Here is a 72,089-nt window from a genome sequence, read left to right on the forward strand (position 1 = left end):
CTTCCTTGAGGTTTTTTCTCCATTGATTCAATTTGATGCTTGACTGACACACTTATGAATTTTATTGCACATTTTTGGTGTTACTGTCAGCCTATTGTTATTAATTCTCTCACTCACAGAAACCCCTGGTTCATGCAGCTGGGGCATTCCTTTGTTGATCATCCTCTTCCTTGTATGGCATATTTCATTTATGAAAGATAGCATTGCTGATGCTCTTTCATGGATCCTGACAGAGACGTTTTGCCTGCTGATCTCACAGGCCAGAACTCAGGCAAATGTGATTCCACCAGCAGTGTGCGAATTGGAGACTTGAGTCCAAGAAGGCTGTGTTACTTGCATCCAGCATTTGTGTATGCTATATATCAAAATGCAATGAGTTTTATGGTCAGCTGTTACAATCTGTATCAATGGGTAAGAGTGTCGAGTTTTGCATTGAATGAGGGAAATGGTAGTCATTCTGTCTTTCTGTTTCATGCTTCTATTCCTACATGCTTTTTTTGAAGGTGGAATTTCAGCTTGTAAAGATGGATATGTGCCAAGGTTTTAAATAATATACTGAACTCCTCCTCCAACATTGAAATGGTGCACTTTTGTTTGTTTGTTTGTTTGTTTTAGATTTCATATGGTTCATTTCAACCAGAATTGAATGATCAGTTGAAGTTCCCTTCTTTTTATCGTATGGTCCCCAATGAAGCCTTTCAGTATCAAGGGATTGTTGAGTTACTTGTGTATTTCAGATGGAAATGGGTAGGTCTGATGGCTGTAAATGATGAAGCGGGAGAACATTTTTTGCAGACCATAGAGCCAATGCTTCTGCAGAATAAAATCTGTTCGGCATTCATACGTCGAATTCGTAAACATTTGCATAATTTACTTGATCCAGGAAAAGTAGCCTTAGAAACACAGACACATTTGCCAGCTTTTGCGGTAAGCAAAGCTGATGTGGTTATTATATATGGAGAAACCTCTTCTATTTCATGGTTGCCATATGCTATAGCAGGAACTATAATGTTTCAAGTAACACATCCTGACTATCCGGAGAAGGTATCTGCAGCAAAAGTGTGGATTACAACAGCCCAAATTGAATTCACATCATGTGCCATGCTAAAGATATTTAATATGGATATGGAAGGGCTTCATGGTGCTCTAACCTTTGCAATTCACTCAAGTCATCTGGGAGGCTTTAAAGAGCTTCTTCAGAATGTACATCCTTCTTGGAAAAAGAAAGATGGTTTTATCAAGGAATTTTGGAAACAAGCATTCAGCTGTAAATTTCAAAACGATACGGAGTCAACATACATCATAGAGACATGTACTGGAGAAGAGATGCTGGAGAGCCTTCCTGCACCTTATTTTGCCATGAGTATGACTGGCCACAGCTATGCTATCTATAATTCTGTCCATTCTCTGGCACATGCCTTACAAATCACATACTCATCCAGAGCCAACTACAGAATAATTGAGGCCGGGGGCCGACCATATCCTTGGAATGTGCAAACATGGAAGGTAATACTCCCTTTTGTAAAGTATCCAGTTTACATGCAGTTATTGCTCTCTTGTCTCCCCTTCTGGGATGCCATTGGGAGCCAAGGACTGCACCCATGTGAAAGCAGCAGATAGATAATGGAAGGACCCTCAAAGAGAGTCCGGGAATTGAAGCACCCCCAGGTTGGGAGAATGGCAGAAGAAAGGAAAGTTCCCAGGAGAGACCAAGGAGGCTCTGCCATTGTCTGTGGGTGACTGAGATGAAGCACTACTTCAGGTACAGAGAATGGAACCTTTGAATGGTGACTCCTACCTATAAAATGCTCTTCCCATGGAGGCACACCTGACATTACTGGCTCCCTTTGGGCACCAGGAAAAATGTTTCTTCCCAGTCAGGTTTTGTACCCATAACATGGAGAGTTTTGGATGTGCTCCATTTCAGCTTTGCACTGCTTTTAGTTTTTGTACTATATTGTAAGCTGCTTTTTGTAAAACCCAAGTGACCTATAATTCAATAAATAATAACTGGATCGTATCTATATGCTTGGTAACACTTACAAATAATTGTAGCAGATGAGTAAAGCAGGGCTTACTCTTTCAGAAACCATGCAGATTCTGATTAAGCGAATCAGCCTGTAATCTCCAGGGTTTCCCTGGACCCCTTTCTCAAAAAGTTGGGGTTATACTGGCCTATCCTCAAGCATGGAGCCTGATCTTAGGGAGAAGTTACATATTTTAATTAGCAGTTCAGCAAATTCATATTTGAGCTCTTAAATAACTCAGGTAGATGTCATCCCGGACAGCTGATTTGTCAATTTTTATTTTGTCAATAAGGCCTTGGACTTATTTCAGGTCAGCACTATTCCCCTCAGTTCCTCAAACGTACTTCCTGCAGAGGGCAGTTCAGGCACAGGGATTTGCCCCATGTCATCAACTGTGAAGATTGATTGGGGGGGGAATCATTCAGTTTCCCCACAATCTCCTTATCTTCTTTTAACACATGTTTGACTCATTTGTCATGCAAGAGTCCAAATACCTCCTTAGCAAGATTCTTGCTACTCAGCTATATTAATAATGTGTTGCTGTTGCTCATTATGCTTTTAGCAATGTGCACAGTGCACTTATCACCTGCTTGCATTTATTTTACCAAACTTTTGTTCCTTTCCCCCTGCTCATTTCAAAAGGAATTCACTCTTCTACAGAAAGCCTTCTTGCTTCAAGCAATGGCAATAGAGTTTTCGCCTCTAACACATTTAAATCCTGCATTTCCAATAATTTGATGATTTACCACTCTCTTCCCATATCTGCTGCCAAAAGGGGATTGCGCTTTGTTGTGAATTCCTCACAAGAGAGAAAAAAAGCATGCAAATCTATCTAGGAAAGCTGCTTGAATAACCTTAATGATAATATTAAAATTCTTTATAGACTTTTAATCTCTCTCTTTCTCTTTCTAGCTCCACTATTTCCTTCAGAGGAGAGAATCCAAGCACCTCCTTAGCCAAATTCTTGCTACACAACTATTTAAATAATGTTTTACTGCTGCTCTTTATGATTTTAGCAATGGGCACAATGAAATGTATTTTAGCTTATCTTATTGCTGACTTGCATTTATCTTACCCAAGCTTGTTTTCCTTTCCCCTCCTCATTTCAACAAGAATCATGTTCTCTAGAGGAAGACTTGCCTCCAGTAGTGGTAATAGTCTTAGTTTTCCTCCCTTAATATATTGGGCAGCACATTCAAATCCTGAATTTCCACTGGTTTGATTATTTGCCACTCTCTTCCCATATCTGCTACCAAAAGCTGTTGTGATTTCATATTTAATGATAATATTACAATGCTTTTTGGACTTTAAAACTCTCTCTCTCTCTCTCTCTCTCTAGCTCCACTCATCCCTTCTGATGATGTCATTCAACAACAGTGCCGGAGATGAAATTGCATTTAACAAACATGGAGAATTAGTAGGTGGATATGATATTAGGAACTTGGTGACCTTCCCAAATGGATCCTACATCAGGGTCAAGGTCGGGAAGCTGGATCCTCAGGCTCCTCCGGGCAAAGAGTTTTCCATTAATGAGGACAGAATCAAATGGCACTGGAACTTGACTCAGGTAGGGAAAGAGCCATACTACCTCTCAAGTAGCAACATTCATGATCAAACAATAACACGGCTAACCAGTAATACCAGGAATAACATCAAATATACTTTGCCAAACCCCAGTAAGCTTGTGACATGCCCGCTATAAATGTATAAAGGTTTCCCCATAAATGTAGAAAGTTGTAACTCCACCACCAAAGGGATGACGTTGAAGAGGTGATGCGCAAAAGCTCAGCTGGAGTCCAGTGCTAGAAAAACGCTACCTTCAGCAACGCCTCCTGGACTATGGGCCACAATGATATTTATAGGAAGCTTAAGCCATATTTTAACCCAGACATCTTCATCTTCACCTAGGTTATATTCTCACTCCTGGCACAATCCACCTGCATTTAACATCTTTGAGTTAATACATAAGATGACTGGAGCCCTTCAAGTATTAAGCAGATTGGATACAATGATGTTTAAAAGTCATTATAGAAAGCAGACCAGTCCCTTCCCAGAAGAAATATTCTGTTCTGTAATAGCTGAAACCAGAGGCCCTGCTGCTAGACTTGTCATTGAAATCAGTTAGACATCACATAACTTATAAAACTCCCCCAGGACCGAGCTTGTCTGAATCTTGTTAGAGGCCTCCATGGCATGACAGTGTAGGACTGGCAAGTACCTGGCGGGGGCCTCCAACTATCTTAACTCGCCAAGGCCTGGGGCAAATGCACCCAGCTGCCCCTTCTTTGCATGAAGAAAAATGTTTCAATTAGATCATTCGGAGCAGAAGAATATTCAAAGCCTTTATTATGTCCTTTCATTGCCAGGCATAATAAAGGATTTGGATATTCTTCTGCTCCAGAGGATCTAATTGAAACATTTTTATTCAGGTTTCTGCTGTTTTTAGAATATTGGTTTTAACCTTCTGGTTATTGGAATTATTTGAAACCAAATCCTCATACACAACACTAACAATAATACATAATAAATGCATGTATCGTCTTTGTACATATATGAAATTATGAGGTGAATCAGGGTGATCTAGGGTGCAATCCTAACTATTGGAACTATCCCAATTATTATTCTTAATTGATGAATGCTTCATATTTATCCATCCCTCCAGCACATTTACCTGCATCACATCATGATATAATATTTATTTAGGATATTGTTCTCCACTCCGACTATGTGGTTTTTGAAATGTCATAATTAATATCCTAGCTGTTTCCCCATTCCACAGAAAGCCTGCCAACAGTTTATTATTTCTTCAAAATAATATATGTGATTGATACAATTAAATTTTAAAACAGAAATAAAAATATCTTCTGATACGTTCATTTTTAATTCAGGTAGGTAGCCGTGTTGGTCTGATGCAGACGAAACAAACAAACAAACAAACAAACAAACAAACAAACAAACAAATATTGTCCAGTAGCACCTTAGAGACCAACTAAGTTAGTTCTGGGTATAAGTTTCATGTCCATGTACACTTTTTCAGATACACTGAAACAGAAGTCACCAGACCCTTATACATAGTAGGAGGGTGGGTAGTAAGAGATGGGTGATTTACTCAATGGGTATGGTAAACCTGTTGACGACTGTTAGTGATAGGAAAAGCCATGGGATAGTATGTACTGTAGATGACCAATAATAGCTATAGCATATGTAATGAGACAAGAATCCAATATCTCTATTCAGACCAAGTCTCTCCATAGTTTTCAGTTTAGTAATAAGTTGTAATTCAGCTTCTCATTCAAGTCTATTTCTGAAATTATTTTGTAATAAGACAGCTGCTTTGATATCCTGTATTGAATGTCCTGGGAGATTGAAGTGTTCTACTGGCTTCTCTGTCTTGTGATTCCTGATGTCAGGTTTATGTCCATTTATCCTTTGGCGTAGGGTTTCATTTTTAATGTAACTATACTATGCAGTCAATAGATGTTTTAAGGTCTTTTCAAAGGACCTTCTTCAAATTTGGAATGATTAGCTTGAAAATCCTTTTCTCTGAATGTTTAATAAATAAGTACCAAGATACTTTATAGGCAAGCTACCAATGAATATTCAAATAGATTGTTATCTTTTCATTTAGTTCTTCCATTAAATTAATTCCCTTTATTGATTTTGTGTCCTATATAAGAGAGCCATCCTAACTATGCTAAGCCAGCTAAATTCAGGTTAGATGTAATTCTTTTTCACCTAATGGAAACCTTCGCCCTTCAGCTGGAAAACTTTGGCTGATAGGAATGCTAATTCAACAAAATATGGAAGGTCATAGGGTCTCCAACCTAGTTAATGGTATTAGATCAGATGTAGAAATAGGTCAATTATTTGGTGGACTCATTATAGAAATTCTAATCTTTAATTATAAGATGCTTGACATAATCAGTATTCCATCCAGTGAATCTTGCACCTGTGCTCATATGGATATGCTATTCCATATCATTTACACTTCTATTTACTGGTGATTCTTACTGATTTAATATCAATTTCCCAGGCATTTTCTTAATAATAACCTTTCCCTTTGGATAGGTGCCACCCCCTTCAGTATGTAATGACCACTGCCAACCTGGTTACCGGAAGTTTAAAAAGGAGGGGGAGAAATTTTGCTGTTATGATTGTGCTCCATGTCAAGATGGGATGTTTTCTGATGAGATTGGTAGGACTTACTGTTTTGCAAGTTAGCTGTTATTAACTTCAGGTGCCCCCCCCCATTCAAATCATGGCATAATATATGGTTCTTATTGTTGATATAGATAAGCTTTATGGAAAGATCTTGTTAATATTATTGGAACTTTTAATATAATAAGAACACAGGTAAAAAGTCTTTCTGAGTAACACTGAAGTAATAATGGCATGATCCATTGTCTGGAAAATGTACAACAACATTCCATTAATATTGTTTGTTATTTTTAGTCAGTGTGAAAAAACACTTTTAAAGCAGAAGACCTATTATGAGCTTCTTCAATTAAGTATTGAGAGCCCCCCCCAAGCATTCTCCCCTCCTCACATTTACCTAGTGGATTTGTGTCTCCTTAGAAATATAGAAAGGGACACGGGTGGCGCTGTGTTCAAAACCACAGAGCCTCTTGGACTTGCCGATCAGAAGGTTGGCGGTTTGAATCCCTGCGATGGGATGAGCTCCCGTTGCTCAGTCCTAGCTCCTGCCAACCTAGCAGTTCGAAAGCATTCCAAAGTGCAAGTAAATAAATAGGTACCACTCCGGCGGGAAGGTAAACGCCGTTTCTGTGCACTGCTCTGGTTTTGCCAGAAGCGGCTTAGTCATGACCCGGAAAAAACTGTCTGCGGACAAACACCAGCTCCCTCAGCCTGTAAAGCAAGATGAGTGCCACAGCCTCAAAGATGTCTGCGAATGGACTTAACTGTTAGGGGTCCTTTACCTTTACCTTTTTAGAAATATAGAGACCTAGATGTTGTCCTCATAGTGCTTTCAAACAATATAGTTTCTGGCTCACCACTGCTCAGACTTCCGGAAAAGCACATCCTAAATAAGTCTCCAATTCCTCATTCTGTCCCTTCCTTTCTACATCTTTCACTGTTCCACACATTGGTTATGAATGTTCACAGAAACCATTCACCCAACAGCGCTTTTCTTTTAGTTAATCTCCTTTGGTCCACCCCCAGCACCTATCCTTATCTCTGCCTTTGTCACACCTTCCAGAATGTTCAACTTCTCTTCTAGGTGGTGCATACGAGAGAAGGAAACCTAGAGGACCTTTCATTAATAATATTTATTATTTTTACCCATGCTGCAAAATTATCTAGCTTCCCCGATAATGGATATCATTTGCACTGAATCTCTCTTTTCACTGCACAGCAGTTATTATTCTAAGACGGAGAGAAGGGGGTCAAGAAGGAGTACTCAAATACACACACACACACACACACACACACACTTGTTTGATTGCTGGCTTTCCTTTTTTGTAAGCCTTCTGTAAGTTCAGAAGGTTTTGTAATGCATGGTGAATCTATGTTAGGTGGACTCTTGAAAAAGCTTGAGAACAATTTTCATTGAATTAAATTTCTTTCCCTCTCCCCAGATATGGAAACTTGTGTCTCTTGTCCAAATGATCACTATCCAAACAAAGATCGGGATCGATGCATTCCTAAGATTCCAAACTTCCTGGCTTTTGATGACACTTTGGGCATTGTTCTAATTTCCTTTGCACTTTTGTTGTCTCTGACCACAATTCTGGTGCTTGTCATCTTCATTAAATGCCGGAACACTGCCATAGTCAAGGCCAACAACAGAAGCCTAACCTACATTCTTCTCATCTCCCTCCTCTTGTGTTTCCTCTGCTCTTTGTTGTTTCTTGGAAGGCCTAATGGGGTGACATGTCTTCTGCGACAAACTGCTTTTGGTATTGTCTTCTCTGTAGCCCTTTCTAGCATCTTGGCCAAAACCATCTCTGTGGTTTTGGCATTCATGGCTACTAAACCAGGATCCAGGATGAGGAAATGGATTGGTAAACGCTTGGCTTATTCCGTAGTCATCTCCTCCTCCAGTACTCAAGTAGGGATTTGTATTCTATGGTTGGGAACCTTTCCACCATTCCCAGATGTAGACACACCCTCAGGGACTGAAGAAATTATATTGCTATGTAATGAAGGCTCCAGCATCATGTTTTATTGTGTCTTGGGCTACATGGGCTTCCTAGCCATTGTCAGCTTCACTGTAGCTTTCCTTGCCAGGAAGTTGCCCGACAGTTTTAATGAAGCCAAGTTCATCACTTTCAGTATGTTGGTCTTTTGCAGCGTTTGGCTCTCCTTTGTTCCTACGTACCTGAGCACAAGAGGAAAATACATGGTGGCTGTGGAGATTTTCTCTATCTTGGCTTCCAGTGCAGGGTTACTAGGATGTATCTTTTCTCCTAAATGCTACATTATTGTTTTTAGGCCTGAGCTTAACAACAAAGAGCAGATAATGCAGAGAAATAAATGAATAATAGATCTGGGTATTTCCCCCCTGCACAGGAAAATATAACATAGCTACAGAAAAACTGGTACTATGTGAAATAATGAAAGTATTTAAGCATTTATTATTATTGTATGGTCGTTTTGAGATGAAAAAAATTATTTTATTTTTATTGAAGTTATATTTCTTTGTGGGAGCCAGACTGAAGCAATTATCATAGGGTTGTTGTGAAATCATCACTTTTTATTTTAAGTGAAGTTATAATCCTATCAAAATAGAGTCTTCTTTGTGGGACCCAATCTGAAACTCCAAAGTCTATTTCTGTAACATATGAAGAAAGAGTTCATGTTTTTATTTATATTTTGGGTAATCTATACTGAAATGTAAAATGTGTTAATAAATTGGGACTACGTGAAGGGTCTAAATTTCTTCAGAATTTTGTGGTGTGAAATGGGCTTTTTTAAAAGAAAATGAGATGCAAGTCTGATATATTCACACACACACACACACACACACATTTGTAAAGGAAATCTTTCTATTACTCAATACTTTATTGCTTGGGTATAATGAGAGGGCTCAGTGAAATAATGCTGGTTTTATGTCATGATTTTCTGAATTTTATTAGTTGACATATATATCAAACATGAAATCAAGTCAGTTTTCAGTGCAAATCTTTTTTATATAAAAATAATAATAATGTACAGTGGCAACTCGGGTTACAGGCACTTCAGGTTACAGCCTCTACTAACCCAGAAATAGTACTTCGGGTTAAGAACTTTGCTTCAGGATGAGAACAGAAATTGTGCAGCGGTGGTACAGCTGCAGTGGGAGGCCCCATTAGCTAAAGTGGTACCTCAGGTTAAGAACAGTTTCAGGTTAAGAACAGACCTCCAGAATGAATTAAGTTCTTAACCCGAGGTACCACTGAATCAAAAAATATACCTTCTGTTGATATTTACGCAGAATGGTAGATCCCACCTGAGCCCTTTGTTTCACTTTCTTCATGGTGTTATGAGACTTTTTGGGGGAGGTGGTAGGCTGAATGCCCAGACTCCCTTCTAATTCTTGGACTCTGCTTCTAATTCCTGGATCCGGCATGGATTCAATTGCTTGAATAGCCAAGCTAGGTTGGTAATTTCCTAGTTGATCAGCTGCTACAAATGACAAAGGGAAGGTATCAGACGAACAAAAAAGCCAAAGGGAGGGAACTGTTTGTGTCAGAGTTAATTCAGAAGACAAAGAGTTTTCATAGAATCATAAAAGTTGGAAGGGACCCAAGGGTCACATAGTCCAACCCCCAGCAATGCAGTGATCTTAGCTAAAGTATCCGTGACGGATGGCCATCCAACCTCTGTTTAAAAACCTCCAAGGAAGGAAAGTCCACCACCTCTCGTGGGAGTCTGTTCCACTGCCAAACACCTCTTACTATCAGAAGGTTTTCCAAATGTTTAGCCAGAATCTCCTTTCTTGTAACTTGAAGCCATTGGTTTGAGTCTTACCCTTCAGAGCAGGAGGAAACAATCATGCTTCCTCTTCTGTGTGACAGCCCTTAACATATCTGAAGATGGCTATCTCACTCTCCTCTTTTCCAGGCTAAACATACCCGGCTCCTGGGTCTTCCTCCCCTCCCCCTTTGAAGCTGGGGAGAATATTTGCCCGCTTCCAATCTGTAGGGACCTCACCTGTTCTCCAAGAATTCTCAAAGATAATAGTCAAATGCTTTGAAATTACATCCGCAAGTTTCTTTAGTAACCTTGGATGCAGGTCATCGGGCCCTGATTTGAATTCATTTAAAGTAGCTAGGTGTTCCCTCACTACCTCTTTTCCTATCTTGGGCTGGTGCTCCCTCCTTACATCATTTACTCTGTTATCACTAGGTTGGGCATCACTTCCCTTTTGGGTGAAGAAAGAGGCAAAGTAGGTGTTGAGTAGCCTTTCCCATGTGGAGGACCTACCACTTGCTTGTTCTTCCTCTTCAGACATAGCCAAATAAACCTTTTATTTTATTTTTAACTTCTCTTGCAAACCCCAGCTTTAGCCAGTCCAGCTTTCCCCCTGCAATTGTTGGCTACTCATGTATTTTCCTCCTTTGTGATTTTCCCTTTACTCCCTTTCTTAAAGCAGAGTTGAGTTTAGAATAGTTTGGGTGTGAATTGAGCTAAGGAAAAAAGGTTGCAGTCTGGTAAAGGCAGCAGTCCGTAAAACACAGAAAGTTAGAGAGACAGTCAGAGTTACTGCTGAGGTCAGTTTGAATCCAAGGTTGCAGATATGGGAGAAACAAGACCCTACTAGGGTGATTATGCTGTGAACTTGTCAGGAAACTGACATCAGAGCAACAGGAGAAGGAGAGGCTCTCCGATTCTGCAGGGGAAGGTACCAGCACTAGAGGGAGACGCAGCTTGATAGAGGGGGAAGGAAATCAGCGTAACACCAAGCATCCAGGAGAGCAAATGGGGGAAGAGGGGGAAGGACTCCGGGATTCTTCCTTGGAAGTCAGTGAGGAGAGCACTGGTCCTCCACTACCCACGCCCTCCCTGCGCAGAAGACTCCCGTGCAATGAGAGGAGGAGACGATTGGGTGTCAAACAGCTTTTATGCTGGCAAAGGTTTAAGAAACGCCCACAGACAGATTCTGCTAGCGACTGAGGCAGCCACGCTGAGATGGGCTGTGCAGTCAAGACGGTTTAACCCAGGCAGTTAAGCTCCCAAACGGGGACAGTTTACGCATGAGTAACTCCAAACCACTACAGAACCGCTCCATCGTAGGCTCAGGTTGGACATATGTGTAAATAAATCATATATCACAAAGACGCGATAGTCTCATATGTGTCTCAATTTCTAAAAGGAAACAATAAGCATGGGAAAACATGCCTGGAATTCTCTGGACTCTTGCACCACTCAGAGATTGGGGATGGCATGCAATACTATTCTTTTTTTCACTCCAAGCCTTCTATAACTAGTTTAAATGCTGGGACATATTTCTTAATTTTACCAGGACACTGTCATCAGCATCTAGAGAGGAGCAATTCTGCTTTTTCTCAGTTTTTGTTTTCACAGTCTTTAATTCACATTTCCATACCAGCTTGCGTTCTTTTTACCCAAGTGGGCTCCCACCGAGTGGGCGAGGGTGCTCAAGATCAGCTGTGTCAACGGCCCAACCCATTCGGATATTCCAGAGGTTGGGCAGTGCTTTGACTAGAGCGCTGGTCAAATCAGCCAGAAAACTCCCCAGAGCTATCTGGAATCCCATTGGATCCATCAGCCTCTGTGGGTGGACCTTCCTCATAGATCCTCCACCTTTGCAGAAGTGGAAAGGTGCTGAAAGACCATGACAAGGGACTGGTGTCAATGTCCCCAACTTTCAGATCACCCTTTTCCTACCCAGTTAAGAAAACTTTTGAGGTTAACTTGTGTCACTTACTTGTGGGGCTCAGCCTAAAAAGTTCCTAATGGGGAACTTGCACATGCAGCTGATTCCAATGGGACATCCCAGAGGTGTCAGTGCTGATGGGATCTGAGAGGGAGCCTTGCTTGCCAGCGGGGGGGGGGGGAGGGGACCTCATATTTGCCTGATGTCAGGTATGTCAGTCTGTGCCATTAATTCTTCCATTGGCATATATTATATATTTCCTTTTGGAGATGACCCTATGACCCAGAGCAGAATGCCTGAATAATAATACCTACCTGTTTCTGGGATCAACTCATAAACTCTACAACTGCCTCTTTTCCTTGCCGAACAAATCGGGCAATTATTTTTTGTCATTCCATTTGGGTCTTATTTGTAGTATCTACTGCAACAGATTCTGTACCATATACAGAGCATATGCAACTTTATGGTAATGTTGTTGTTGTTTAGTCGTTTAGTCATGTCCGACTCTTCGTGACCCCATGGACCAGAGCATGCCAGGCACTCCTGTCTTCCACTGCCTCCTGCAGTTTGGTCAGACTCATGTTATACATTCATCTTAATCATGCTTATGTATTCTAATACAGACTTTTTCCATTTGTGACTAATTTTGTGACATTTTTTTCCCCATTTGTGACTGATTTGGTTTGGAATTTTTGCTCCCTCAGTTGTTATCAAGCAACAATTGGATGGGCAGCATTTCTCCCCCAGACCTGATGTTACACATCCCTCTTCTTGGGACATTCTGGGGGTGTTATTGTATAATCTCCATGATACCTGATGAACATGCCTAAGAACCATTTATTACTCACAATTGTTGCTCAGCTTGCATTTCCCTTCTCTCTCTCTCTCTCTCTCTCTCACACACACACACACACACACACACACACACACACCACAGCAGAAATTTGTTTGGTCAGAAATCATGTCACAATCAGATTGTGCACTTCTTCAGATTTGTGGCAAAAAGTGAACACACATAAATGCTGCATGCAAAATATTATTTTATTTCTGAATATATTAAAAATCCTTAGATATATAATTTCAGCAAAAAGTTGTAAGTGTAGCGCAGTTCCTGGTGGACGACCCCAGTACTTATTGATGTGTTCCTTTAAGGATCTTAAAATGACACCAGAAACTGTGCCATTATTCAATTATTTCTTCGTTTTAGCTGTTCCCTGTTGTTCAACTCAGGCCTCAAAATAATAATGTAGCATTTTGGAGAAAAGATGCAGCCTAGCAACCCAGCACTGGAGGCCAAGATGGAGAAGATTTCCACAGCTACCATGTATTTTCCCTTGGTGCTCAAGTAGGTTGGAACAAAAGATAGCCACACACTGCAAAAGACCAGCATGCTGAAAGTGATGAACTTGGCTTCGTTGAAACAGTCTGGCAACTTTCTGGCAAGGAAAGCTACACTGAAACTGATGGTTGCCAAAAAGCCCATGTAGCCCAAGACACAGTAGAACATGGAGACTGACCCTTCATTACATTCCACAATGATTTCTCCAGACACTGAGTGCATGTCCTGACCTGGAAATGGGGGAGATGTGGCCAACCAAACAGCACAGATGCCTAGTTGAGTAAGAGAACAGGAAAAGACGATTGAAAGTGCCAACCTTTTCCCTACCCATTTCCGGAAAATGCTTCCTGGTTTGGAGGCCATGAAAACTACAACCACTGTAACGGTTTTGGCCAAAACTGAAGAAATAGCAATGGAAAAGATGATGCCAAATGCTGTTTGTCGGAGCAGGCAGGTCAACTTATTGGGTTGTCCAATGAAGAGCAAAGAGCAGAGAAAGCAAAGAAGAAGAGCGATCAGGAGAATATAGGTAAGGCTTCGGTTGTTGGCTTTGACAATGGGAGTGTCCCTGTGCTTAATGAAGACTGCAAGTACCAGAGCTGTGACCAGGGAAAAGTATAGAGCCAGTGTTGCTAAAGAAATACCCAAATGTTCTTCAAAAGAGAGGAAGGTCTGGACTTTGAGGAGGCAGTGATTCTTTCCCTTATTTGGGTACTGATCTTCTGAGCAGCTGATGCAGTAATCCATGTCTAAAAGTGGAAGAAATACCATATTTAAAACTGATTTGTTTTGTGGAATAAGATACCCCTTTCAAACAGTTCCATATAACTCAATACTTGCGGCCACAAAAGACCCTAACCATATCAGACCCTCACTATACATTCTTTATTAAGCTGTATGATGGGAATTTAGAGCAGTGTGTAGAACATAACAGGTATTCCAAGTATATTTCCCCCTGGGCTTTTTAAATTTTAACATGTTGAGTGCCTTATTTCCCCCCTCCCAAATTCATTCTATGTCTGTGTGATATTACTTTTGTCCATGTTTTGTCCAGTTTGTTTGTCCAAACTGCTGTTGATCTTATTTTATGAGTTTAGGATGTTTTTTGCTAAACAAATTGCTTTTTTTCCAGAGGGGATTTTAAAAAATTGACAGAGAATATATTGATTACCTCGAAAGGGATCACCTCTTCCCTCCAATACTAAACGTTATGTTTATCAGTCTGGAAGTGAAACAACAAAACCTGAAACTGAGGGTTGTATCCAGTGCTAGTCCTATGCAGAGTAGATGTATTGAAATTAATGCACATGACTACATTATGTTCATCAACTTCTTTAAGTGGATCTACTCTGAGTAAGATTTGGTTGGATACAGCCCTAAAGTAGTAGTTTTCCACAATATGCTAATCCCCACAGATATGCATAAATTTATTTATTTGTGAATTAAAAGCAAAATTCTAAACAAAAAATGAAAAAAATAACCTGATGAGGGAGAAAGAGCTCTATTTGAGCCTCTCACACTGAACAGTATCTTGGAGGCAGTGATGCACCAATATTCATATGGTGTGAGGTTAAAAACCTCTACTCCCTATTCAGTATCAAGAGACTTCACAAGGGAAGAAAGGAGAAAATGTGCATTTTGCCTTTCTTGATCTCCAGAATCTGCATCACTTGTGCTTCTCATAAAAGCATAGGAAGGTTTCCAGGAGATGGGAGGGAAAGTTGTGTTTCCCCATTTCTCATAATAGAAACCCAATAGAACAATTACAAGACTCAGTGGCTGAGCCATGATCAGGAGCACGCTGGGGGTGTTCTATACAGATTGCCTTTCTTCTTAATCCAAATGACTGAGCAAAACCACGTAAGATAATCGGAGAATTTGTGATAAACACATTATTTCATTTCTACTTCAGACAGCTACCAAGGAGGCAAAAAGCTCATCAAAGACAGGCATTGGTATATCTTTCAGATTATACAACTTGTCACAAGTCACACACGATTGACTATTCAATCAGATCCATATTTCTTAATAATAAATCTCCTACCCTGCTGGTCTGAAATCTTCCCTTCCGGACACGAAGTGCAATCATAGCAACAAAATTTCTCCCCCTCTTTCTTTTTCTTGCTGGTACCAGGAGGACATTTTTCATTACACTGGGAGAACGGACGTACCTGTTATTGAAGAAAGGAAAATGTTACCTTCAGTTGCATAGACCTCATGGATCTATTCCAGTGAATATAGAAGGCTGAGAGTAAGGTCCATCCATCACTCCACTGCTGTCAGCCATCCAGCTTTAAAGTATTGGTGAAATACCTTTATCAATTAAATTATTATGATTTAGATGGCTTTTACCCTATATCAGTTTTATGAAAACTGAGACAGACTCACCCAATAAGAAGAAGAACAGATTTATTACGGCCACAGACTAGAAATACAGACATACACAACAATAAAAAAGCCATATAAATAGGTTAAAATTAAAATCTATAAGCTAAAACGTGATAAGTAATGCAGATATAAAACAATTTAAAAATACAGGTTAAAGCCTTTAACCACTAATTTAAAATGTGCACGTTAAGTCATTGGCCACCAGATTCATTCAGAGCTTGTTTCCTTAGTTTTATAGCGGAAAGACAGAATTTAGTCACTTTCCCTGTCGTTTATTAGATATTTTAACTAGTGATCATCAGATCTGCTTGGGATTCGCTGCATGATTGGGGTGATAAATATAGAATGGATGTCCCTATAAAAATGGCAATAGTGTAGGATGTGAGTAAGAGTTTCAACTTCCTTCAAACCGTATGGGCATATTCACTCTGAGTATGGTTTATAAAATAATAAAACAACAACAACAAGCAGAGGCTTGACGACCATATGTCAGGAGTGCTCTGATGGTGTTTCCTGCTTGGCAGGGGGTTGGACTCGATGGCCCTTGTAGTCTCTTCCAACTCTATGATTCTATGATTCTATGAACAAAGACATAAGCTTTGTTTTAGAAAGAAAAGCTTACTTGACACCAAAGTATGTAGGCTCATTAACTGCAAAGGTTAATCATGTAATGCATGAAGGAATGACTTTTTATTTTTATGTTCAATATAATGTCTCCCAGGCTCCTTAAATGATCATGAACATTGGCATTGGGGGAAAAATTCAGTCCCTTTGTTGGCTATTCAGAGTGGAGGTATGGCATGTAAATGTAAGCTGGTACATGAAATAAGAGTGAGATATTATCATACTGTTGCTAGCATGGGAGAAGAAGGAGAATCAGGAGGAGGAGAAGGAAGAGTAATAGGATTAAGTCACTTCCCACCTGACTGAAGTTTTGATGCCACTCAATTTTCGCGTCATCAATGGTGAGGTTTATGCCAGATGATACCTGCGGCTCCAACCTTCCCACTTTGACCTCGACATAGGAATTATTTGGGAATGTGATCAAGTTTGTAATATCAAATCCAGCTACTAACTCTCCATGTTCATTGAACTTAAATTCGTCACCAATACTGTTGTTGAAAGAGATCCTCTGAATTAAAGATAAAATCTAGATGGAAAGAAAAGGAGAATCAAGGAACTGAGAACATAGAAAGACCCTGATTCATCAGACCGGTGTTTCATCTGCTCCGGGATCTTGTTCTCACAGTAGTAAACCAGATGCCAATGCAAAGCTGAAACAGGACTTTGGCACAGCAGCCGTCTCCCCATTTGTGATGCCCAGCAACTGTCTTTGAGAGACAACAGTTATTTTATTTTGAAAGCACTTTTTAAAAAACAAACAACAAATCATCGCACCATCTTCTTGCAACTGCTACCACTACTAGCATTCCCACAGCCACGAAAGCCTCATAGGAAGACATTATACGTACGAGAGTGCCCTCCAATGAGATTTCTAAGAAGTGTGGCCTGAACACACACCACACATAATGATTTTTTGAAAACAGCAAGCAGAGACACACCCCAAATATTATATTGTATCTCAGTGAAGACGGATCAGACACCATTTTCCCTTTTTAACATTGAGAGTCAATAAGAAGACATTACCTGCCAAGGTTCCACACTATGAGGGGCCAATCGGCTCCCATCCCCCTTTGCTCTTCTACTGAATCTTGATGAGTATGCAATATGTAAGGCATGTGCCAGAGCATAGACCGCATTATAGATACTGTAGCTGTGGCCAGTCATGCTCATGTCAAAATAAGTTGCAGGAAGGCTGTCTAATCTCTCCTCCCCAGTACAGAGATCATCAACATAGTCTGTCGAAACAGAACAGCTAAATGCATTCTCCCAGGTATCCTTAATAAAACCATCTCCCTTTGCCTTCAAAGGGTTGATAGTCTGAAGAAATTCTTGGAAGCCTTGAACCTTCTTTGAGTGAATTGCGAAGGAGATGGCACCATGGAGCGTTTGCATTTTAAAATCCCTTTGAACTATATGCAATGTGACATCCATTTGAGCTGTCATAATCCACACTCTCGCTATAGAACTTAACTCATAATCAGCAGCTGTTATAGGAAAGAGTGTTTTTACAAATATAATACCTGTCACCCATGCAATGGATGCAGTTTCTCCATATAAAACAATTACGTTGGCTGTGCTCCTCATGAAATCTGGGACAATGTTGAGAAAGAGAGTCACGATTTCCTCCATGCCGATGAAATGCACATTTTTTGGGAAAGTTTCCTGGAATGCTAAACAGATTCCACTCTGAGAAAGCATGGTCTCAAAGACCTTTGAGAAATGCTCTCCGGCTTCAGTGTCCATTGTCATGAGCCCTACCCAGGTCCATCCAAAATGCACAAGTAACTGGACAAATCCCTCATACTGTAGGATTTCGTTGGGGACCATGCGGTAAAAAGCTGGGCAATTGCTTTGATCATTCGCAGCTGGTTCAAAGGAGCCATAAGAAAACTAGATGAACAAATGCATATAAATTTACAGACATTTCAGAGAAAGGGGTGGGAGGCTGTCATAGCTTGGAAGGGTTGGAAAAACTGCAGCTCGGTGATAAATCAGATACACTGCACAAAAAATGTGCTACATACAGGCACTGGCTTGTTTGTTACAAACGATGTGCAAAATCTCTCTTTTCCTATAGAGCCACTTTTGGGTGCAGTAAACTATATTCAGCTAGATGAACAACTTGTCTCAGCTGGCAGAAGGCAGCTGTTTATGTTCTGGGTAAATAAATTGAACATTTGACAGCTTCATCCCCTGAAGCTGTCGTACTTTATGAAACAGTTTCTGAAATTAACTACAGTGGTAGTAGTAGTAGTATACCCCATAATTTTTCCCTGATGGGACTCTAGGTGGCTTACAGATAAAAACAAGAATGACTACAAACACGGGGCGGGGGTTCATTAAAAACAATACAACATTAATAGAATAAAAACCATACATATAATCAGTTTAAGACATATAAATAATTACAATAAAAACAGCACAACACAAGCTCTTTCGTTAAAAGCAGTCAGTTCTCCAAACCTGTTGGAACAGGGAGGTCTTCAACTGCTGGCAGAAGAACAATAAGGAGGGACACATTCTAGCTTCTCCAAAGAGGATGGTGCTTTCTGGCTTTGGAAACCCCAATATTACCCTGGTGCAGATTACATATTTGTTGTTGTTATCCTTCACCCTCTTTAAAAATTAGTAAATTGCAGAAGGAAAGCAGAATGAGTAAGCAGCAGTAAATTATATATAGGTAGCCGTGTTGGTCTGCGTGTATCTGAAGAAGTGTGCATGCACATGAAAGCTCATACCAAGAACTAACTTAGTTGGTCTTTAAGGTGCTACTGGAAGGAATTTTTTTATAGTAAATTATATGTTGGTTATGGAAATTTTCCATAACTAACACCAGCATATCCTACCTGTGGGATCTTGTAAAGACCTAAGATGTCTGCCATTCGTGTGGAGGTGTCAGATTCAAGTCCTCCAATGACTCCTATTAGATTTTTTGGGATGCCACATTGATAGTTAGGGAAAAAACTAAGTGATTTGCAGACCATGTCCAGAGTAGTACGGTAAGTTATCTTTGAATTGGAGCAGCTGTCGTAGATGTGAAACCCAAGAGTGACATTGGGCAACAGTTTTGGATTTCCCATGATCTCATTAATGGCAAACACCGAGGCCATGATATGCTGGTAGAACTTTATACATACACTGCAAATAAAGCAACTAGTTCAAGAGATTGCTGGTGTTGTCACAAAACAGAGAAAAATATTATGTCGGGCACTGCACCCACAGAATAAGCAACAATGTTGGGAGATTAATGCTAAGGGATTTTGTCGCCAAGGCAGATAAACCTATGCACTTGTCAGGCGATTAAACTGATTAATAACATAAAAAACACAAAGAGAACAAAACTCAAAGTGAGACAAAATGACTGACAGAGGCAAAAGCCAATGTTGGCCGGGGGGGGGGGATACATTAATATCTAAGTTACGAGTAAATACAATGCTATATGTTCAAATAACTTGAACTAAGAAGCCCATTCAATAGCACATTACTTCCTGAATGACTGCAAATCTGTTTAACTCTTTTTCAGGTACTGGTGGTTTTGCCAGAAATATATCAAATAAACAAATAAATATTCAAGAGGAAATTTATAGGTAATAGCTAACTTATGCAGGAAAAAGTGTATGAAATGCAACAAAGAAAGCAGTTACATTTGATTTTGAAACAGAAGGCATGACTTAGTAGAAGCCTATGTTACCTGACTTCCACATGGACCAACACGTTAAATCTGAGAAATAAAATGGATAACTGCAAGCTACACCTTCCTTAACCCATTTCTATATGACAATGATGAAAATTTGTATAGACCAGCAATGTAACTAGAGTGCAATCAGACCACAAAACATGGTTGAGTCAATATGTGCATTTTGCCTTTCATTTCAAACAATCTTCACATCCATCCATTAATAGATGAGATTCTCCCTCCCACAAAACTCAAAGCAGTTTGCCAACCTATATGCATATAGGATCTCTCTGTCTAAAGCAAACAGACAAACAAAGCAAAACAAGCAGCTTTCATGAAAATGCATTTAAAATTAAAATGGATTCTTACATTGGAAAGTTAACCAGCTCCAATGAAGGGTCTCTGTCAAATAAAATATTGGGGAAAATGTAATGCATCTGAGATACGATCATACCAATTACAAACTCTTTTGGCTGGTACCACTCATGGGGAATTGAGAGGGGGTCTGTCGGGGCACAATTCATAGGGTGCACTGTGCACACCAGGTGAGGAAGCAAGAAGAGCAGCAGTATCAACAACATTGCAGCAACTCAATTTCCTGATGGCAAATTTCCCCTCTAAACATGCATTTTTCCTGGTCCCTCTATGGTGTCGCTATCTGCAAGAGCAAATTTGTTTAAGCAAAATGGTGCAGATTTAATGCGGTTCCACCAAAACAGTTCTTATACACCTTTCTCTTAGCCTCAGCTGTGCTATAAAATTTTGCCTTGAATGGTAGATGAAAAGAGATACTCATTTGAAGCCTGACTTATACATAGAAAAAGGGAGAAATACAGAGAATGACAGAGCCCTGCCTGCTTTTAGATAATCTTAGCTGCCAATAGAACACTGTGGTATTTATGAACATGTAATACTTGTTTTTTCCTATTGCAATCAGGGAAGCCATTGGGGGTTTGTCCAGGTGATTCAATCATAATAGTATGGATAATTGTAGGTACGCCCTCCCATCAGATGTCAAAGCGATAAATAACTACCTGACATTTAGAAGACATCTTAAGGCAGCCCTGTTCAGGGAAGTTTTTAATCCATGGTATTTTACTGTATTTTTGGTTTCTATGGAAGCCGCCCAGAGTGGCTGGGGAAACCCAGCCAAATGGGCGGGGTACAAATAATAAATTATCATTATTAAATTATATAGGGGAAGGATAAACATTTCTGCAATGATTCTGGGCTCTCTGAGGTTTCATGAGAACCAGAACTGCTGATGAAAACCAATTTGAAATAAGTCAGCTTATTTCAAAGCTCATTGCGTCATAGTAGCTGTCATAGATATGAAAGCCAAGAGAACTACTTTTTTTAAATCTTTATTTGCTGTCCCTCAAGATAATCTGCTACTCTCTAAAGGGATAAGAATGTTGCAATGTCTGTTGAAACCTTTTCTTATCCCTCATTAGACTGCTGCTCAATGACACATTGCTATTTGAATATTTCCCAAATGCGCACAAGATATTTTGAGGGGGAAAGTGTCAATAGAGACTCAGCTGCCCTGTATGTGTTCTACAAGTGTCACTGTCCACACATAGGCAACTGAGGGGCTCCAATCTTTATTCCTTAATAGCATAAAGGTGAATTTATAGCATGGCTGAATCTTGTGGTGAAATTCATTGGTTAGTTTTGTTGTTTCTATTAGCAAGGCAAGAAGATGACCCCAAAGATGGGAATGGGAGAAGTTTAGGTTTTCTTCTGTTTGGGTTAAGCAGCTGGTATATACCTCTGTAAATTTTATGGGGTCTTCCAGGGGCATCCCCTAGTATCTGTTTTTATCTGTGCCTAGATTGCTCATAGATGCCATTACATACATTTCTGGAAAATATGCTACAACCTCTACATAATTGGTCTTTAAAAAAAAAAAAACAACAACAACAACAACAAATATTTCAGTCATCTCTAGACCATGTAAACATGAATAGAAATTGAGCCTAAATTAGTTATTAAGTAAGTAGGCAAACATTCCAAAGAATTTTATCTGATTGGGATCTGAGAGGAGCTAGGTGAGATCTTTAAAGTGAATTACCAAAGGCCACACTTTCCACAGTGCTAAATCTACCAATAGTCACTTCAGAGGAAACAAAAAAAGGTGACAAAACAAATAGGACTGATCATTTGATATTTTATTCCCCCCCCCCCTTATTAGTTGGTGCATTTTATTCAGATCATACCTCAGCACAACAAGAAAGCATTTGGATGAAAAGTTGTAATCCAGAAAACAAGCACTGGAGGAAAAGATGAAGAAGATCTCCATGGCCACTATGTGTACATTTTCTCTGGAGCACGATTGTCACAAACACAGAAAAAGACCAACATGCAGAAACTGAGAACCAGTGATCCTTCAGATGTTATTAAATTCCCACTTCTATCATCTTTGAATTTTGGTCATGTTGGCTAAGCCTGATGGGACTTGGAGTCCAACAATATCTAGAGAGCAGCCAAGTTCCCCATGTTTGTCCTAGATAATGACTGCAAATCCAAATTGAGCAATGAGGGCAATGTGTTTAACTTAACAGGAAAATATTGGATGGGAAAAAAGTAGTATGACAATAAAAGAAATTGAGCCAGTCTTTATTGGTTTATAGATTGTGAAAGCAAAAAACATCATAAAGGCATTGCACAAAACAAAAGAGACAGCAGTGAAGACAATAATGCGAAAATCTGCTTTTTCATAGTAGGGCCTGTAACCATTTAGTCTGTTCAACAAACATAAGGAGAAGAGGCTTTGCTCCTGAGCAGGAACAAAATATATAGCAGATTGCATCAAACTAAGTACTCTGATTAGGACTAGCTCTGGATAGAACCTATTTGATTTTTATTGCTTCCTTCTTATTAGCTGTTCCTTTTTGTTCAGTTCAGGCCTCAATATAATAATATAACATTTGGGGGAAAATATGCAACCTAGTAACCCAGCACTAGACGCCAAGATGGAGAAGATCTCAACAGCCACCATGTATTTTCCTTTTGTGCTCAAGTAGGTTGGCACAAAGGACAGCCAAACACTGCAAAAAACCAACATGCTGAAGGTGATGAACTTGGCTTCATTAAAACTATCTGGCAACCTCCTTGCTAGGAAAGCCATGGTAAAGCTGATGGTTGCCATTATTCCCATGTACCCCAGGACACAGTAGAACATGAAAAGTGACCCTTCATTACATTCCACAATGATTTCTCCAGTTAATGAGTTCATGTCCAAATCTGGGAATGGGGGGAAGGTACACAACCAAATAACACAAATAACAAACTGAGGGAGACAGCAAGCCAAGACAAGAGAATATGCCAATCTTTTCCCCACCCATTTCCGGAAAATGTTTCCTGGCTGGGAGGCCATAAAAGCCACAATCACTGTAATGGTTTTGGCCAAAACAGAAGAAATAGCAATGGAGAAGATGATGCCAAAAGCTGTTTGTCGCAGGAGACAGGTCCCCTTCTGAGGCTTTCCAATGAAGAGCAAAGCAGAGAGGAAACAAAGAAGGAGAGAAATGAGAAGAAAGTAGGTGAGGCTCCGGTTGTTGGCTTTGACGATGGGAGTGTCCCTGTGCTTAATGAAGATTCCAAGTACCATAGCTGTCATCAGAGAAGAAAGAATAGCCAAAGAAACTAGAGTAATGCCCAAAGGTTCATCAAAAGTGAGGAAGTTGTGCGTCTTAGGGATGCATTTATCTTGTCCCTTGTTTGGAATTTGATCTCCTGGGCAATTGATACAATAATCCATGTCTGAAAGAAGAATATATGCTTCTTAAACACTCTTCTATTTTCAAGAACAATGAGCATCTTTCCTGGAATTCATCTTAATAAGTAGTTATTAGTAATTATTACCAAAACTCTGAACATGTGGCTACCGTCCATTCTATCCTCCTAACCTAATATGGTTTTGAGATATTATAAATATTGGCTTCTAATTTAAAAATCACATGATCTACCAAGAACAATTAATTATTTTAGGGGTGGGTTGAAATGAAATGTGAAATACAGTAGTGGTTGGCAGGACATCCAGGGAAATTGTCCAAAATCTTGGTTGTACTTCTTGCTCTATGTTGTTTTGTTCTTCAAAAATATATTATTACCGTAATTCTTTCACATCTTCTCACACTTATCACACTTACAGGCTTCTTTGCATGGTAATATTGCTAGAAATGTTATGTTTATGATGAATGACCTTTATCAGGAAAGAGACAGGGAAAGGTGACCCTGCTTCTCTAACTTGATCTCTCGGTGGCTTTCCATACCATTGTTTTGTGAATATAGATGAACAGAAGCCATGCTATATGGCAGTGGCTAATAGCTATATAAAGCTATTAAAGATAATAGCTATATAAGGCTTGGGCTGCAGCTTTGGGAGGGAATCAGAATAAAGACACATATCACACATAGTATGGAGTTCCTCTACCCAGATTTACCCAAGGGGGTGGTTCTCATTTTGAAATGTAATCAGAGAACAAGTGTGTCATATCTTTGCTATAGTTTTGTTTCTGTATCTTTAATAAAGCTTCATGTTCATTGCCACTACAGTGTATCACTGAATCTCTATAAAAAGGAAGCTCTCCTCTTTGCGAGACCTACAGTCTTGACCTGTCTGAATTGGCCTAGAATGAGCCTTTCATCACAAAACTTTAACCAATACATTTGGCTCAAGCAGGCAATCACTCACAGTTAAGCCCTAAATTTCCTTTCCCTTGAACCAACTGCATTTAGGTGAAACTCTGTTTTTGTAGCATTTCCCTTAACTACTCTGGTGAATGCGGGATGTAAATGAACTCTATCATCCAGAGGAGGACATGCTCAACAGCAGCATCAGGAATTCCCCAATTATGGGAATAACTGGATTCCATTTGTCTTTGGAGGCAGACAATTCATGCAGAGGGAGAAAGCCACAGTCTATCTAAGCCTTGTCAATAACTTTGGTGTGGGTATGTAGAGGAACAATTGTAAGCATTAATAACGACACAGGCTAGACATTCTGTCATCGGTAATCACAGATTCAGCTGTCATTTCATTATATTCAAGTGTCTTTACAATGTATAACCTACCTTTCTTGCTTGAGAACATCCCTTCTGGACACGGAGCGCAAATGTAGCAGCAAAACTTCTCCCCCTCGATCACTTTCCTGCTGTAACCAGGCAGGCAGTTCTCGTTACATAAGGAGAAGGGAGGCACCTGGTTTTAAACAAAGGAGGAAATTAGCATTCAGAAAATGTTTCAGAAATGTTGATTTAGATATTATCAACTATTACATGTCTGATGATATCCAACAATGATATCCAATCCACAATGTGCAATAAAGCCATTTCCCTTCCCCCGGGAAATGAAGTTGTGGACTGGTCATGAGCCCACCCTGTTGGGGGGGGCAGGGCTGGCCCCCGCATCACAGGGAGTCCCTGGCTGAATCACTCCTTGGGCCGACCAATCTGGTTGGATGGGGGGACGTGGCTTATGCCATTTAAGCTGCTCAAGGTGGGAACTCGGCCCCTTTTGGTTCACGCTCGCACAGTTCTCCCTCCCTCCCTCCCTCCCTCCCTCCCTCCCTCCCTCCCTCCCTCCCTCCCTATAGTTAGGCTCTTAATCCTTTGTTGAAGGGGTCTGGTAGGATTTTTTTTCCACTTGGAAAATTGGCACCAGCCACTTGGTTTTTCGCCTACCTCGTAGCAAATCGTCACAACTTTGTAAGGTTTGGCGGTTAGGCACTGGAGTATTCAGTTGGAGGTGAATGGACGTAGTGGCCCTCACCTATCCCTCCTATTTCAAGGGTATTCCGTTAAAGGAATCTGGGGGGGGGCATGGCCCCATCTGAAACCCAGACGGGGGCTAGGGCCATGGCATGACCCCTATCGGTGACCCTGGCAGAGTTCCTAGTTGATGTGCATCAACAGGGCTCCCTCTACTGGTGGTTAACCCTTCTGAGACTTCCTGCAGGTGGGCAGGAGTTAGATATAGTCAGTTTGGTTCCAGTGCCCAAGCCAATACCACTCACATTCTGTAACCAATAAAATTGTGACCATTTTTAGCCCATTAACCTAAAATACTGACATCTAGTGTCTTTATTCCAACAATGGGGTGGGTTTGGGGCCTTGCCACGCAAATACATATGCAAAAACAGATGGTGTGGTGGACATGTAAGGCCTTCTGGGAGATGGTAAATAATGAAATAATAATAATAAAATATTTCAAAGGTCTTTTATAAAAAGACCAGAAGGCTTTCTTTTAGGAATAAATGAGTCAGATGTCCCCAGAGATCAAAGGAATCTGTTTCTCTATACAACTGTGACAGCCCAAATGGTATATATGCCCAGAAATGGAGGGAGGAAGCAGTACCAACGAAGGAGGAGTGGCAGACAAAAACGATGGAATATGCAGAATTGGCATGCCTAACTAGCAGAATAAGAGATCAAGAGGAAAGGGTATTTCAGGAAGATTTGAAAATGTTTATAGAATTTTTGAAGAATCATTGTAAACAAGTTAAAAAAATTAGCAGGATTAGAGTGAATTCAGAAGTAAAAATTACACTGAGACAAAAGGAAAAAGGGGTAATCAGAAGGAACCATGGAAGGTGGGAAGGGAAGTCTATGTATAATTTAATATTTTGCTTTGTATATGTGATTGTGTGTGTGCATTTTCTATGTGTGGTGAGAATTATCCATCTAGCTCAGGCATCCCCAACCTTCGGCCCTCCAGATGTTTTGGGACTACAATTCCCATCTTCCCTGACCACTGGTCCTGTTAGCTAGGGATCATGGGAGTTGTAGGCCAAAACATCGGGAGGGCCGCATGATGGGGATGCCTGATCTCGCTAAACAACTGTAGAGATAAAAATCCCCAAGCACAGCATAATGGGCATTATCCCTTTTCTTAGTAAGCAGGGTAGATTACAACAATTTAAAACTGATTTCAGCCACATATATAGGGTGTGTTCTGAAAAAAAATGATCTGGCTACTGCCTTTTGTACTAGATGAAGTTTCCAAGTCATCTTCAAGGGCAGCTGCACATAGAATGCACTGCAATGATTCCATATGGAAATCAGCAGGTCATGAAATACCATGGCCAAGTCATCTCTATCCCAAAGAGGCCTTAGCTGGTGAACCTAGATGAAGCTAGAAATAGGCAGTCCTATGCACTGAGGCCACTAGGGCCACAAGTGACAATATTGTATCTGGGGCTACCCACAATCTACAAACTGGCTCCTTCCAGGGGAGCGCAAGCCTATCAAAAAAGAGGCCATCTTCCCATTTCTAGAACTCAACCTGGAATACATAACACCTCTGCCTTTTCAGCTTACAGTAAGAATCAATGACACATTGCATGAAGAGTCTCTCCATTGGTTGCCTTAAATATACAGTGGTATCTCAGTTTACAAACTTAATCCATTCTGGAAGTCTGTTCTTAAACCGAAACTGTTCTTAAACCGAGGCATACTTTCCCTAATGAGGCCTCCTGCCGCCAGTGCCCTTCCACCATTCGGCTTCTGTTCTTAGGCTGAGGTAAAGTTTGCAAACTGGGACACTACTTCCGATTTTACGGAGTTTGCAAACCGAATAGTTCATAAACAGGGCTGTTCTTAAACCGAGGTACCACTGTACTGACTAACCACTCAGTGTATAATCATAAATCCCATTCACCTGAGTCAAATCTCTGTGCCATTCCATTTTCTCTTCATTAATGGATAATACAGCTCTTTTAAAATCTTGAGGATCTAGTCTTCCCACTTTGACTCTGGCATAGGAGTTATTTGGGAAAGTGGCCAAGCTTGTAATATCGAACCCAGATGATAATTCTCCATCTTTGTTAAACATGATTTCATCTGCAGCACTGTTGTTAAATGAGATCCTCTGAAGCCATGAATGGAGCTACAGGAAGAAAGAGAATAGAATAGCATTTTAAATATTGAAATATTCTCACTGAGAATATACTTTTTCTATAGATTTTACATTAAGAAAGCAATTTCCAGACACTATAACTGTTATGTGAAGGAACAAAAATTAGATTCCATCTTTACAAAATAGTATGGCTTATACTGAGTAGATTGAATATGGTAGACCCAAGCTGACAGATAAAACATAGAACATGGAGATATCTATCAGGAGCCATACAAGCACAATTCAATTAAATTCATTTTAATACATTTGCAGAATATCAATTGTTCAAGACTGTTTTGATTCAAATAGTCAATGAATGAAGTTCAGTGTTTCTGAATAATCTGAATAACCACAAATGGGTTGCTTTCCCTTTCACAGATATTTGTAGATGGCACTTTCTACGTGCCCCAACGTGGTGATAATTGGATTTCATAGCTTCATTTGTAGCATAAAGGATAGCCAACATTGTTTAAACATATCTAATTTCCATCTGTACATTGTCAACAATTATATGACACTTTTGGATAAATATTTACAATCTTAGTAAGAGTGCACTGTAATTTTTAATAGAATTATAGAAGATTGTGTCTCTTAAGCTTGCTTTGCAGTGAAAAGAATTTAAAAGATTCACAAGAAGAGGGCGGAGTCCCCATTTTCTGCTAGGCATAATGGCAATTGAACATCTCACATCTGTAATATACATTAGACCTTTGACAGCGAGGAGCTATTACCTGCCAAGGTTCCACATTCAGGAGATCTAGTCCACCCTTATTCTTCATTGTTTTGTGTTTGGATTTAGATGTAGAAATTCTATGTAAGGCATGTGCCACAGCATACACAGAATTATAGATACTGTAGCTGTGGCCTGTCATGCTCATTTCAAAAAAAGGTCCAGGAAGGCTCTCCAATATCTCTTCTCCAGTACAGGATTCATCAAAATCTTGCAAGAAACAATCAAATGCTTGTTCCCAGAAATCTTTGATAAAGCCATCTTCTGTTGAACTGGAAGGGTTTATAAACTGAATAAAATTTTGGAAGCCAAGATGTTCATTTGAGTGAACTGTAAATGAAATTGCTCCATGAAACATTTGAACATCCCACGTCCTTTGCAATAAAAAGAATGCAAAATCAATTTGAGCTGTTGTAATCCACACCTTTCCAGGAATCATATATTCTTCATATTGAAGATCGCTTAAAGGCAATAACTTTTTCCACCACAGAATGGCTGCCAACCACCTAATGATGGCTGTTTTACCATATATAAGCACTGCATTGGCTTTGGTTTTTCTGAAACCTTTAATGCTATTCAAAATGTAATCATTCATTTCAGCAAGGTTGTGGAAACGCATTTCATCTGGAGCTCTGTTGGTGAAAGCTGAACAGATCCCGCTCTGGGAAAACATGGGCTCCATAGTCTTCAAGAAATGCTCTCCATTGTCATCATCCAAAATCATGATTCCAACCCATTTCCATCCAAAATGCAGAAGTAAATGAATAATTCCCTGGTACTGAAGCTCTTCATTAGGGACCATGCGGTAAAAAGAAGGAAGATCAGTTTGCTCATTCACGACTCGTTGGAATGAGCCATATGAAAACTAAAAATTTAAAAAAGGAGACATTTCAAGGAAGGGTCATACTTAGACTATATATATATATATATATATATATATATATATATATATGCAGGTTTTGGTGTCTTCGGGTGTCTTCCCGTGTAAGAGTCGGGGTGTCTGTGCGACGTTTCGACGAGGTCTCACTCGTCATCTTCAGGCTGGTGCTTTCGGCTTCTTGTTACTGGAACAGAGCAGAATCTGGTGTTTGAGTTCCTATAAATACTGTAGAGGGGTGTGGTGTATAGCCTCCAACGTTCTGGGCAGAGAGGAAGTTCCTAGATTAGTGTGCCTTTTCTTCTTTTGTTCCTTAATTACTTGAGGGATATCTTGAGTGATTTCATGAGTGATATTCTGAATACCACTGGGTGGGTCATTAAGTGTAGATTAGTTGCTAAAGCTTTCGTGTCTTGACCTCTTGAGCTTGTGAAGAGTTTTTCTGAGAAGATGGCTGTGCTGCATTTAGTTGTGCTCTGGCTTGGCTTCGTGTATAGGGGCGAGCTGTGGTTTTGTGCCTTGTGCCAGCCAGATCTGTGTAGGGATTGCAGGGGGGTGCAGCATCCGGAGGTGCCACTATAGTTTGGCTACTGGATGGAGTCTGTAATATGTCTGTGGAGAGGGTCTGGGTTTGGGTCTGGTGTGGTTGATTGGTGACGGCGTTCTGTGTGCCTCTGGTTCTGGTGTCGGTTTTTGTGGGGAGGGCTAATTTCCAGATGTCTGGCAGGCGGGACGTGTCGTCACGCTTGTTCATGTTGTGAGGGTGTTTCTCTATCTCGATGGCTTCCATGATTATTCTCTTGTGGTGATGTTCCATGTTAAAGAGCAATTTGGAATCTGCAAAATTAATTTCGTGTCCTGTTTCTTTCATGTGTTGGAAAACACATGGCCCTCCTTCCTTATATCAAGGGCACTACAGACAAAATCAGCAAAATCCTCCATAAACACAATATCAAAACAGCCTTCTGCACCAACCAAAAAATAGCCAATATCCTCAGAAACCCAAAAGACAAAATCCAGCTGGAAAACCAAGGGGTCTATGAAATACCCTGCAAAGTCTGCCCAGCCACGTACATTGGACAAACAAACAGACGAATAAATGCACGTATCGCAGAACACAAGAATGCCGTCAAAAAAGAAGAAAAAACTTCCTCTCTTTTCCAACACATGAAAGAAACAGGACACGAAATTAATTTTGCAGATTCCAAATTGCTCTTTAACATGGAACATCACCACAAGAGAATAATCATGGAAGCCATCGAGATAGAGAAACACCCTCACAACATGAACAAGCGTGACGACACGTCCCGCCTGCCAGACATCTGGAAATTAGCCCTCCCCACAAAAACCGACACCAGAACCAGAGGCACACAGAACGCCGTCACCAATCAACCACACCAGACCCAAACCCAGACCCTCTCCACAGACATATTACAGACTCCATCCAGTAGCCAAACTATAGTGGCACCTCCGGATGCTGCACCCCCCTGCAATCCCTACACAGATCTGGCTGGCACAAGGCACAAAACCACAGCTCGCCCCTATACACGAAGCCAAGCCAGAGCACAACTAAATGCAGCACAGCCATCTTCTCAGAAAAACTCTTCACAAGCTCAAGAGGTCAAGACACGAAAGCTTTAGCAACTAATCTACACTTAATGACCCACCCAGTGGTATTCAGAATATCACTCATGAAATCACTCAAGATATCCCTCAAGTAATTAAGGAACAAAAGAAGAAAAGGCACACTAATCTAGGAACTTCCTCTCTGCCCAGAACGTTGGAGGCTATACACCACACCCCTCTACAGTATTTATAGGAACTCAAACACCAGATTCTGCTCTGTTCCAGTAACAAGAAGCCGAAAGCACCAGCCTGAAGATGACGAGTGAGACCTCGTCGAAACGTCGCACAGACACCCCGACTCTTACACGGGAAGACACCCGAAGACACCAAAACCTGCATTCCTGTACCCGTGAAAATCTACGAAAGCATATATATATATATATATATATATATATATATATATAATCTTCAATTAAGTCCAATTGATATAATAAGGTTTCTTACTAAGTAGACCTGGGACTCAGCTAGATTGCTGTGGGGTTTTTGTGTGTTTTTAAATGTTTTATATGTGTTGTATATGCAATGTAACACTGTGGCACCAGATTGTGCTGTGGAGTCTCATCTTTCCCTACCAGATTTCCCTGTATGAACTTGCAACACATTTAACTGAATCACTTCTTTGACATGTCTAGATCCAGCCTTGGATAGCAATATTTATTTATTTATTGAGTGAGTTATTACTTATGCCCCATTAGCAGTAGGAATCCATGATGGGTTCGAGTTTTAGACACCTGCATATCTTAGAAATTTGTCTGTACCAACATACTGGCGTCTTTCCCCCAAAGTCAGATTAAATGTATTTCAGTCAGAAGTGTTAAACAGCAGACTGAGAGGTATCCCTTATCAAAAGAAGGATCTGTGTGTGCTCTCAGGATGTTGACTGTATGAGGCATATTTTATTGCTTTGAGGACAATATGATCAAGCGAGGGAGCTATTGATTAAGCCGCTACTGGCAAATTGGCTGGGTCAATCTGAAGCCTACAATATCAAATATATTCTGGACGACAAGTCCAACGATATCACAGTGGCCATAGCAAAGTTTTTTTCAGTACTCATACGAATCAAAGATCAACTAAACAAATAACACTTCGGTCTCCCTTCCCTGGGGGGCTGTCTATATGAGTCTGTATTTTATTCTGTATCTATGTTATGGGTCGTCGGAACACAATAAAGATTATTATTATTATTTAAGCTGCAATCCTCTGCAAGCATGTACCAGTGTAGCTTCTGTTGAACAGTGAGATTTATTTCCAAGTAAAATAGGGTTGCAATGTTAATTTCTATCCTGCCTTTTGATTGAAAAGTATCACAAAGGTAGCCTGCAAATAATTATCAAGTGCAATTAAACACCCTTTTGCATTTGTTCTCATAGTGGAATTAAGAGATTTTTTTGTAATCCTGTTCCCTACTACATCTTAAAATTAACAATGTTTAATAAATTACCACACAAAATAACCCATAGGTAAAAATGAGATAAAACCAAAATATTACTGTATCTTACATTTAAAACTGAGTAGCATTTTAAAAAATAAAGTCGTATTTCCAAAATAATCATATAAGTTTTTAACCTAATAATTGGTAGAATTGCTATAGCATCAAGATGGATATTCAGCTGCTGTTGGAAAATAATGTGAAAGTGTTATCAAAAATGTACAAACTACTTTTAGAATGGCATACAAAAGATGAAGACGTTAAGGCATTGATGATACACTGGACTAGAGAGTTTGAGGGAAATATCCAACTTTCATCCTGGGAAAAGTTATGGAAAGAGGAAATAAGATTTGCTGCATGCTGTTCGCTGAAAGAAAATTATATGAAAATGATGTATTGTTGGTATCTAACACTGAGTAAAATTGTGAAAATGTACAAAACAAGTTCAAAATTATGCTGGAAATGTAAAGAGAAAGAGGGGACTTTTTAACATAGGTGGTGGACATGTACATCACTAAAGGCTTTCTGGGATATATAATGAGTTTTAAAAATACATTTGTCAAAAAACCAGAAGCCTTTTGACTAGGTATGATAGGTGAAGATTTTCCAAGAGAAGATAAAAAACTATTTATGTATGCAGCGATGGCAGTGAGAATGCTACTAGCCCAGAATTGGAAGGAAGGAAAAGTACCAACAAAAGAAGAATGACAGATGAAAACGATGGAGTTTGCATAAATGGCGAAACTGATGGGGAAGATCCGAAACCAGGAAGATCAAGTATTTTCTAAAGATTGAAGTAAATTTGTAATTTATTTAAAAGACCACTGTACACAGTTAAAATCTTGTGATCTGGAACTTGTAATGTGGAATTATTTATGGTAGTTATGGTTATATAATAGATGGATAAACTTAAATCGAAATATGGAACGCTTGGAGGGAGGGAAAGAGGTCTGAAGATTCAAAAGAACCTTGTATTTTACTTAAAAAAATTTCTTCCAGTAGCACCTTAAAGACCAACTAAGTTAGTTCTTGGTATGAGCTTTCGTGTGCATGCACACTTCTTCAGATACAGTGTGCATGCACACGAAAGCTCATACCAAGAACTAACTTAGTTGGTCTTTAAGGTGCTACTGGAAGGAATTTTTTTTATTTTGACTATGGCAGACCAACACGGCTACCTATCTGTAATTGTATTTTACTGTTTGAAATGGTTTTGTTTTATATGTATAAAATTATCAGAAACTCAATAAAAAAATATTCCGCTACATTAATATATCCTTAAATGACTTAACATATCCATAAAACATTCTTAAAAGAACCATGATTAAACACATTTTAACTGAAATTTACAAATGTGAAAGTTCAACAAGACCATATAATAATTCAGTACACCCTTTTTCTTCTTCCTCGTCTCAAAAGTGCTTCTGAATTGGATAGTTTTAAAACTGTATTATTTAAAGAAGAACAGAGGAGAGATAGGCTGACTAACGATGGGCTAGCTGTACTTCACTGTGATGGGAAGTCCAAAGACTTGAAGGCCTACATGTTATCAACCCTCATATAATTTAGAGTGAGGGAGTTTCGGATGTATCCACAAACTACAGAATAGACATTTCATATCCATGTATTTCATCCTATCTTTCCCCAATCAAAAATTTCAAGCGAGCAGAGCAATCTATTTCCGTGGAGTGAAGCCGCACAGCCGTTGCCGGAGAGCGCTGCCTTTTTCCTGGGAAAATTTGGCATCTAAAGTAATCACCCGTGAGTACTCAAACATTGAACAATTGGACTTCAAATAAGAACTGGAGATTAGAAAGGAATTGGACTTAAAAATTTATCTTAATTTGGTACTGAAACGGGAAGGTCTAAACAGGAAGTCAGCCTTCCGTTTCCTTGTAGTCAGAAGAAAGCAAAGACAACGTAAACTAGAGCTTAGAAAATTACTTTTAAAGGATTGGTTTTCACCATCTAAAAGCGTTGAACCCCCCTTCGGTAGCAGGAGAAGAAGGGGGATCTTTTTTTGGACTGTTTAAACCTGCAGAAGTGAGTTTAAAGTAAAGTAACTTTCCACCGTCCTGACCCTGGAGCGGGGTGTCAGAATTGACGTTTTGAAGCTCATTGACCAGAGACAAATGTTTTTGACAGATAGTTAAAAGAAGAGTAACATTGTGATCCCACTGTCTCCTTTCGCATTTTAAAGGAACAAATATTGACAAAATATCTTTAAAAAAGAAACTTTGTTGCTATTGTTCTTAAAAGAAAGAACAACCAGAAGTTTCCCCCTAGAGGGGGACTGTGAAACTGTAACCAATTCTAGGGAGCTTGCAGCTGCCAGATTACAACCGTGGGAAAGGACTTGTGACCTTGCAGGGCAATGTTTTCAGAAGCACTGTTGGGTGCTTTCTGTAAAATAAATGCCCTATTGGATCAGCTAAGTCAGAAGACGGATTTGATGACTAATGCGGCCAGAACATATGAACAGCTAGTGGGAAATTATATGGAGCCCACCGAGGAACTTAAACAGGAGTGTGTCCTGACAGAGCAGATGATAGAAGAGGAGGTTGCAGAATCTTGGGTGCCAGAGATGGAGGGACTTTTGGCCCAGCAGGAAAATGAGCCTTTGGATTTGACAAATGAACTTGGAAAAAACCAGATTTGGAAAGACAAAGTTTGGATTGACTTGGAAATGGGGGGTTGGACTGACCCCCCTATGCAGGGATGTTTGGACTTTCCGAGTCTGGCAATGGGCCGTCAGAGGTTTGGAGCTGTTGGGACTTCCAACTTTGGAGGGAATTTGAAATATGTCTTAAAATACTACATGGAGTCTAGTCTGGACTATGGGAAAGGGGCTGATTTGTTGAAAAGGGTCAAAAACACTACCAAGCTGGAGTTCCCACGAGTGAAAGGAAAATATGAAGAAGAGCTGCGGAAGGGACATGAAAGAGATTTGAAGGCCTCGGATATAAGAGCACCAGGTTAATGTGCCAGACTAATGGGATAAAAAGGACTGACAATCCCAGGACCGGGGGGAGGGGACGCTGGAAGAAGATTGGATTGTTTTTATTCTCTTTTTTATCATTAGAAATGTTTTATGAACGTTGGAAAAATGTTGAAATGAAATTACTTGGCTCTTGTAAAAATGTTTAAAGAATTAGGTAAAAAGGTAATGGTTATGAGAAGCTGGTAAAAATAAGATTTAAGTTTTAAGTTTTAAGGTTTTTTATAAGATAAGATGAAAATAGAGCAAGGTAATGTAATGACAGAATAGTATGAATTATGGAAAGGATTTGCTGTGACAATTATTAATTAAGATACAAGAGATGGGAGGAGGAGGAGGTCATGGAAAGAAGGTAATGAAAGTGGAGAATTTGAAAATGATGGTTTTATCTTTTCTTTTTCTGTTTCTGTTTTTGTCTTTTTTTCAATAAATATCATTTAAAAAACAAACAAACAAAAATTTCAATCTTGAAATTGCTATCTGAAAGAGGAAAGAACAGATGCATGAGATTAGAGAAGATCCCATAGACCCAACCCATGAATCCTACCTGTGGAATCTTGTACAGGCCTAAGATGTCTGACATGTGTGAAGAGGTATCAGAATCCAGACCGCCAATGACTCCCATTAATTTCCCCTGCCTGCCACATTTGTAGTTAGGGACAAACCTACGTGACTGGAAGAGCAGGCCCAACGTGGTACGATATGTTATCCCTGCATCATAGTAGCTGTCGTAAATATGGAATCCAATAGTGATGTTTGGCAAAAGCTTGGGGTTTTTACTGATTTCCTGGATGGCAAACACCAAAGCCAGGATGTGCTGATAGAATTTTGTCACCACGCTGCAAGAAGAATATGATGTTTCATTGTAGAATTCTGAAATACTTGAACAGTGCATGAAATTGTGCTCCCCCCCCCCCAGATCTACAGGTCTGCTCTGCTTTAAAATAGATTGTTGCCTGGGATAGGGACATAACTGAGCAAAGGTAATTCCTTTTGCAATGCCTAATTATGCCTTTAAATTCAACTGGGCGTCACTTTGCTGGCAGCCTCCTGCAAACCAATTACGAAATGCAATAAAGGAAGTTGGGAGCTGCCATTTCCAGTTCAAAAATGAAGCATACCTGACAGAATGCCACCCCATGACCCACCTGGCCACACCTTTTTAAGTCCAACTATAAGGAACCGTTCCCCATATACCTGTGATGTAAAGCACATTTTTCCACAGTACTGTTGCCTTTGGGATACAGTATGTGAATAGTGCTTTAGGGACATTTCTTTTTTCTTTTTCCCCCAATTCATCTTTATTGGTTTCTTTTAACAAACGTTCATGAAATCACTTTGTAACATCTAAGTTTTCTTGTTACAGTTGTACCTCAGGTTACAAACACTTCAGGTTACAAACGCTTCAGGTTACAGACTCTGCTAACCCTGAAGTAGTACCTCAGGTTAAGAACTTTACCTCAGGATGAGAACAGAGATCATGCAGTGGCAGTGGGAGGCCCCATTAGCTAAAGTGGTACTTCAGGTTAAGAACAGTTTCAGGTTAAGAACAGACCTCCAGAACGAAATAAGTTCTTAACCAGAGGTACCACTCTACTAAATATGTGATTCTAAAACATAATAAAGAAAAAAATGCACTTAATCATTTAATTCATTTGTACTCCATTTGCACTTGACTTGACTTCCCTTCCTACTTGGGTCCTCTATTTATTTATTTTTAATTGAAGGCCCAACAAATCTATATCTATATATTTGGTAACCTACTTTCCCTCTGCATTTTAATATTTTTTCTTACAGGAGTTATTCTAAACCAGTCAAAAATTTTAATTCTCCACAATGGTCTTTCAGATACTGTTTAAATATATTCCAATCATTTCTGACTTTTTGTTTCGTTGGATCTCTTATCTGCCCTGTCAGTTTATCCATCTCGGGGTACTCCATCAATTTAATCAGCCAATCTTTCTTTGTCAGTAAGATCTCCGCTTTCCAATTCTGAGCGATCAAAACTCTTGCTGTCGTGGTGGCGCACATGAACACTTTCTTTAGGTCTCTTGGAATCTCACTCCCAATAATCCCTAAAAGGAATGCTTCAGGCTTTTGGGGAAATGAAATTTTGAACATCTTTTTTAATTCATTATGAATTAAGCTTTAGGAACATTTCACTGTCTGCATGAACAATGGTTTCTTGCCAATATGCCCACATTTATTCACTCACTCACTCATGGGTCAGCAGTCATGGAAACAGAAGGAATTACCAAAGTATAGAGAAAGTTCAAATCTAGGGGGTGGAATCATATCTTACAGTGGAACATCAATCTGCTCCTGAGATGGGGGTTTCTGAAAGTCAACGCCGGGTACAAGATAATAGATATAAGACACAATCCCACCAATTAGAATTTCACCTGGCTGGTGCCACTCATGTGGAACATGAACAAGATCATTCGCAGCACACATAACATTGTGCGCTTTGCACACTATGTGAGGAAACACCGCCACAAGAACCATCAACACCACAGTCACCATCCTTCTGATGTCAAAGCTGCATAGTTGATTTCCAAATGGTTCTCCAGTGTGGTATAGTGGTTAAGAGTGGTAGACTCGTAATCTGGGGAACCAGGTTCACGTCTCCGCTCCTCCACTTGCAGCTGCTGGGTGACCTTGGGCTAGTCACACTTCTTTGAAGTCTCTCAGCCCCACTCACCTCACAGAGTGTTTGTTGTGGGGGAGGAAGGGAAAGGAGAATGTTAGTCGCTTTGAGACTCCTTTGGGTAGTGATAAAGCGGGATATCAAATCCAAACTCTATTCAATAAATTCAATTCATCCTACTTTAAAGAATGCACTTTAAATTTTAGCTGACTGCCAGCCAATGCACTAGTTAAAGATACTTGTGTCCACTTTTAGATTTACAATCTAAAGGATTTCTAATTCATTTCTGTATTTTAAGAACATTATCTCAATGCTTGACTGATCTATACAGTGAAAGGGGGAAACTGACAGAGTTTGAAATGACATGGCCCTGCCGGCCCTTAGTTCCTACACTTGGGTGTATCTATCTCATTGGGGCTTTATATTATTTCACTCACTTGCTTGTTTATTTCCCTCCCCCCCCCCATGCCTCTGGGAGGAAACTCTGAGCTTTGGATTTGCCATTGAAATAATGACTGTAAGTTTGGTAATTATAGAAGAGATAATAACTGCTGCAGTGTTTTGGGGCTTGGCATTCCATCAGTAGTAATAGGGTTGCGCTTAGAGGCCCCCAAGCCGTTCCCCTGTAAATAACTTCACACAGACACATAATTTTAGTTTAAGTTATTGGGCAATAATTTAGGCCACAACTTTATTGATTACAGCAAAAGTGAGCGGTGTTGGCTTAGGCATTGGCAACAGACTTTAACTGACTCCTGCCTCTCTGGCTAGTAGTCTGAAAGGGTGAACACCAAACGAGGGTGCAACATTGGTGAAGATCAACCGAAACTCACCCCGGGGTTCCTGTTGTCCTGGCATGGGTCTAGCCTCTCTAGCAGACTTCAGACAAGATCCAGGACCCCCAGATTCCTTTACCGGAATACCCTATTTCTGAAGGGGCAGGTGATGGCTGCACCTCCCCTCCCCACACATTGCTGATCCAATGCCTAACTGCCAAACCTTACAAAGTTGTGACGATTGCTAAGGGGGTAGGTGAAAACCAAGTGGCTACAGCCAATCTGCCAAGTGGAACCCTAACCCTACCCAGCCCCTGTTCCAAAACAGGTGACCTAATCCAAAGCAAGGCCAAAGAGCACAACCTAAAATTAGGGAGGGAGGGTGTTTGGCAGCACGAAGCAAGTATCCCCTATTACGTCATGCTACTGCTTTTGTATGTCCCAGGAATCATGCCATACATCCAGATTGGTCCAAACAGCCAGGCATGATCTCAGGGCACAACTGTTAAGGCTTGGGTCATGCCCAACAAGAACTCACTCTGTGGGGGTGCCTTAAGGGCCCGAGCGCAACCAGGACCCTGGTTAAGGAGGATCCCATTTACTGTATCAACAGCTGATATAACCATGTTTGTGAAATGTCAACATAACTTTCTGCTGCTCCACAGTGAGACTACCCACTGTGGTCACCACAGTGGTGATGAACTCTGAATGATAAACTTAGACAGAAAGCATCCTTGCTTAGAACACAAATGGAGGGGCAGGCACAGCCAACCACATCCCCTCCTCCAAACAATGAACCAATGCCTAACTATCAACCTTAGAAAGTTGTGATGATTTGCTACACGGTAGGCAAAAACCAAATAGCACCAGCCAATCAGCCAACTGGCAAAATTCCCACCGGGTCCCCGCTCCAAAAGCAGACAACCCCTAGACAGGCATAGCAAGGTCAAAAACACTGCCCTAATTACAGGGAGGGAGGGCAGGGGATCTGCTGCACAATTCAAAAGAGAAAGCTCCGTGCATTGTGCAGCACCTTAAATAGTCCCTAACACTCCAATCAAAGCTCAAACAGCCAAATTTTCTACCCCAGCAACAGAGGTGCAACCAATGGTTTGCAGTGGTCATCCAATCGGGCCCACCGCAGCAACAAGGAGACAGTTTAGGTGATCTGACCGCAACACGTGGCTCTCCATGATGGAGGACACAATATGTGAGCCAAGTATTTGCAACCAACGATAAATAAGCTTTCCTCAACCTACCTGTGAGGTAAAGCACATTTCCCCATGGTCAGATTGTCCTTTTAGATGCAGGCTGCTTTTGAACTTTTCACATTATTTTATCTTTTTTTTGTTTGTTTGTTTCAGCAGTTGTTGCTGTCTCATTCATGCATAGGTTGTTGTTTGTTTTGTTTGTTTTACTCAGGCAATTAATTTCAGATTAGTTAGGTCAAGGTCAAGGTTTTCCCTTTTTGGAAATAGGCATGATTTAACGGTTGCTTTAAATATTGTTTTATTGTTTGATTATGTAAGCCACTCTGTGCACCTGACAGGTAAAGAGTGGGGCATATATCAAACACACCATTTGGTGTGGTCAACACCAAGAAAGGATAATAAAAGACACAATCCAGCCAAGGAGGATTTCACCTGGCTGGTGCCATGTATGTGGGACAGGATCATTTGCAATACATTTAGAACTATGGAATTTGCACACCATATGAGGAAACAGCACCAGCAGCACAAGCACCAGAATAATAATCCTCCTCCTCATTGCAAAGCTTTACAGTTGCCCTCATAGGATAGAATCATAACTCAAAATAGCCTTAACAGATTGGAGAACTGGACCCAAACTAACAAAATGAATTTTAATAGGGAGGTTCTGCACTTAGGCAGGAAGAACTAGATGCACAAATATAAGATGGAGAAAACCTGGCTTACTAGCAGTACATTGGAAAAGGATCTAGGGGTCTTGGTGGACAAGCTTAACATGAGTTAACAAGTCAGGAGTCCAGGTCTCAGCTTGATAACACAGTAAGTGTAGCTAATTAAAAAGGAGGATTTATTGCAAAAACAGATAGCTCGGGACGGCTCTAACAAAGCCTCTGGCACCATGATTCAAGATGACCCTTCTGAAGACTGCTTCTGGCTTGACAAGAAACAACTGAACTTTCACTTCTTACGTCTTTTGTTTTGCTTCCTATCTTGCAACCCTCCCATTCGCCGAGACCTTGGACTGAGAGGGTCAGCTCCCGCCTCTCCCCCATTCTCTGAGAGGCTGTCTCTTAACTTTTTCCTGCACGTTTGTGCTTCCAGCAAGCTTTGACTGCGTTCTATCCTGCCCTTCCTTTCCTGTCTTATCAGCTTGCACGTCAAGGTCGGGAGGAGCCAGAATATGCAGCTGCCGGATTTCCTCTGTCTGACTAACATAAAAGCAGCCTCTCTGTTTCTGGCTGTTTTCTGCAGTTAACTGCAAACTTTCGCTAGGAGCTGGCTCATTCCTGACAAACAGTATGATGCAGCAGCAAAGAAAGACCTAATTCTATTCTAGGCTGCATCAACAAATGTATAGGGTCCATATCAAGGGAAGTAATAGTACCACTCTATTCTGCCTTGGTCTGATCACACCTGGAATACTGTATCCAATTCTGGACACCACAATTGAAGAAGGATGTTGACAAGGTGGAGCGTGTACAGAGTAGGGCAATCAAGGTGATCAAGTGTTTGGAAACCAAGCCTTAGGAGAAACAGTTGAATGGATTGTGTATGTTTAGCCATAATATGTTTAATATCCATAAGGTATATAATTGCCATCTTCAAATATCTCAAGGGCTATCACATGGAAGATGGAGTAAGCTTGTTTTCTGCTGCTCTGGAGGGTAGGACTCAAACCAATGGATTCAAGTAACAAAAAAGGAGTTTCCACGACTAAACATCGGGGGGGGGGAATTCTGCCAGTCAGAGCTGTTAGACAGTGAAAGGGACTCCCTCAGGAAGTAGTTGTCTCATCTTCCTTGAAGGTTTTAAAGCAGAGGTTGGATGGCCATCTGTCATGTGTGTTTTATCTGAGATTCCTGCAATGCAGGGGTTGGGACTGGATGACTCTTCCAACTGTACTATCACATATTCTATATTATTTAATTGAAATAAACCAAGCAGAGCAATACAATAAAAATAATAGATATACAAGTACAAATACATAAAAGAAATATATCAGAAACAGATTAAAATTAGATAAGTTGAGTACTTAAGAGCGTGAGGAAGACCCAATTTCATGTTGTACCATGGAGAGTGAAACCTGTGAGTCTATATTTCTTGTGTTTTGTACATGATAAAATCCCACCAAACCGCACAGAGTTTTTCAGAATCTTCATAGCCTTTGGCAACATATTATTGAGGAGTGAATTTTTCAGCTAGTGCTAAACTACACATATTTCCATAGTGGAGCAGGCTGCAAGTACTGCAAGGTTTTCCATATTTTGACAACTGAAGTTCTGGCAGTAAGCAACATCTATCCACTATAATGATTTCAATAGTTAGATTGTTACTTATTTCTCTTTTTTAGCTGCTCTTTTGAGTTGAGTTCAGGCTTGAAGATAATGACATAACATTTTGGGGAGAAGATACAACCCAAGATTCCAGCACTGGAGGCCAAGATGGAGAAAATCTCTACAGCCACGATGTATTTCCCTTTGCTGCTTAAGTAGGATGGAACAAAAGAAAGCCACACACTGCAAAACACCAACATGCTGAAAGTGATAAATTTGGCTTCATTAAAAGTGTCTGGCAGCTTCCGAGCAAAGAAAGCCACGACGAAGCTGACAAGAGCCAGCAATCCCATGTAACCAAGAACATAGTAGAACATGTTGGCTGAGCCTTCATTGCATCCCACTATGACTTCTTCAGGCAGAGAGTGCATGTCCAGATCTGGGAAAGGAGGGTCAGTACAGAGCCATACTATACAAATACTCGCCTGGACAGAAGCACAACCAAGAACAACAGAGGTTGAGAATCTTGTCCCTACGCATTTCCTCATCTTGGATCCTGGTTTGGTGGCCATGAAAGCCAGAACCACCGTGAGGGTTTTAGCCAAAACAGAAGAAACAGCCACTGAGAAGATGATACCAAAGGCAGTTTGTCGTAGATTGCAGGTGAGTAACTGGGGGCGCCCAATGAATAGCAAGGAGCAGAGGAAGCAGAGCAGGAGGGAGATGAGCAGGGTGTAGGTGAGATTCCGGTTGTTGGCTTTGACAATGGGAGTGTTTTGATGTTTGATGAAGATTCCAAACACCAAGGCTGTAGTTGCAGAAAAAGCCAGAGCCAAAAGAGCCAAACTGATGCCTAAAGGTGCTTCATAAGATAAGAAGTTTTCTTTCTTGCTGATGCACTGGTTTCTCTCCTGGTTAGGATACTGATCTTCTTGGCACTGGAAGCAGTCATCCATATCTTGCAGTATAAAGAAATCAGGATTACAGTTATAGCATTTTGAGTCTCACTGAGATACAAATATTTATGGTCTAGGATCAGGAAACTGTATTCAGTCTAATTTACAGTATACACAATAACAATGTTATCTTTTTCATGAAATTGTTAGTGTGTTAACATGTTTTGTCTTTAAGGTAAGCTATTTTTGGAGGATTCTTTCCAGTGGATAATTAAATGAGAATTAAATCTAAAAAATAAACTCCATAAATATTTGTTTGTTTACACATGCATAGAATTGAAAGTTGGTGTGCTTAGAGGAAAGAAGTCCCCATTCTAGCAATAAGAACTTTCAAGCTATCTGGAAGAACAAATTTTCATTAAGCATTAATGTTTCACAGCTTACCAGTAGAAATGGTTGTAAAATAGGAAGTTTCATTTACCAATTTTCACAGCATTTCCTATCCCAGAAAGGAAGCGTAATATCAACTGAAGGTGCTAATATAACCTAGTTAACACACCTAGGAATATGGTCAAAAAAATACTCTTAATTTGACAATTATTGAATTTTGGTGATCAAGTAAGTTGCTGTCCATGCAATCCATGAAATTTTCAGGTGTGAAGGTAAGCAGAAGATATGCTGGTTATCAATTTATAATATTGTTTATGATAATACACTTGTACAATGGTACCTCGGTTTAAGAACAGCCCTGATTACGAACTATTCGGTTTACGAACTCCGCTAAACTGGAAGTAGTGTCCCGGGTTGCAAACTTTACCTCGGTCTAAGAAGGGAAGCCAAATGGTGGAAGGGCACCGGCAGCGGGAGGCCTCATTAGGGAAAGCGCTCCTTGGATTAAGAACGGCTTCAGTTTAAGAATGGATCGTATTGTATTTGCATGGTAAATATAGTTCACAATGAAAAAATCGTATTGGGTAAAGAAGGAGGCAGTTAGTAATTGACTGTTGGTTGGTTATTCTGTTATTGCATCTTTGACTGAGAACGCAGGAATGTGGTGATTTCAGGGAGACACTGTCTGTAGGAGTTTTAAAGGACAGCAAAGCTATGGATTATTAGTTTGTGCTCTATTATGAAGGAGTTTTTTTGGGGGGGAGAAAACCATCTCTTGGGTTCAAGGGACAGAATCACATTGCATTTATTAATATATATACAGTATATACCTATATACAGTATATATATGAATAATACTTGTTGTTCAACTGTTGACAACCTGACAAGTAAAGATTTATCTTCAAGTCTTTTGTAAGCCGTCTATTCTATCACAAATAGCTAAAAAAACAAACAGGCTCTCAGTATATTTGATATAATATATCATACAGTCCCCTACCTGTCTGGTTTGAAATCTTCCCTTCTGGACATGGAGTACAATCATAGCAGCAAAATGGTTCTCCCTCTTTCCTTTGTCTGCTGTAACCTGGATGGCAGTGGTCATTGCACAAGGCAAGGGGCACTACCTGCCCATAAAACAGAAGGTATTGCATGTATTCTATTCTCTTTCTATTTGTTCTTTGCCTTTTCGTCGACAGGGTGCTGCATTGAAATACAGTGGTGCCCCGCAAGACGAATGCCTCGCAAGACGGAAAACTCGCTAGACGAAAGAGTTTTCTGTTTTGGAGGTGCTTCGCAAAACGAATTTCCTATGGGCTTGCTTCGCAAGACGACAATGTCTTGCGAGTTCCTGCTGGGTTTTTCCCCTCCCCCCCTTTTCTAAGCCGCTAAGCCGCTTATCAGCTGATCTGATCAGCAGATAAGCCGCTAAAAGCCGCTAAAAGCCGCTAAAAGCCGCTAAAAGCCGCTAAAAGCCGCTAAAAGCCGCTAAAAGCCGCTAATAGCGCTAATCCGCTAATCTGTCAATGGGCTTGCTTCGCAAGACGAAAAAACCGCTAGACAAAGAGAATCACAGAACGGATTCTTTTCGTCTTGCGAGGCGCCACTGTAAGGCACTCAGAGGGTTATTGTTTTTTTAATTAATTAGCACCACTAACTTTACAATGGTTGTGACAATTACCAATATATGTGGATATTCAACCCAATAAAGATAATACAATCATAGAGTTGTAGGAGACTCTGAGGATCATGTATCTCAACCCCCCCCCCCAATGTAGGAATATACAGCTGTCCTATAAAGGGATCAAACTTGTGACCTTGGCATTATCAGCACCTTGCTCTAAGTGGGATCATCTTAATAGATGGTCCTGGTTGTGGGCATGCCCTCAACCCAGTCCCTTCACCCTGGCGTGGGTGAAGCCATTACCCTCACGCCAGGGTGGCACCACGATTACCCAGGGCTATTGCCCAATCAATTTGAGTAAGGTGGTCATTGGGGGGAGTATAGAAGCAGCAGAGCAACATGTGCCAAGCACCTGCTTCGTGCTGCTGAACACTCGCCCACCCTCCCTTTAATTTAGGTGTCGTCTGGCCTTGCTGTGTACTTCAGTTGGTTGCCCATCTTGGGTAGGAATTTTTCCATTTGGCAAATTGGCACTGGCCACTTGGTTTCCCCCTATCTCTTAGCAATCGTCACAACTTTGTAAGGTTTGGAGGTTAGGCATTGGCTTATTGTTGAGTGGGGGAGGGGAGGTCGGCCATCGCCTGGCCCTCCATTGTCCAAGGGTATTCAGTTAAAGGAATCTGGGGTCTGGATCCTGCCCGAAGTCTGCTTCAGTGGCTAGGGCCAGGCCAGGCCTCTGGGAACACTGGGGGAGATGCAGGCGGGTTCCCCTAAAGCAGCTCCCCTTTGGATGGTTTACGAAAACATCTTGCGTTTTTTGCAAGTTTGTTTCCTTTTTCTTAACACCGTTAATACAGTTACGACTTGACTTCGAGGAGCAACTCATAGAACACGGTGTGGTAGCCTTTTTTGAGGTTTTTGGTGATTTTTGAAGCTTTTCCAAAGCTTTTCCGACACCGTGCTTCGCAAGACGAAAAATTCGCTAAACGAAAAAACTCGCAGAACAAATTAATTTTGTCTTACGAGGCACCACTGTAAATGGTTCAGGGAAAGAAAATGTGCAAGACAATGGACCTACTGATATGTGTTTCCCTTTTATAATATGTTTTTAAAGATGAGAAGTGGCAACTAGGTTCCTTTAAAGAAATGAATCACAGAAATGAAACTAAAGATTCCTACGAAGCACAATTTTGCACTGCATGAAGACTGTGCTTGTTGCATGTGAATGTTCTTAATCTAAAACATTTATATAATACTTGGATCTTTAATTCACATTACGCATTAAGAAAAAGAACTTATGAAGCATGGCAAAAACAAAAATCAATGCAGCTAAAAGGAACTCCTTCCATAGGGTGTAAATGAGTATCAAACAAATCTGGTGAATGTCGACCTATAGACCTCAGAAGCTGCAATTGGGTCCTACCTGGTTAAAACTCTGGTGCCATGTAATGATCTTCTCATCAATGGAGAAATCACTGCCAAGTGGTGCTTGGGGATCCATCTTCCCAACTTTCACTCTTAAGAAGGACTTATTTGGGAAAGTCACCCAGTTGATAATATCAAATCCACCTTCTAGCTCACGTTTCTCATTAAAAAAGACAGTGTCCCCCGCACTGTTGTTAAACAAGATATTCCTCAGGAAAGGTTGAAGCTTCAGTGGAGGAAAGAGAATGGTTAATTTTGTAGAAATAGAGCACATAGCACAAAGCTTCTGTTTTCTCATGCTGGGATCAATTCACAGTATTTGTTGAAACTCCCCTTGAGTTTTAAGGGGAGACATGCCTGTCTCCCCTTCATGGATCACTGCCTTGCCGTGGCGAAGGGGCTTGAAGAACTCAGAGAAGCTATGAACTATGCCGAGCAGGGCACCCAAGATGAACAGGTCATAGTGGAGAGTTTTGACCAAACGTGATCCACCTGGAGTAGGAACCGGCAAGCCACTCCAGTATCCCTGCCAAGAAAACTCCATGGACAAAGACAACAGGCATATAAAAGTTATGACGCTGGAAGATGAGCCCCTCAGGTCGGAAGGTGTCCAACATGCTACTGGGGAAGAGCGGAGGACAAGTACAAGTAGATCCAGAGCTGATGAAGCGGCTGGGCCAAAACCGAAAGGACGCTCAGTTGCGGATATGCATGGAAGCGAAAGGAAAGTCCAATGCTGTAAAGAAAAATATTGCATAGGAACCTGGAATGTAAGAACCATGAACCTGGGTAAGTTGGATGTGGTCAAAAATGAGATGGCGAGAATAAATATTGACATCCTGGGCATCAGTGAGCTAAAATGGACGGGAATGGGTGAATTCAGTTCGGATGACTATCATATCTACTACTGTGGGCAAGAAACCCGTAAAAGAAATGGAGTGGCCCTCATAGTCAACAAAAGAGTGGCGAAAGCTGTACTGGGATGCAGTCTCAAAAATGATAGAATGATCTCGATACGAATCCAAGGCAGACCTTTTAACATCACAGTAATCCAAGTCTATGCACCAACTACTGGTGCTGAAGAAACTGAAATTGACCAATTCTATGAAGACTTACAAGACCTTATAGAAGTGACACCAAAGAAGGATGTTCTGCTCATTATAGGGGATTGGAATGCTAAAGTAGGGAATCAAGAGATAAAAGGAACAACTGGCAAGTTTGGCCTTGGAGATCAAAACGAAGCAGGGCAAAGGCTAATAGAGTTCTGCCAAGAGAACAAGCTGGTCATCACAAACACGCTTTTCCAACAACACAAGAGACGACTCTACACATGGACATCCCCAGATGGGCAACATCGAAATCAGATTGATTATATTCTCTGCAGCCAAAGATGGAGAAGCTCTATACAGTCAGCAAAAACAAGACCTGGAGCTGACTGTGGCTCAGATCATCAGCTTCTTATAGCAAAATTCAAGCTTAAACTGAAGAAAATAGGAAAAACCACTGGGCTGGTAAGATACAATCTAAGTCAAATCCCTTATGAATACACAGTGGAAGTGAGGAACAGGTTTAAGGATTTAGATTTGCTGGACAGAGTGCCTGAAGAACTATGGGTGGAGGCTCGCAACATTATACAGGAGGCAGCAACTAAAACCATCCCAATGAAAAAGAAATGCAAGAAAGCAAAGTGGCTGTCCAACGAGGCCTTACAAATAGCGGGGGAGAGAAGGCAAGCAAAATGCGAGGGAGATAATGAAAGATACAAGAAATTGAATGCAGATTTCCAAAGAATAGCAAGGAGAGACAAGAAGGCCTTCTTAAACGAGCAATGCAAAGAAATAGAGGAAAGCAACAGAATGGGAAGAACCAGAGATCTGTTCAAGAAAATCGGAAATATGAAAGGAACATTTCGTACAAAGATTACCATAATAAAGGACAAAAGTGGTAAAGACCTAACTGAAGCAGAAGACATCAAGAAGAGGTGGCAAGAATACACAGAGGAATTATACCAGAAAGATATGGATGTCTCATACACCCCAGGTAGTGTGGTTGCTGACCTTGAGCCAGACATCCTGGAGAGTGAAGTCAAATGGGCCTTAGAAAGCACTGCAAATAACAAGGCCAGTGGAAGTGATGGTATTCCAGCTGAACTGTTTAAAATTTTAAAAGATGATGCTGTTAAGGTGCTACACTCAATATGCCAGCAAGTTTGGAAAACTCAGCAGTGGCCAGAGGATTGGAGAAGATCAGTCTACATCCCAATCCCAAAGAAAGGCAGTGCCAAAGAATGCTCCAACTACCGCACAATTGCACTCATTTCACACGCTAGCAAGGTTATGCTTAAAATTCTACAAGGAAGGCTCAAGCAGTATGTGGACCGAGAACTCCCAGAAGTGCAAGCTGGATTTAGAAGAGGCAGAGGAACCAGAGACCAAATTGCAAACATGCGCTGGATTATGGAGAAAGCTAGAGAGTTCCAGAAAGACATCTACTTCTGCTTCATTGACTATGCAAAAGCCTTTGACTGTGTTGACCACAGCAAACTATGGCAAGTTCTTAAAGAAATGGGAGTGCCTGATCACCTCATCTGTCTCCTGAGAAATCTCTATGTGGGACAAGAAGCTACAGTTAGAACTGGATATGGAACAACTGATTGGTTCCAAATTGGGAAAGGAGTACGGCAAGGCTGTATATTGTCTCCCTGCTTATTTAACTTATATGCAGAATTCATCATGCGAAAGGCTGGGCTGGATGAATCCCAAGCCGGAATTAAGATTGCCGGAAGAAATATCAACAACCTCAGATATGCAGATGACACAACCTTGATGGCAGAAAGTGAAGAGGAATTAAAGAACCTTTTAATGAGGGTGAAAGAGGAGAGCGCAAAATATGGTCTGAAGCTCAACATCAAAAAAACGAAGATCATGGCCACTGGGCCCATCACCTCCTGGCAAATAGAAGGGGAAGAAATGGAGGCAGTGAGAGATTTTACTTTCTTGGGCTCCATGATCAGTGCAGATGGTGACAGCAGTCACGAAATTAAAAGACGCCTGCTCCTTGGGAGAAAGGCGATGGCAAACCTAGACAACATCTTAAAAAGCAGAGACATCACCTTGCCAACAAAGGTCCGTATAGTAAAAGCCATGGTTTTCCCAGTAGTGATGTATGGAAGTGAGAGCTGGACCATAAAGAAGGCTGATCGCCGAAGAATTAATGCTTTTGAATTATGGTGCTGGAGGAGACTCTTGAGAGTCCCATGGACTGCAAGAAGATCAAACCTCTCCATTCTGAAGGAAATCAGCCCTGAGCGCTCACTGGAAGGACAGATCGTGAAGCTGAGGCTCCAATACGTTGGCCACCTCATGAGAAGAGAAGACTCCCTGGAAAAGACCCTGATGTTGGGAAAGATGGAGGGCACAAGGAGAAGGGGACGACAGAGAATGAGATGGTTGGATGGTGTTCTTGAAGCTACCAGCATGAGTTTGATCAAACTGCGGGAGGCAGTGGAGGACAGAAGTGCCTGGCGTGCTCTGGTCCATGGGGTCACGAAGAGTCGGACACGACTAAACGACTAAACAACATGCCTGTCTAGATTCCATTTTTGTAACTAAAAAGCATTTTTTTGCATAGAAGTAGCTGCCTTCATTAAATGTAAGTAAACCTTTTTAGTTTTTTCAATTTTGTGTGGTTTATTCTGAGCAACATGTAGAAATTGAGGAAAGATCAGCAGAACACAAATAAACAGGGATAAATTGTGAAATTTCCTAATTCCTAGCTTCCAGGACGGTGCAAATTGCATATGTGGTTTTACTCTGTTTAAAAAAAAGGGCTTCACAGCCTGTTTGGCCTCATATTTCTCCACACATATTGGACAGGAGGTTTAAACTTTAATTTTAAGTTCAACATTTCCATTCAACTTTTTTCAGCACCTGCTCAAAACTTTCAAACATTGCATTATTAGCAAGATATTTGACTTTAGTCTGTTAGCACTTTTAAGTTAATTGTGTTATTTTATACCAGATCTCATTGAAATTTGAACTATCTATTGATAGCATCAGAAATATATAACAAATATCCTTAGCTTTCCTGGGACTACATCTCCCAGCATGCTCTGAGGTTGCTCAGACTTCCGTGACGCTGGCCAATCTGAAGCCCTAGCAACCTCAGGCCATTGGTTGGTTTGAGGTGAGCCGGCGGTCAATAGCGACCCTTCCTAAGGCTCGCTGTTCCAATTGGGGCGAGGCACAGGGCAGGGCAGAGCACCTTGTTGATGTCTAGTTCCGATAAGGGAGGAGTAGAAGCAAAGGGATGGGAAGAAGCAGGAGCAGAGAGCCTGTGAGGAGTGAGGATGATGAAGATGAGGAGGAGGACTCCTTTGTGCTGCTTGCTGGTGGCATATGAGTGCATGGTCATGGACACCCCGGGGTAGTGGCCCCTCCTGGCTGGGTGGCTGTGGCCCCTCTGCACTAGCTGAGACCCAGCACCGGCAGGGTGCCCCCTAACCAGCCCAGCCCGCTCCGTATGAATGTGGTGAGTGGAGGTTTCTCAGTCGCTCTGTCCCCTGGGGAAGAAGGGAGGAGGGGAGGGAAGGCGTGTGTGTGTGCATGTGCACGGTCTGGCCCACCACAAGTTTTGAGGGACAGTGAACTGGGCCCCCGCACAGAAAAAGTTTGCTGACCCATGCCTTATAATAATAAATACATACAACTTTCCAAAGAACCAAATGAAAAAGCAGCATTCTCTGTGGATGTGGAAGCCTCCGTATGTGCTCTCCAAGATTTAGTTTTATGCTTGGGCTATTCATTAAAAAAAATGATCTGCTTTCCATGCTACACATTACCTGTAAATATTGATTTTGAGGTCTCAGATAGTTACCAAGCACCATTTCTCCCTGTTTGGTTCTGGAGGCCAACATGGCATGCAAAGCATGTGCCACAGCATAGACGGCATTGTAGATGCTGTAGCTTTGGCTGGTCATTTGCATTTCAAAAAAAGCCCCAGGAAGGCTCTCCAGCTTCTCCTCACCAGTGCAGGATTCCTCCTCCGTCTCCACATCTAGAAATTGGCAACCAAATGCCTGTTGCCAGAAGAACCTGATAAAGCCATCGGCCTCAGAGTGGGGATTTAGGTTCAGGAGGAAACGGTGGAACCCCTTAACCTCACTGGAATGAATGGCAAAGGATAATGCACCATGGAAGTTTTGTATATCCAGATCTTTGTGGTATACTTCCAATGACAAATCCCAGTCGGCGGTCATAACCCACACTTTGTTTATGGGACTCGCACTCAACATTATGCCTATTAGTAGCAGCCATTGCAAACTTGTCTTGGTGTTTTTGTCTGCATTGACAACAAATACATTGACTTTTGTTTTGCCTAGGGACTCGGCCATTCTCCGATAGTTCGCCATCATCCCCAAATCACTAAGATCCTTGTGGATTACAAATCTCTCAGTGACAGCTATACAGATGCCATTCTGGGAAAGCTGGTGTGTCAACTTTTTCACAAATGTTTCTCCTTTATCGTCAGCTGTGACAAATATCCCAACCCACTTCCACTGGAAATAGAGAAGAAGCTGAACAATGCCAGTGTATTGATGTGCTTCACTGGGGGCCATTTGGTACAACGAAGAAATATGGTCTTTTTCACTCACCGATGGAGTGAATGAAGAATAGGTGATCTAGTGAAGAACAGAGGGATTTTTAAATCACCAGATATGATATTTATGTGTCTTTAAGTAATCAAACACATTTTTAGTACATCATGTTTCAGCAGAGGGAGAGATTGGGCCCAGAACCATTCCATTAACACAGATGAGAGGTCAGTTTTATTTAGGTAATCCTCATCTACTGTAGGTTTTCCATTTAAATTGCCAATCTCAATAACTTTCTGAGTTTAAGGATTAGTTTTTGAATTTGCTTTTCCTCATCCTTGCTCCTCATTTTCCTACTTTTGCCATGTCTTATAGGCAGTAGTGGCTGTTGGGGTGGATACTTTGTATTCTGAGCTTAATATATATTTCTTAATAAATTTATTTACTAATAAACATTAATCTTTTATACTACTTTTGAATTTCCTTTAATACCAATACCCATCCAACTTTAACATCCCTCCCCATAAACCTTCCCTGTCTCCAAACCACATTGTCTGTGATGCAACCTAAGGGTGTTGTCATGGCAAGTGAGGGGGAACAGGTCTGGCTTTGCCACTGAGGATCCTCTGGTGGATCCCAAACTGCTGTCATAAAGATTAAAATTTTGGTTTCTTCATACCATACACTTTCAGTGGCCTGCTAAGGGAGTGGATCTTAATTTCTTTTAGTCATGGCATACTGAAAGTTGAAAGAACAGGGTAGTTTTGTTTTTATAAATAAAACAATAAATAAGCAAGAAATATTTGTTTTAGCCTGCCAAAAAACATTCTCATTTCCTTCTCCCCCTCCCAATGCCCTGGGAATACACACTAAGGCTAAATCATATACAACAGTTGTGGAGTCTTCATTCCAGCCACACTCTTCCTACCTGTAGAATCTTATAAAGCTCCAAGATGGAGGCCATGTGGCTTGAAGTTTCAGAGTCAAGGCCCCCAATGGCAGCTACCAGGTTCTTCTCAACACCACACATGTAGTTGGGGATGGTTTTCCTATGATGAGAGATGAGGTTCAAAGTATTCTGATAAGTCATCTTTGCATGAAAGTAGCTGTCATAGATCTGGAATCCCAAAGTGATGTTGGATAAAATGTTGGGGTTCTCGTTGACCTCATTCACAGCAAAGACTAAGGAAAGGACATGCTGGTAGTTCTTTGGCAATGCGCTGAAACAATACAGAGATTATGCATGTGGTGGGTTTTCCCTTCTTCTGTCTTTCTTCTGCTGGACAGACCTCAGGGATATAGCTATTAAGCACAGAAGAAGAAGAGTTTGGATTTGATATCCTGCCTTTCATTCCCTTTAAGGAGTCTCAAAGTGGCTAACATTCTCCTTCCCCTTCCTCCCCCACAACAAACACTCTGTGAGGTGAGTGGGGCTGAGAGACTTCAAAGAAGTGTGACTAGCCCAAGGTCACCCAGCAGCTGCATGTGGAGGAGCGGAGACACGAACCCGGTTCCCCAGATTAGGAGTCTACCACTCTTAATGACTACACCACACTGGCATAGTGGCTAGGTTCTCTCTCCACCATTGGAGGCACTATGCCTTTGAATCTCAGTTTCTGGAAATAGGAGCTGAGAAGATTGCTGTGATGTTCAGGACTTGTTTGTGGGTTTCTCATGGCCACCCGTTGACTACTGTGGCCAGACCCAGCAGGGTCTTTCTTACATTTGCTAATTCTTATGACCTCTTTGTGGAGAACAGAATGAAATGTATGACACAACTGCTGAAGGACAGAGTAGGAAGAAAGTGCAGAAGAGAAAAATATAGCTGCATATCAAATGTGAATTTCAAAGGATGTCAATGTTTTGGTTTTCAAAACCTTTCAGGAAATCTGAATTAGTGAGGTGTGCCTTTCAATGTAAATTGAGCTAATGTTCTCCCCTATTCCTGCTCATGGACAGTCCAGGCGATGGTCCCATGTCATTGACTCTAGCTCAATCTACTGATGGTCTGCCTGTCCTCTCTACTACAAATCCTACTAGCCACCTGCCAACACTGAGGAGCCTGCTTTTTGATCATACTATCACGTTTATTATCTAATTTTTATTATTTACGTACATAACCAGGAGCCCCCCCCCAAGAATAAAAATAATGTCCTTACAGATATTCATCATCAGCTGCTTCCTTTGGCTTCCCCTCGAACTCTATTGAAGCGAAGATAGGTTCAAAGAATTGTGAAGTGATGCCACCAATAAGAAAGTGCCCTGGCTGATAATACTGGTGTGGGGCGTGGAGGGGGTCCGTCACACAATGCAAAGCAGAACATGCCAAAAATAGAGGGAACACCATGAGTAGGACCCAGAAGGGTAAACTTAGCATTATTGAGATGAGGAGCTTCTCCTCTTAACCATAAATCACCTGATTAAGTCTACAAATGCTTATCCTCACCCAATGTCAGCATAGCAGCTCTAGTCTCTGTGTATAAATGGTAGAATAGGTGTGATTGGCAATGGGGTGGTCTTTTTAACATTCTGCTGTTTCTCTGTGGCATATGGGCTTCACAATACCATATGGATACTGCTTGAGAAAGAATGAACTGCTGTGTGTTTAGATAATAACTTGGTACACTGTCCCAGGGGGATTGCTAGGTCTGTGGCACAATGTGCAGCAGAAACATTGAACAAAATATGTTTTGCCCCCTTGAGAAGATATTATCTGTTGCACTGAAGATCAGGCAGAGCACCTGGTTTCAGGAAGATATGAATGAAAATAATAGTGGATTAGGCAGGCCATGGGAGAAAATGAAAAGGCTGGTGTTCCATTATGCTCCAGAGAAGGGAATGTTCCACAGTATAGAAAATGCCCTGCATGAAAAAGTGGTCAGGTCCAGCATCTTGACTAACAAAAGAAGGAAGAAATAGTTCACTGAGAACTTGGCTCGTGTTAACATGTGGTTGCTTCTCTGTTTTGCAAGCATGACATCTATTAGCATTGAGTACTTTGTTGCTCATTGTCTGGTTGCCAGAAAAGGCCCTCTGTCTGTTGTCTGATGCTGTAAGCAGAACCAGGAACAGTGAATGAAGTAATCAACTTTATTGCTCAGTAATCAAGGAGTCACCACACAGCACACCTATCAGATAAGCACGTCAGTTGCAGAAGCTAAAATTCTGTCCTCTCTCCCCCTGATTTATATCACCCCCTTGCATTTTTTTCACCGTGTCTCATCTTTCTTAATCATTCTAGCCTTTTCCCATCCCTCCTTTCCTGCGCTGGGAGTGTAGCAGGGGAAGAAGCTGAATCAGGACTGTATTGCAGAGCAGAAGACACAGTCCCTCCTCCTTCTCTCTCAGCACCTGCTGCTACCTCAAGCCTCTCCCCTTCACCCTCACTCTCCGCTGGTGATTCCTTCCCGTCCCACCAGTCTGAACCTGGTTCAAAGTCCCCTTCACCCTCAGGTGCCGCCTGGCTGCCACCACTCTTCCTCATCCAGGCAGACCATGACACTCGCTGTGTGCAGTCTCAGGACTTACCTCAAAGGATGCACGGGTTCAGAACAAGGCCTCTTTCTTGCCTACATGAGGGATTAAGTTTTCAGATCAAAGTGATATGTGGGGGCAGCAGGTATAAAGGCGATGTTTATTAAAACACCGAAGGAAAACCCAGCTCTGGGCTGCGTATCTTAAATAAAATGAAAATGTGGTGCAGGGGAGAATGGGCAGTCCCAGAGCACCTCAGAGTAAAGTGTGTGGCATGATAGAGGCAATGGCACACCCACTCTTTAAGAGAACCTTTATAGACCCAGAAGCTATGACCCAGAAGCTACGAGCCATAAACTATGACCCAGTGACAGGGGTGCTAAGTGGGGCTGGGGGCTTCCCCTGAAAATTTTCAAGGAAGGGGCAGGGCTCCCATAACATTTCATGGCAGCCATTGTGGCGCACACCAAAGGGCATGCTCGCGTCACCCCACTTTGCCATCGCAATTGAGGGGGCACGGGCCACATGATGTCAGCATGCTGTGACCCGTGCCGAAGCCATGGGGCATCTGCATGACATGTCAACACACCCCACAGTGTGTGCAAGTGACATCAGAACAGCCCACAGCATGTGTGCATGGCCTGCTGACATCACACTGCCCAGGCAACCCCGATCACAGGGGCAAGGCAGCATAGATGCCCAGTGACAAATACTCTGTTTGGGGCAAGATACTTGAGATGGAGGTGGGTGTCCAGCTCCAGGTATGCTCAGAGGAGACTGAATGTCTGGATCAATTTCAGTTTGGTTTCAGGCCTGGTCACGGCAAATATACTGACTTGCTTGCCCTGGCTGATGATATTTTCAGGAGAGAGAAGGAAGGAGTGCAACCCACCACATTGTTCTTGGTTGTCTGTTTGTTCTGCAAATGTGCTCAGGCTAGTCTTTAAAACCCTAAGCAACTGAGAGTGCATCTCCTTCTCTACAGACTCTCTTCAATTTTATCATCTCCTAAGGATCACCTTCTTGGTAGTTTCACTGCCCTCAGACATATCTGAGTAGGTTGGTCTGGCAAAAAGCATTCTCAGTGGGGGCAGTGTGGCACCATAGCTACACAGCTTGACCTTTGACATTTGAGATATGTCTTTTCCCTTGCTATTTTGGGATTGCTAACAACCTAGATTAGTCCAGGATCCCACCATCCACAAGAAAAGAACACTCATTTGAGAACCATAACCCTGATCAGGTTGACCTCCTTATGTCCCAGGTGAATAAAGAAGGAAGGTGTGAGTACATCTCCCATTGCTGGAATTGCATTCTGCTGCTTCCATATATTTTCAAATGGACACACAGCAGAGTAATGCAGAATCAATGGGTAGTAAGTGTTTATTTTCAGAACTAAAGCAGCTGTTTTATTATTAATATCTTCTTAAGCCTTGATGATCCATTGCCATGCACTGCAGCTTCCTTGGGCAGTTCCGCATGTTCCAAAGAATAAACATCTGCTACTAAAATGAAATCAAATTATTTTATTTTTTAAATAACCTTTAAAGGGCAAACTATATCCAGAGATCAAAATTGTGTCTACACTATACAGGGGAAAAAATTCCATCTCCATTGATTCTGGAATAAAATATGGTGTACATGCAGCCTAAGGCGTCATTCTTTAGACAAAAGTGTAGAATATTCTGAGGAACACAAGAGCATTTATAAATCTGCCATCTCTAACAGAAGCAAAACATCATACTTTCAGGCTATAATGGGACACATTGTAAACATTTGGTATTCCTACATAAATGGAAGCAATGCCTGTTCCAGTCAACTGTGCTTACTTTGGAATTGGGTTTCGTCTGATAAAATGTTACTTATTTCGCTTTTTTAGCTGCTCTTTTGAGTTGAGTTCAGGCTTGAAGACAATGATATAACATTTTGGGGAGAAGATACAAGCCAAGATTCCAGCACTGGAGGCCAAGATGGAGAAGATCTCCACAGCCACTATGTACTTCTCTTTGGTGCTTAAGTAGGTTGGAACAAAAGAAAGCCACACACTGCAAAACACCAACATGCTGAAAGTGATAAATTTGGCTTCATTAAAAGTGTCTGGCAGCTTCCGAGCAAAGAAAGCCACGACGAAGCTGACAAGAGCCAGCAATCCCATGTAACCAAGAACATAGTAGAACATGTTGGCTGAGCCTTCATTGCATCCCACTATGACTTCTTCAGGCAGAGAGTGCATGTCCAGATCTGGAAAAGGAGGGTCAGTACAGAGCCATACTATACAAATACTCGCCTGGACAGAAGCACAACCAAGAACAACAGAGGTTGAAAATCTTGTCCCCACCCATTTCCTCATCTTGGAACCTGGTTTGGTGGCCATGAAAGCCAGAACCACCGTGAGGGTTTTAGCCAAAACAGAAGAAACAGCCACTGAGAAGATGATACCAAAGGCAGTTTGTCGTAGATTGCAGGTGAGTAACTGGGGGCGCCCAATGAATAGCAAGGAGCAGAGGAAGCAGAGCAGGAGGGAGATGAGCAGGGTGTAGGTGAGATTCCGGTTGTTGGCTTTGACAATGGGAGTGTTTTGATGTTTGATGAAGATTCCAAACACCAAGGCTGTAGTTGCAGAAAAAGCCAGAGACAAAAGAGCCAAACTGATGCCTAAAGGTGCTTCATAAGATAGGAAGTTTTCTTTCTTGCTGATGCACTGGTTTCTCTCTTGGTTAGGATACCGATCTTCTTGGCACTGGAAGCAGTCATCCATATCTTGCAGTATAAAGAAATCAGGATTACAGTTATAGCATTCTGAGTCTCACTGAGATACAAATATTTATGCTTCAGGATCAGAAAACTTTGAATTTTACTGCACTATAATTCAATATAATTTACAGCATACACAATACAGAAAAATATCTTTTTCAGGAAATTCTTAGAGTGTTAATATGTTTTCTCTTTAAGTTAAGCTATTTTTCGGTGGATACTTTCCAGTGGATAATTAAATCAGAAATAAATCTAAATAATAAATTTCAGAGAAATTTTGTTTACAAACTCATACCAAATTTTGGTGTGTTTAGAGGGATAAAGTCCCTATGCTAGTAGTAAGAACTTTCAAGCTATTTGGATTGAGAAATATTAATTAAGCTTTAATGTTTCACAGCTTATCAGTAGAAATGGTTGTAAAATAGGAAGTTTCAATTACCAATATTCACATTTCCTATCCCAGAAGGGAGGCTTAACATCAATGGAAGACTAACAGTGCTAATATAACCTACTTAACATACCTAGGAATATACTTTTGAATTGACAATTCTAGAGTTTTGGTGATTAAGTAAGTTGCTGTCCATGCAATCCATGCATTTTACAGGTGTGGAGGTAAGCAGAAACTATGTTGGTTGGCTGTTTATTATATTGTTTATGATAAAACACTTGTATCTCTAACACACTATTTTTATGGAAGACATTCTGAAATATATGGAATTACGTATTTTTAAAACAGCTAATGCCACTAGTTGGTGCCAATCATTACAGAGCCAATTACGATACACCAAACCAATGAGAGGTTGTTCTTTTGAATGAGGGTGTTTGTCAGCTTCTTCCTGCACAGCAGCAACAACAGAACATTACCCTTTCCGTGATCTCCATCTCTTCCTCTTGATATAGCAATTTCCATCACAGATGTTACAAATGTTTGTATTTGTATTGTGTTTGCATTGTAAATTTATTTCACAAAGAATAAATGGTATTGAGGAAAGAAGGAGGAAGTTGGTAGTTGGTGCTTGGCTGATTATTCTGTTACTTGCATCTTTGACTGAGAACGTGGGAATGTGATCAAGCAGACACTGTCTGGAGGAGTTTCAGAGGACAGGCAAGCTATGGATTATTAGCTCATGCTCTGCTATGAAGCAGCTTTGAAAACTAAAAAGGACTAAACCATCTCTTCGGTTCAAGGGACAGAAACACATTTCATTCATTAATATATATTTACCTGTCAAGTAAAGTTTTATCTTTAAGTCTGGTGTAAGGCATCTATTTTTTCTTAAATAGCTAACAACAAACCCTCACTTGGGCTCAAGAGACAGAAACACAGTATAGATATCAATATCAATATCATTATATATGAATGAATAATACTTGTTGTTCAACTGTCGCCAACCTGACAAGTAATGATTCATCTTTATGTATTGTGTAAGGCATCTATTCTACCACAAATAGCTAGAAAAGTTGATATACTGTACCATACAGTCCCTACAAGAATAAGAATAAGAAGATGTTATTTATACCCTGCTCATCTGGCTGGGTTTCCCCAACCACTTTGGGCGGCTTTCAACAGAAGTTTAAGAGAAATTGATGAACTATGCAAAATTGGCTAAACTGACATACAAACTGCGATATAAGGACAACTGTGACTTTAAAGAAGAATGGGACCTTTTTACAAATTACTTAAGAAGACAACAAAATGAATGGGAATCCTTGGAAGGTTTTGAATAATCATACACAAATTTATTGATTGATAACATGGTAGATAGAGGGACACGGGTAGCACTGTAGGTTAAACCATTGAGCCTAGGACTTGCCGATAAGAAGGTCGGTGGTTCGAATCCCCGCGACGGGGTGAGCTCCCGTTGCTCGGTCCCTGCTCCTGCCAACCTAGCAGTTTGAAAGCATGTCAAAGTGCAAGTAGATAAATAGGTACCGCTCTGGCTGGAAGGTAAACGATGTTTCCGTGCGCTGCGCTGATTCGCCAGAAGCGGCTTAGTCATGCTGGCCACATGACCTGGAAGCTGTACGCCGGCTCCCTCAGCCAATAAAGCGAGATGAGCACCGCAACCCCAGAGTCGGCCACGACTGGACCTAATGGTCAGGGGTCCCTTTACCTTTTTAACATGGTAGATAGATAATATAAGGATTTATACAATTTTATAATATGCAGAGAATAACATGTGTTGAGAAATCAGAGAGAAGAGCTGAGAGAAGTCTTGGTGGGGCAGGGAGGGTTTGATGGGGGTGGGGGAAAGGGGAAAAAAATAATGAATATGATATGTTTTGATACTTTGTTATGTTGAAATTGTTAATAGAAAACTTTCTTTAAAAAAATACATTAAAGCATCAGTCATTAAAAACAAGGCTTCCTTCAGATGTCTTCTAAATGTCACTTAGTTGTTTATTTCTTTGACATCTGATGGGAGGGCGTTCCACTACTGAGATCACCCTCTGCCTGGTTTCCTGTAACTTCGCTTCTCATAGTGAGGAGACCACCAGAAGACCCTCGGAGCTGGACCTCAGTGTCCAGGTTGAACAAAGGGGGTGGAGACGCTCCTTCAGCTATACTGGGCCGAGGCCGTTTAGGGCTTTAAAGGTCAGCACCAACACTTTGAATTGTGTTTGGAAACGTACCTGTCTGGTTTGAAATCTTCCCTTCTGGACATGGAGTACAATCATAGCAGCAAAATGGTTCCCCCTCTTTCCTTTGTCTGCTGCAACCTGGATGGCAGTGGTCATTACACAAGGCAAGGGGCACCACCTATCCATAAGGAGGAGGAGGAAGAAGAAGAAGAAGAAGAAGAAGAAGAAGAAGAAGAAGAAGAAGAAGAAGAAGAAGAGTAGTAGTAGTAGTAGTAGTAGTAGTTTGGATTTTATATCCCACTTTATCACTACCCAAAGGAGTCTCAAAGCGGCTAACATTCTCCTTTCCCTTCCTCCCCACAACAAACACTCTGTGAGGTGAGTGGGGCTGAGAGACCTCAAAGAAGTGTGACTAGCCCAAGGTCACCCAGCAGCAGCATGTGGAGGAGCGGAGACGCGAACCCGGTTCACCAGATTACGAGTCCGCGGCTCTTAACCACTACACCACACACACTACACCACAGAAGGTATTGCATGTATTTGATTATATTTTTGTTTGTTCTTTGCCTTTTCATCAACAGGGTGTTGCATTGACATAATGCACTCGGGGTTTTTTATTATTATTATTATTAATTAGCACCACTATCTTTACAATGGTTGTTTCAATCATCAATATTTGTGCATATTCAAATATATATATATATATATATATATATATATATATATATATGCAGGTTTTGGTGTCTTCGGGTGTCTTCCCGTGTAAGAGTCGGGGTGTCTGTGCGACGTTTCGACGAGGTCTCACTCGTCATCTTCAGGCTGGTGCTTTCGGCTTCTTGTTACTGGAACAGAGCAGAGTCTGGTGTTTGAGTTCCTATAAATACTGTTGAGGGGTGTGGTGTATAGCCTCCAACGTTCTGGGTAGAGAGGAAGTTCCTAGATTAGTGTGCCTTTTCTTCTTTTGTTCCTTAATTACTTGAGGGAAAATCAAAGAATTGCAGCATTGGAGGCGACTCTGGGGATCATGAATTCCAACCCCCCACAATGCAGGAATATACAGCTGCCCTATAAAGGGATCAAACCTGTGGCCTTGGCATTACCAGCACCATGCTCTAACCAACTGAGCCACTCAGCCAGTAAATGGTTCAGGCAAAGAAAATGTGCAAGCCAATGGACCTACTGATATATGTTTCATTTTAAAATGTGTTTATACAGATAAGAAACTGCAACTTGGTTCCTTTTAAAAAAATGAATCACAGAATAAAAATTAAAGTTTCCTACGAAGCACAACATTGCATTGTATGCTTTCTGTGCTTGTCGCATGTGGATGTTCTCATTCCAAAACATTTATTGAATGATTGAGTTTTAGCTCTCATTCCATGTTAAGAAAAATGACATCTCAAACATGGCAACAGCAGAAATACAGTGGGTAGGCAGAGTTGTATGGGAACCAAGGGAATGATATTAATTTAGAATTCCCTGACTCCTAAAAAGTTCTTCCACAGAATTCCTACAAAGGCTCTAACCCTTTGCTGCTAGGCACACCACACCAACTACCTTCCACTGGTCAACAGAGCTTGGTTCAACTAGAGAATCTAGGTATTTCGACCAGTGAATGAGGGCAGAGTTTTAAACCCTGGAAACCAAGATCACTACAGTGACATGTAAACAACCCATCCCTAACATACAAGGAATCAATGCAGCTAAAAGGAACTCATTCAGCAGGCTGTACATGATTATGAAACAAATCTGGTGAATGTCTACCTATAGACCTCAGAAGCTGCTGTTGGGTCCTACCTGGTTAAAACTCTGGTGCCATGTGATGATCTTTTCATCAATGGAGAAATCACTGCCCAGTGGAGCTTGAGGATCCATTTCCCCAACTTTCACTCTTAAGAAGGACTTATTTGGGAAAGTCACCCAGTTGATAATATCAAATCCACCTTCTAGCTCACATTTCTCATTAAAAAAGACGGCATCCCCAGCACTGTTGTTAAACAAGATATTCTTCAGGAAAGGTTGAAGCTACAGAGGTTGAAAGAGAATGGTAAATTAGGTAAAAATAGAGAATACACTACAAAGCTTCTGTTTTCTCATGCTGGGATCAATTCAGACAATTTGTTGAAGTTTCCCTTGAGTTTTAAGGGGAGACATACCTGCCCAGATTCCATTTTAGAAACTAATTTTGTATTTCATAATTAAGAAGCATTTTTTACCTAGAGGTAGTAGCTGCCTTCATTCAATGTAAGTAAACCTTTTTAGTTTTTCAAATTTGCCTGGTTTATTCTTAGCAACAGGTAGAAACTGAGGAAAGATCAGCAGGACACAAATAAACATAGATAAAATGTGTAATTTCCTAATTGTGCGTTTTTTAGCACTTTTGAACTTAATTGTGGTATTTTCTATCAGATCTCATTGAAATTTGAACCATGTATTGATAGCATCAGAAATATATAAAAATTAACATAGTTTTTGAAAAGATGACTTTTTATTAGCAATAAAACCCTTTTTAGTTTCACAAATATGTGCAGTTTATTCTTAGCAACATATAGAAACAGGGGAAAGATCAGCAGTTCATGAATAAACAGGCATTGAATGTATAATTTCCTAATTTCCAGTTTCCAGTAAATGGCAAAAGTGTATAATTGGTTTTACTCTGGTAAAAAAGGGGCTTCTCAGTCTGTATGGCCTCATATTTCCCCACACATGTTGTAGAGGAGTTTTTAATTTTAATTTACAAATTTAATCCTCGATACATATCCATCCAAACTAAGTTCAACATTTCCATTCAACTCTTTTCAGCACCTGCTAAAAACATTCAAGCATTGCAGTATTGGCAGGACAGTTGACTTAAATATGCCAGTATGCTTCCATAGAATTTAATATAACAAATACTCTTGAACTGTTCATTGAATTTCACCAAACCAATGGAAGTGTGTGTTCTTTGACAAACCATATTAGACATTACCTGGAAATGTGGCTTTTGAGGTCTCAGATAGTTACCAAGCACTCTCTCTCTATGTTTGGTTCTGGGTGCCAACATGGCATGCAAAGCATGTGCCACAGCATAGATGGCATTGTAGATGCTGTAGCTTTGACTGGTCATTTGCATTTCAAAAAAAGCCCCAGGAAGGCTCTCCAGCTTCTCCTCACCATTGCAGGATTCCTCCTCCGTCTCCACATCTAGAAACTGGCAACCAAATGCCTGTTGCCAGAAGGAGCTGATAAAGCCATCGGCCTCAGAGTGGGGATTTAGGTTCAGGAGGAAACGGTGGAACCCCTTCACCTCACTGGAATGAATGGCAAAGGATAAGGCACCATGGAAGTTTAGTACATCCAGATCTTTGTGGTATGGTTCCGATGAGAAATCCCAGTCAGCGGTCATAACCCACACTTTGTTTATGGGACTCATACTCATCATTCTACCTATCAGTAGCAGCCATTGCAAACCTGTCTTCGTGTTTTTCTCTGCATTGACAACAAATACATTGACGTTTGTTTTGCTTAGGGACTCGACCATATTCTGACATTTCTCTATCAACCCATTATCACCAAAACCACTGTGATTTACCACTCTCTCAGTGACAGCTACACATATGCCATTCCGGGAAAGCTGCTGTGTCAACTTTTTCACAAACGTTTCTCCTTTATCGTCAGCTGTGACAAATATCCCAACCCACTTCCACTGGAAATAGAGAAGAAGCTGAACAATGCCAGTGTATTGATGTTCTTCACTGGGGGCCATTTGGTACAAGGAAGAAATATGGTCTTTTTCACTCACCGCTGGAGTAAATGAAGAATAGGTGATCTAGCAAAGAACAGAGGGTTTTTAAATCACCAGGTAGGATATCTGTGTGTCTTTAGGTTTTTTATTCAAGCTGAGTTCAATAACTTTCTGAATTTAAGGATTATTTTTTGAATTTGCTTTTCCACATCCCTGCTCATTTTCCTACTTTTGCCCTGTCTTATAGGCAGTAGTGGCTGGTGGAGTGGGTCAGGGGAACTTATTTGGCATCTTGGGACAAGAGGTAGGGCAAAAAGGAAGGGAGGGAGGTTTGAACAGTGCAAATGCATTGTGGTGAGTGCTGGATTGGATACATTAGGTGCATTTTCATCACACCACTGAGCTGCTCATCCCGGCGCCACACACAGGAAAACCGGGCGGCAGCACTGCCATTGAACCGCGAGCTTTACTTTTGGGGGCAGCAGAGGATTTTAGGAGGGGGATTGGGGCCTGAAGGGGTGCGCAAAACAGGCTGCAGCCTTGGCAAGCTTTCACAGCTCCACTCACTTGAAATTTCAGCGTTCATGACATAGGAAAACGGCCAGGTAAACAGATATGTTCGTGAAGGAGGGTCAAGATATTAACGGATATGCATCATAATCAGCTGGCAATTACTGACATGATTTTCTACAGATAACTAATTCATTACTGCAAATGGTTGAATTCTTTGTCACAGCATTTTCCTTGAGGCAGAGGCAGTGTTTAGCATAATCAGCTGGTGATTACTGACATGATTTCCTACAGATAACTATGTTATTAAAAAAAAAGCAAGACTTATTTGTTTTAGCCCGCCAAAAACATTCTCCTTTCCTTTCCCCCCTCCCAATGCCCTGGGAATGTACACTAAGGCTAAATCATATACAACAGTTGTAGAGTCTTCATTCCAGCCACACTCTTCCTACCTGTAGAATCTTATAAAGCTCCAAGATGGAGGCCATGTGGCTTGAAGTTTCAGAGTCAAGGCCCCCAATGGCAGCTACCAGGTTCTTCTCAACACCACACTTGTAGTTGGGTATGGTTTTCTTATGATGAGAGATGAGGTTCAAAGTACTCTGATAAGTCATCTTTGCGTGACAGTAGCTGTCATAGATCTGGAACCCCAAAGTGATGTTGGATAAAATGTTGGGGTTCTTGTTGACCTCATTCACAGCAAAGACTAATGCAAGGACATGCTGGTAGTTCTTTGGCAGTATGCTGAAACAAGAGAGGGATTATGCATCTGGTGGGTATTCCTGCTTCTGCTGGACAGACCTCATGTTTTGAAAGTGCATAAACACACAAAGGCATTATCCCACAAGATTTAAATTTGAGGACATGCAATGAAACTGAATGTTGAAAGATCCAGGGGAGACAAAAGAAATTAAACACTTAGGTGAACTATGAAATTTATTCCCACAAGAGTTAGTGATGGCCAACTACTTATATGGCTTTAAATGAAGATTTGACATTTCTAATGAGGGATAGAGCTATTAAGCACAGTGGCTATGTTCTCTTCCCGCCATTGGAGGCACCATGCCTTTGAAGCACAGTTTCGGGGAATAGGAGCTTAGAAGACTGCTGTAATGCTCAGGACTTGCTTGTGGGTTTCTCATGGCATCCGGTGAACTACTGTGAGATCAGAGTGTAGGGCTATATAGGCCTTTGGCCAGACCCAGCAGGGCCTTTCTTACATTTGCTGGTTCTTATGACCTCTTTGTGGAGAACAGGATGAAATGTATGACACAACTGCTGAAGGGCAGAGTAGGAAGAAAGGGCAGAAGAGAAAAATATGGCTGCAGTTGAAATATGAATTTCAAAGGATGTCAGTGTTTTGGTTTTAAAAAACATTTCAGGAAATCTGAATTAGTTAAGTGTGCCTTTCAATGTAAATTGAGCTAATGTTCTCCCCTATTCCTACTTATGGACAGTCCAGGCGATGGTCCCATTTCATTGACTCTAGCTCAATCTACTGATGGTCTGCCTGTCCCCTCTACTACAAATCCAACTACCCACCTGCCACCACTGAGGAGACTGCTTTTTGATCATACTAGCATGTTTATTATCTAATTTTTATTATGCATGTAAATAACCAGAAGCTTTTATCCCCAAAAGAAGAAAAATCATGTTCTTACACTAATTCATCAGCAGGTGTTTCCTTTGGCTTTTCATTGAAGTCTATTGAAGTGAAGACAGGTGAGAAGAACTGTGAAGTGATTCCACCAATAACAAAGTGCCCCGGCTGATAATACTGGTGTTGGATGTAGAAGAGGTCAATGACACAATGTGAAGCAGAACGTATCAAAAATAGAGGGAACAGCATGAGTAGGGTCCAGAAAGGTAAACGTGACATCTTGAGATGTGGAGGTTCTCCTCTTAAAAATAAAGCACCTGTTTCAGTCTAAAATACTTATCATCACCCAGTGTCATCACCTTCTGTCCTGTTGCCCTCCATGAGCTCTAATTGATGTTTATAAATAAATGGAAGAATAGCTGTCATTGGCACTGGGGCGGTTTTTTATAAGCATTCTGCTGTTTCTCTCTGGCATATGGGCTTCAAAATACCATATGGATACTTGAGAAAGAATGACTTGCTGTGTGTTAAGATAATAACATGGTATACAGCCCTGGGGGGTTGCTAGGTCTGTGGCACCATGTGCAGCAGAAGCATTGAACAAAATATGATTAGCCGCCTTGCAATTATATTATCTGTTTCCTTGCAGATCAGGCAGAGCACCTGGTTTCAGCAAGATCTGAATGGGTGTGAAAATAATAGTGGATCAGGCAGGCCATGGGAGAAAATGGAAAGGCTGGTGTTCCATTATGCTCCAGAGAAGGGAATGTTCCAAAGTATAGAAAATGCCTTGCATGAAACAGTGGTCAGGTCCAGCATCTTGACTAACAAAGGAAGGAAGTAATAGTTCACTGAGAACTTGTTCACCAATGTTCACATGTGGTTTCGTGGTTTTTTGCAAGTATGATGTCCATTCACACTGAGCACTTCCTTGCTTACTTTCAGGCTGCCAGAAAAGCCCCTCTTTGTGTTGTCTGATACTGTAAACAGACCCAGGCACACTGATTGCTCAATAATCAAGGAGTCAGCACATGGCACATCTATCAGATAACCATGTCAGTTGCAGAAGCTAAAGTTCTGTCCTCTCTCCCCCTTATTTATACCTCTGTCCTTGAATTTTTTTAACTGTGACTCAGCTTTCTTAATCTTTCTAGCCTTTTCCCATCCCTTCTTTCCTGCGCTGGGAGTGGAGCAGGGGAAGGAGCTGAATCAGGACTGTATTGCAGAGCAGGAGACATAGCCCTCACACCTTCTCTATCAGCATCTGTGGCTACCTCAAGTGTCTCCCCTTCACCCCCACTCTCCGCTGGTGATTCCTCCCAGTCCCACCAGTCTGAACCTGGTTCAAAGTCCCCTTCACCCTCAGGTGCCGCCTGGCTGCCACCACTCTTCCTCATCCAGGCAGACCATGACACTCGCTGTGTGCAGTCTCAGGACTTACCTCAAAGGATGCACGGGTTCAGAACAAGGCCTCTTTCTTGCCTACATGAGGGATTAAGTTTTCAGATCAAAGTGATATGTGGGGGCAGCAGGTATAAAGGAGATAATTATTAAAACACCCAAGGAAAACCCAGATCAGAGCTGCAAATCTTAAATAAAACGATAATGTGATACAGGGGAGAATGGGCAGTCCCAGAGCACCTCAGAGTAAATTGTGTGGCATGATAGAGGCAATGCAACATCCACTCTTTAAGAAAACCTTTTTGGACCCAGAAGCCATGACCCAGAAGCTACGAGCCATAAACTATGACCCAGTGACAGGAGTACCGGGGGGGGGGGTTGGGGGCTTCCCCTGAAAATTTTCAAGGAAGGGGCAGGGCTCCCTCAACATTTCATGGCAGCCATTGTGGCGCATGCCAAAGGGAATGCTTGCGTCACCCCACTTTGCCATCACAATTGAGGGGGCGCGGGCCACATGATGTCAGCATGCTGTGACCCGTGCCAAAGCCATGGGGCATCTGCATGACATGCCAACACACCCCACATTGTGTGCAAGTGACATCAGAAAACCCCACAGCATGTGTGCATGGCCTGCTGACATCACACTGCCCAGGCAACCCCGATCACATGGGCAAGGCAGCGTTGATGCCCAGTGACAAGATACTTGAGATGGTGGTGGGTGTCCAGCTCCAGGTATGCTCAGAGGAGACTGGATGTCTGGATTAATTTCAGTTTGGTTTCAGGCCTGGTCACAGCAACTGTACTGACTTGCTTGCCCTGGCTGATGATATTTTCAGGAGAGAGAAGGAAGGAGTGCAACCCACCACATTGTTCTTGGTTGTCTGTTTGTTCTGCAAATGTGCTCAGGCTAGTCTTTAAAACCCTAAACAACTAAGAGTGCATCTCCTTCTCTACAGACTCTCTTCAATTTTATCATCTCCTAAGAATCACCTTCTTGGTAGTTTCACTGCCCTCAGACATATCAGAGTAGGTTGGTCTGGCAAAAAGCATTCTCAGTGGGGGCAGTGTGGCACCATAGCTACACAGCTTGACCTTTGACATTTGAGATATGTCTTTTCCCTTGCTATTTTGGGATTGCTATCAACCTAGATTAGTCCAGGATCCCTCCATCCACAAGAAAAGAACACACATTTGAGAACCATAACCCTGATCAGGTTGACCTCCTTATACATGCCCAGGGGAATAAAGAAGGAAGGTGTGAGTACATCTCCCATTGTTGGAATTGCTTTCTCCTGCTTCCATATATATTCAAATGGACACACAGCAGAGTAATGCAGAAGCAATGGGTAGTAAGTGTTTATTTTCAGAACTGAAGCATCTGTTTTATTATTAATATCTGCTTAAGCCTTGATAATCCATTGCCATGCACTGCAGCTTCCTTGGGCAGTTCCGCCTGTTCCAAAGAATAAACATCTGCTACTAAAATGAAATCAAATTATTTTATTTTTTAAATCACCTTTAAAGGGGAAACTATATCCAGAGATCAAAATTGTGTCTACACTATACAGGAAAAAAAATATTCCATCTCCATTGATTCTGGAATAAAATATGATGTACATGCAGCCTAACGCATCATTCTTTAGACAAAAGTGTAGAATATTCTGAGGAACACAAGAACATTTATAAATCTGCCATCTCTAACAGAAGCAAAACATCATACTTTCAGGCTATAATGAGACACATTGGAAACATTTGGTATTCCTACATAAATGGAAGCAATGCCTGTTCCAGTCAACTGTGCTTACTTTGGAATTGGGTTTCGCCTGATACATTGCTACTTGTTTCTCTTTTTTAGCTGCTCTTTTGAGTTGAGTTCAGGCTTGAAGACAATGATATAACATTTTGGGAAGAAGATGCAACCCAAGATTCCAGCACTGGAGGCCAAGATGGAGAAGATCTCCACAGCCACTATGTACTTCCCTTTGGTGCTTAAATAGGATGGAACAAAAGAAAGCCACACACTGCAAAACACCAACATGCTGAAAGTGATAAATTTGGCTTCATTAAAAGTGTCTGGCAGCTTCCGAGCAAAGAAAGCCACAACGAAGCTGACAAGAGCCAGCAATCCCATGTAACCAAGAACATAGTAGAACATGTTGGCTGATCCTTCATTGCATTCCACTATGACTTCTTCAGGCAGAGAGTGCATGTCCAGATCTGGGAAAGGAGGGTCAGTACAGAGCCATACTATACAAATACTTGCCTGGACAGAAGCACAACCAAGAACAACAGAGGTTGAAAATCTTGTCCCCACCCATTTCCTCATCTTGGATCCTGGTTTGGTGGCCATGAAAGCCAGAACCACCGTGAGGGTTTTAGCCAAAACAGAAGAAACAGCCACTGAGAAGATGATACCAAAGGCAATTTGTCGTAGATTGCAGGTGAGTAACTGGGGGCGCCCAATGAATAGCAAGGAGCAGAGGAAGCAGAGCAGGAGGGAGATGAGCAGGGTGTAGGTGAGATTCCGGTTGTTGGCTTTGACAATGGGAGTGCTTTGATGTTTGATGAAGATTCCAAACACCAAGGCTGTAGTTGCAGAAAAAGCCAGAGCCAAAAGAGCCAAACTGATGCCTAAAGGTGCTTCATAAGATAGGAAGTTTTCTTTCTTGCTGATGCACTGGTTTCTCTCTTGGTTAGGATACCGATCTTCTTGGCACTGGAAGCAGTCATCCATATCTTGCAGTATAAAGAAATCAGGATTACAGTTATAGCATTCTGAGTCTCACTGAGATACAAATATTTATGCTTCAGGATCAGGAAACTTTGAATTTTACTGCACTATAATTCAATATAATTTACAGCATACACAATACAGAAAAATATCTTTTTCAGGAAATTCTTAGAGTGTTAATATGTTTTCTCTTTAAGTTAAGCTATTTTTTGGTGGATACTTTCCAGTGGATAATTAAATCAGAAATAAATCTGAATAATAAATTTCAGAGAAATTTTGTTTACAAACTCATACCAAATTTTGGTGCTTTTAGAGGGATAAAGTCCCTATGCTAGCACTAAGAACTTTCAAGCTATTTGGATTGAGAAATATTAATTACGCTTTAATGTTTCACAGCTTACCAGTAGAAATGGTTGTAAAATAGGAAGTTTCATTTACCAATTTTCACAGCATTTCCTATCCCAGAAGGGAAGCCTAATATCAACTGAAGGTGCTAATATAACCTAGTCAACACACCTAGGAATATGGTCAAAAAAACACTCTTGATTTGTCAATTATTGAATTTTGGTGATCAAGTAAGTTGCTGTCCATGCAATCCATGCATTTTACAGGTGTGGAGGTAAGCAGAAACTATGTTGGTTGGCTGTTTATTATATTGTTTATGATAAAACACTTGTATCTCTAACACACTATTTTTATGGAAGACATTCTGAAATATATGGAATTACCTATTTTTAAAACAGCTAATGCCACTAGTTGCTGCCAATGATTACAGAGCCAATTAAGATGCACCATATGAGAGGTTGTTGTTCTTGTTGTTAATTAGAGTGTTCGTCAGCTTCTTCCTGGACAGCAGCAACAACAGAACATTACCCTTTCCATGATCTGCATCTCTTCCTCTTGATATAGCAATTTCCATCACAGATGTTACAAATGTTAGTATTTGTATTGTATTTGCATTGTAAATATATTTAACAACCGTGCACTGCTCTGGTTCGCCAGAAGCGGCTAAGTCATGCTGGCCAC

The 72,089-nt window shown here is 41.1% G+C and overlaps 1 protein-coding gene across 1 annotated transcript; it reads right to left on the reverse strand.

The window, feature by feature from the left end:
* Positions 1 to 13,054: 13,054 nt before the first annotated feature.
* On the reverse strand, positions 13,055 to 37,980 carry LOC309517427 (vomeronasal type-2 receptor 26-like; the record flags this gene model as incomplete). The annotated part of the gene is made up of 5 exons (XM_082196663.1): positions 13,055 to 13,956; positions 15,252 to 15,378; positions 28,526 to 29,389; positions 36,005 to 36,296; positions 37,760 to 37,980. The coding sequence occupies 5 exons, from the start codon at positions 37,978 to 37,980 to the stop codon at positions 13,055 to 13,057; spliced, it is 2,406 nt and encodes an 801-aa protein (XP_082052789.1).
* Between the last annotated feature and the right edge of the window lie 34,109 nt (positions 37,981 to 72,089).

Source organism: Podarcis vaucheri (genome assembly GCF_965113315.1).
Source record: "Podarcis vaucheri genome assembly, chromosome: 13".
NCBI lineage: Eukaryota > Metazoa > Chordata > Lepidosauria > Squamata > Lacertidae > Podarcis > Podarcis vaucheri.